The sequence below is a fragment of the Acomys minous genome (assembly GCF_964271855.1).
Source record: "Acomys minous genome assembly, chromosome: 9".
In the NCBI taxonomy this organism is placed as follows: domain Eukaryota; kingdom Metazoa; phylum Chordata; class Mammalia; order Rodentia; family Muridae; genus Acomys; species Acomys minous.
Genome location: NC_140490.1, coordinates 65,460,998 through 65,533,086, shown reverse-complemented (window position 1 = coordinate 65,533,086; position 72,089 = coordinate 65,460,998). Strand labels below are relative to the sequence as shown.

General features: G+C 36.6%; 2 protein-coding genes across 2 annotated transcripts; both read left to right on the top strand.

The window, feature by feature from the left end:
• Window positions 1-22,527: 22,527 nt before the first annotated feature.
• LOC311605857 (prolactin-6A1-like) lies at window positions 22,528-26,322 on the top strand (the record flags this gene model as incomplete). Its single annotated transcript, XM_084796714.1, has 4 exons — window positions 22,528-22,692; window positions 23,523-23,636; window positions 25,307-25,486; window positions 26,131-26,322. 4 exons carry the CDS (start codon window positions 22,528-22,530, stop codon window positions 26,320-26,322), a joined length of 651 nt encoding a protein of 216 aa, XP_084652840.1.
• Window positions 26,323-46,682: 20,360 nt separating this feature from the next.
• On the top strand, window positions 46,683-52,986 carry LOC311605856 (prolactin-8A9-like; the record flags this gene model as incomplete). Its single annotated transcript, XM_084796713.1, has 5 exons — window positions 46,683-46,713; window positions 48,604-48,782; window positions 50,332-50,439; window positions 52,011-52,190; window positions 52,891-52,986. The coding sequence occupies 5 exons, from the start codon at window positions 46,683-46,685 to the stop codon at window positions 52,984-52,986; spliced, it is 594 nt and encodes a 197-aa protein (XP_084652839.1).
• Window positions 52,987-72,089: the final 19,103 nt, after the last annotated feature.

Sequence of the window (72,089 nt, the reverse complement as noted above, 5' to 3'; positions counted from 1 at the left end):
CAGATCTAGCCAATGGTCAGAACACTCTCCACAGTTTAGTGGAGAGTGGGATATGACTTTCTCACATACTCTGGTACCTCACCTTTGACCATGTCCCCTGGAGGGGGAGACCTGGTGGCACTCAGAGGAAGGACAGCAGGTTACCAAGAAGAGACTTGATATCCTATTTTATTTATACTTATTAAAGAAATGGGATCTGCTGTGAGATCCAGGATCATACATCCCAGGGCAGTTGACTATATTTCTAGTACACACATTATTTCCTTCCTATTGACTGGGCCTAATCCATTTAGACAGCAAAGATAGACATGACACTCTTGCACCTTTAGGAATATATTTTCAAGCTGATAATTCTTGTACTTTGTAGGTATTGCATCTTAGAAAGAGGAAACAGTGATTGTTTTTTCCCTTTGCAGCTTGAGGAACAACTACTGATATTATGAAAGGTAGTTCACAGGTATGAGACTTCCAGAAAATCTTCACTTTGATTCCACTGAGTACGTTGTCAAAGGTGTGTAGTGTCTCAGGAGATAGGAACCTAATTTCAACATCTGTGAGGTGGACAAAATAAGAGCAGTATTGTTATTGCATGAGGCTTCTGGACACTTCAGACCAATAAACTAGGGGAAAGGAGAAAAATGATGGAAGCTTTAATTGGGAAGAGATGGAGTAGGAATAAATAACACCAAGGATACTTTAAAAAGCAATAATGAATCCTAATATTTTTATATTTATCTAAAATTATATATAATACATAATGTTATTCATACATTTTAATGAGTTATAGCAGTTCGAATGATTATTCTCTTACCCAAAGCTATAAACTAACAAAAATCACTACCTTGATATTTTTAAACAGTACAAAATATGTTAGGGTACAAACATGGTGTGTCTCAGATTTACTGACATGTTCCTCTGAAATATTTTCTCATTATCATCCAAGGCACTACCATGTGTTCTTTTCACTTGTTGTCCAACAGGACTTACTTTTTATAGATTCAACTTAATTTCCTTTAATTTACTTAATACATTCCACTTGTATTCCTGTTTCTCACATTATACCCCAAGAAGACAGAGATGATCAGTCCTGAAAACATTTCTGGATATGCACTCTTTTGATGTTGTCAGAAGGAAATGTAAAAAAAAAAAAAAAATCCTGAGTTGCTGATCCAAGATGTCCATGACAATTGTGCAGAGTATTGACCAGCAGAATATCAGTAATTGCAGAAAGACCAAGAGGGTGTAGCATCTGTGTTTCCCTGGTGAGGAAAGCCAACAGTGGAGGAAATTCCAGGTTCAACCTCAGGTTACTGAGTTAATCCTGTGAAAAGTCCCTGGGTTCCGGCAGAGCATTGTCTCAACCTCTGGCCACTAGCATACTTCCACCATCCCAGGGAGTGATACTGTCCAGTTACCCACATATGCTCCAACCTTGGGCCCCTTGACACCTAGCATACATTGAAACAACCCCAGCTACTTCTCCAAAATTCATCCCATCTCTGCAAGGAGAGCAACAAGATCTCTGATCTCACAGGTTCTCTACTTCCCTGAAAACAGCCTACCAGTCAGAGCCCATCCTTCAATCAGAGAAGGCTCCTGCAGGAACATCCAGCTTCCTGCACAGGGCTCTTCCAGCAGCCATGTAGACCTCCAACAAGCACCAGGAAGTACCAGCCAAAGTCAAAGATAACCAGATAGCTAAAAGATAGCATAAAAACACAATCAATAAAAACCAGAGAAATATGGAATCCCAGAAGCCATTTTTCCACCAGTCATCAGGCATGTTTACCATAAAACAACTGAAACACAAGAAAATGACATTAATGATATTCTAATGAAGATGATAAGGGCCTTTAAAGAGGAAACCTTTGGAAAAAATACAAGAAGATACAGTCAAACAGATTGAGGCTTTAAAGAAGTAAATGAATAAATCACTCAAAGCAATACAAGAAATATAAATGAATAGGTAAAGGAAATCAATAAACTGGTTCAGGATCTGAAGATGGAAATGCAAACAATAAAGAAAGCATGAACGGAGGAAAGCCTGGAGAGAGGGAATTTAGGGATGAAAACATGAGCTACAGAGGTATGCGTGTAGAAGATATAATTGAAGAAATTGATGTAGCCATAAAAGAAAATGTTAAATCTTAAAAAATCGCTGACACAAAACAACCAAGAAATAAAAGACAACATGAAAAGACAAAATGTAAGGATAAAAGAAGTAGAAGAAAGAGAAGATTCCCTGCTCCAAGGTGCAGAAAATATTTCAACAAAATCATGGAAGAAAAATTGCCCAATCTAAAGAAAGAGATGCTTATAAGGCCTACAGAACATGAAATAGATTGGACCAGAAAAGAAAATCCTCCTGCCACATAATAATCGAAACAGTAAATGTATAAAACAAAGAAAAAATATTGAAAGCTGCAAGGGAAAAAGGCCAAATAACATATAATGGCAAACTTGTCAAAATCACACCTTACTTCCCCACAGAGGCCATAAAAACCAGAACTGCCTGAGCAGACATGCTACAATCCCTAAGAGAGCACAGATGTCAACCCAGACTACTATACTCAGCAAAACTTTTAATCACCTTAGATGGAGAAAACAAGATATTCCAAGACAAAACCAAGTTGAAACAATATGTATGCACAAAACTAGCACTACAGAAAATACTAGAAAGAAAATGCCCACACAAGGAGGTTAACTACACCCATAAAGAATAGAATATAAATAACTTCACTGTAACAAAACCAAAGGAGACAAGCACTAAAACACACTGCTACCACCAACATCAAAATAATAAAAACTAACAATCATAGGTCAATATCTCTCAACATCAATGGACATAACTATCTAATAAAAAGGCACAGACTAATAGAATGGATGCATAAACAGGACCCATCATTCTGCTGCATACAGGAAACAAATCTTAGCCACAAAAATAGACATTACCTGAGAGTAAAATGCTGGGGAAAGGTTTTCCAAGCCAATGGACCTGAGAAGAAAGCTGAAGTAGCCAATCTAATATCTAATAAAATAGATATTCAGCCAAAATTAATAAAAAGAGATAAGGAAGGGCACTTTATACTCATCAAAGGAAAAATCCACCCACATTTCTCAATTCTGCACATATATGTCCCAAATGCAAGGACACCCACATTTGAAAAATAAACACTGATGAAGCTTAAACAGCACATTAAAAGTGGAAGACTTCAATACCCCACTTGCACCAAAGGACAATGTCAAAAAAACAGAAACCAAGCAGAGAAATATTGACACTAACAGTTGTCATGAATCAAATAGATCTAGTAAATATCTAGAGAACCTTTCACCCAAACAAAGAAGAATATACCTTATTCTCAGCATCATACCAGAACTTTCTCCAAATTGACCATATATATATATATATATATATATATATATATATATATATATATTTGACACAAAGCAAGCCTCAACAGATATAAGAAGACTAAAATATTATAGATTCTTTGACAATAAAACAGGTTAACTCCTGGCCACATGCAACCTACCTCAAAGAAGATAATGAGCATCAAAGAACCTCCTGGGCAAAATGTCCTTGTTTCCATACCCAACAGAATTCTGCCTAAAAATTGGCAAGCTTTGATGCAGGCAGAATTGATGGTCAAACTCTGCCAAGACAGGGTAAACAAGTCCTCAATAGTTCCTGCCACAGAAATATTTCAGTCAGATACACTAGGCCATATAGCTGAAGATGATAGTCAAATTTTGTAGAGAGTTTTGGCTAAAACTCAGGTCTAAGTGGATCAATAACTTTAGCAGGAAACCAGAAACATGAAGTCTATTCGAAAAGAAAGTAGTGAAAATCCTTGAATTCCTTGGAACAGGAGACAACTTCCTGAACATGACACCACTAGCTTAGGTTCCAAGATAAACAATAAATAGTAGCTCATGAAACTGAAAATCTTCTGTAATATGAAGGAACATTTCATTAAAACAAAATGACAGCCTACAGACTGGGAAAAGATCTTCACCCATTCTATATCCTACAGAGGACTAATACCCACTATATATAAAGAACTCAATTTATTAAACACCAACAAACCAAATAATTCAATTTTAAAAACATGATACAGAGCTATACAGAGAATTCTCAACAGAGGAATTTCAAATGACCAAGAAACACTTTAAGAAATGTCCAACATCCTTAGCTATCAGGAAAATGCAAATCAAATGTATTCTGAGAATTCTCCTTATGCCTATCAGAATGGCTAAGATCAAAAACTCAAGAGCACATGCTGGCAAGGATGTGCAGAAAGTAGAATACTCCTCCATTGATGCTGGGGATGCAATCTTGTATAACCACTTTGGAAAACAATCTCACACTTTCTCAGAAAATTGGTAAGAGTTCTACCTCAAGAGGTAGCTATAACCACTCCTGGGAATATATCCAAAAGATGCTCCACCATACAACGACATTTGCTCAACTATGCTCATAGTGGCACTCTTTATAATAGCCAAAATCTGGAAACAAACTAGGTGTCCCTCAACTGAAGAATGAATGAAAAAACACAACGCAATATTATTCAGCTATCAAAAACAAGGAAATGATGAAGTTTGTAGGCAAATGGATTGAACTGGAAAAGATCATCCTGATTGAAAAAAACCCAGACCCAGGGCATATGGGATATATACTCATTTATAAGGGGATATTAGCCATGTAATACAGGATAGCCATATTATAATCTGCAGACATAAATAATTCAAGTCACAAAGAGGACTCTAGGAAGAATGCCTAATTCTCTCTTTTTTTTCAGTCTATTTTATTTTTTGTGTGTGTATTGTATCGCATTTTTATTTTTTTTCCTTTATTAATTTATTCTTGTTACATCTCAATGGTTATCCCATCCCCTGTATCCTCCCATTCTTCCCTCCCTCCTCTTTTCCTCTTATTCCCCTCCCCTATGACTGTTCGTGAGGGGGATTACCTCCCCCTGGATATGCTCATAGGGTATCAAGTCTCTTCTTGGTAACCTGCTGTCCTTCCTCTGAGTGCCACCAGGTCTCCCCCTCCAGGGGACATGGTCAAAGGTGAGGCACCAGAGTATGTGAGAAAGTAATATCCCACTCTCCACTCTACTGTGGAAAATGTTCTGTCCATTGTCTAGATCTGGGTAGGGGTTTAAGGTTTACCGCCTATATTGTCCTTGGCTGGTGCCTTAGTGTGAGCGGGACCCCTGGGCCCAAATCTGCTTATCATAATGTTCTACTTGTAGGCTTCTAGGACCCTCTGGATCCTTCTACTTTGCTATTCTCTCATGCTTCTCTCATCTAGAGTCCCAATAGAATGTCCTCCCCTCTGTCTCATTTTCCTGGTAAGTGAAGGCTTTCGTGGGACATGCCCCTTGGGCATGCAGATATAAGTGAGTATATACCATTTGAGTCTTTCTGCTTCTGGGTTAACTCACTCATTATGATCATTTCTAGCTCAATCCATTTATCCACAAATTTTGGGAATTCCTTGTTTTTAATAGTTGAGTAGTATTCCATAGTGTATATGTACCACAGTTTCTTTATCCATTCTTCTACTGAGGGCCACTAGGGCTGTTTCCATGTTCTGGCTATTATGAATAAGGCTGCTACAAACATGGTTGAGCAAATTTTCTTGTTGTGTGCTGCAGCATCTTCTGGGTATATTTCAAGGAGTGGAATAGCTGGGTCTTGAGGAAGCCCTATTCCCATTTTTCTGAGATAGCACCAGATAGATTTCCAAAGTGGCTGTACTAGTTTGCATTCCCACCAGCAATGAAGGAGTGTTCCTCTCTCCCCACATCCTTGCCAGCATGTGGTGTTGCTTGAATTTTTGATCTTAGCCATTCTAATGGGTGTAAGATGGAATCTCAGAGTTGTTTTGATTTGCATTTCCCTGATGATTAAGGAGGTTGAGCATTTTTTTAAGTGTTTCTCATCCATTTGATATTCCTCTGTTGAGAATTCTCTGTTTAGTTCCAAGCCCCATTTCTCAATTGGGTTATTTGGTTTGGTGGTGTTTAATTTCTTGAGTTCTTTATATATTTTGGATATTAGACCTTTGTCAGATGTAGGGTTGGTGAAGATCTTTTCCCAGTCTGTAGGCTAATTCTCAATCAGAATGGCAAATAGAACAGACATCTAAAGGTGTTGAAGAGCTGGGACAGGTTGCGAGCCTACCATAGAGGTCCTCTGAAAGACTTCAGGCAGCAGTGGGTTGAATAAAAAACTGAGTCTCACAAACAATCTTTGAGCAGAGGGAAAGGAGTGTTATGGAAGAGTGGAGTATAGAAGGACCCAGAGGAGACAGGAGCTCCACAAGAAGAACAACAGAGCTAAGTAATTTGGGCAGCAGTGGAGACTGATGCACCAAAAAGGACCATGCCTTACCAGGTCATAGAGGAAGAGGATGTAGGCAGTCCTCATGATACTTGGTAGGTTGGGGTCAGTTAATAGGGGAGAAAGGTTCTCCCTCTCTGAGGACTAGGGGAGGGGTGTGAGGGGGAAAGGGAAGGAGTGTGGGACCAGGAGGAGAGAAGGGATAGGCCTAAGATTGGCATCTAAATTGAATAAATTTTTAAAAATAAAATAAAATTTAAAAATGTAGATTCACTAATTTTCTTTATGATACCAAACCCATACTATTGACAAGGTCTCAATTTTAATTTCCTGTAGCTTATAATGGTCTCCCATATGGAGCACACTACTGTTTCCTCAAGAAACTAACAAACAGGAGTACGTTAATGCATAGTGTCTTTGCCAGGAGATATGCCTAGCTCAAATCTCTTATTGACTCTACTACCCTACAGTGTATTTCATCTTTTACAGGTTTTATTGTTGCTCTCCTCTTCCGGAAACAAAAACCAACTCTACTGGAGAAAAATGACTCACAAAGTGTCTTCCACTAAATTACATGAGAGTAGCATGTTTCAGGACACGTCAACAGGAAGTCAACACTATTCAGTTTCTGCATAACCTTTCCTCGCATCTCTACCATTTCTGGTCACTTTCTGTTGTTGTAGAGTTATAGCAGATCAGAAAGTAAAATAAGACATGCATTGTAATAATACTGGAAAAATAAACATAAAATGAAATCAGTCCATGTCTCTACGGATGCAGCCACAAGTAGAAATTAAAACGTTCACTTTCATGTTTTTTTCCTCTTTCCCTAAGCATTCCTCATTGCCTTAGCTATTCTTTGGAAGTAGGGTAGCCACAAATATATTATGCTTTAACAGCTTGGCCCTCGACCTGTGAGTTCACAGAAATCTTACAAGAAACAACATTGTAGAAGAAGACAATGCTACTAGGTGTGCATTAATTCTTGGGACAATGAGATATCAGTTTTCCTTTCCTCCCTTCCTCCGTTCCTCCCTCTTTCCCTTCCTCCCTTCCTCTCTTCCTCCCTTTCTTTCTCCTTTCCTTTCTCCCTCCCTCCCTTCTTCTCTTCCTCTTTTCTTATTTCCTTTCCTCTCTTTCTATATTCTTCTCTCCCTATCCTTGTCTCTTCTGTTTTTCTCCTACATATAGTGCCAGCATAGTTTACTATGTTGCCATTTGAGCAACGCAGTCTGTTGATTATCGTCAGAAAAAAAACTGTGAAATAAATATTTTCTCTTTTTAATATCATTTTCTCTAAAATTTTCTCACAGCAATGGATAGTTAACTAATCACCTATTGTTTACAACCAAATCTACATGTTATTGTCAATTTCTCTCTCACACTCAATAGATAATCAAGAATGAAGTGACCTCTTTTGAAAGTTATTTCTACAATGTTGTTCTTGTTTTAAGATTGGTGACAGAAAAACTTTTAAGTATCTGACAAGAGATGTCCTCCTAACATATCCTCTCCCTAACATCTTTCCACAACGCCCAGTAAACAGCCATATACACTCCTTCTGTATCAAAGTCTTTCAGCACAGTTATGACCAGTACAAATAGAAAGATCAGTCAGAAACTCCAACAAGCGAAGACCTTGGATGCACTTCATCCACACATGGAAATGCTACTTAGTTTAACACAGACCACCACATGCCTAAACACCATGAAAAAAGATTGGTAAGCTGAACAAAGTGGCCCTCAGAAAAGACAGCTGTGTGGGAATTGCTTGTAGAAACTTATCCAGGTCCAGGTTAAATTGATTTCCTGAATTTACTATTCAGAGGCACTCATCTCTTTTAATTGCACCAAGACAAATAGAAGCTGCAATGTTTGACTTAAAAGACATCTTTTGTACCATTTTATGAACGTTTAGCTTGGATAGCACAATAGATATAACAACTGTTTTCAAATGTAGCTTGGAGTCATGCTGAGAAAGGAAAAAGAAAATACCTTAATTATGTTATATTATATTAATACTATTTTATCTGCAATAACTAATATCGATAGAATCCCCAAATTTAATAGATTGGTCTAAGGAGTTGTCATTGACCCAGTAACTACCATGTATTTTCTTATCCATTTTCTCAGGCACTTATACAGTCTTTGTGTCCAAACTGATTAGCAAAATAGCAAACACATCTGAATCATTAAACATATATTCTAACTGGAAAAGTCACAGACACAAACAAATCACATAACCACTGTGAAGCAGATGTACAGGTGACCTCTGCTCTAGAAAAAAAAATAGCAGATACCCTAGAGGTTCAGGGAAAGCAGGTGGTGGGAAAAGGATGCCTGTAAGGTTCAAGATAGAACTCAAGGAAAAAGTAATCTCCGTTTCCTGTGTTAATTCAGATTATAATCTGCTCTGTTGGATTACAAATCCAGGTTTTGCCCTGTATTTACATCCCTCCTAAGAGATTTCAAACAATGTGTCTTAGCAGAATCTAACCTTTAGATGTGCACTTTACTTCATGTTAACCTGAAGAAGACTTTTTCAATTACTCAAACTGTTTTCACATGAATGGTATGTATTATGAATAATTGTACAGAACACTCCTGAAAATTCACCATATCTTGAATGCAATGATCTAAACATGTTTCTAGATTACAGAAAAATGAATGTAGCTTTATATATACAGCCCTACCAATACTCAGGTTATGTAACATACACTGTGACACACTATTTCTGTATTATGTCTTTTATCATTTTTATTATTTTTCTTTTCTTACATATACATTTCTATTATTACACATATATACAATAAACTACCTACAACAAGTTGAACTATGAAATAATCAGGAATTATATAAATGTTACATTCACAATGTTTTGACTATTTGTATTTGGCAACCTTGAAAAAAACATCTTTCCTATCTTGGTGAGTATAAAATTCTGAATTTTAATATCAGATCAATATCTATTATATCTCATCTCTATCAACTTAAAACATCTCTCTAGACCTAAAATCATCTTAAGATTTAAACAACTAAGCCTAATTGTAAACTAAACTATCTAGTCTTCAACTCCATCAGAGACTTGAGAAGGAATAAAATTAATCACCATAGTAGACAGGAAGTGCAGGTTGGCAGCTTCCAAAATGAGAAAAATGACAGAGACAGTCATTTAGAACCCAGTTGTCTGAACTTATACAGTGTTAGTCACTGGAACTCCTAGAATCCTGTCTTATGATCTTAGAGATAATTAAGTAAATGGCTCTCTAAGTGATGTTCAGTCAGGCATCCATTCTTCATCAGTATGGTACAGACAGACAGAAATGACACATGAATATTTACATGATACATACATTACTTTCTCATTTAAAAATAAAGAAACTTCACCTAGAATTACCTTAACAGAAACCATTATATAACATAGATATATTGTTTACTGTGCTTTCAAGCATCACAGAACAAATATTAAAATGTATTTAGATACAAATGTAAGCAGGTAAGTTCCCTAACCCTCTGAGTACATGAATTCCACAATTTGTAAGTAGGCAGGATCCCAACTGCTCTTCCAACCCTGGACAGTTGAGAAAAATGACCTCACCCCATCATCTAATATGCAGTGTCATCCAATATGAATGGCCATTGATTTTCATACTCCTGTTGACAAAGAATGAATCTAAAGTTATGAACTCCAACATGGACTATACACAGCAACCAAGCAGGTGAGGTCTCATTTCATCCAAGAATATCTAAACTTCCATATTACATAACCAGTCATCTGTTCAACAGTAGCTTCAAATGCATATGTGTTAATGTCTGTGCTGTGAACAAGTCAGAATGTTGGAAGAAAGGACTGGCAAAGGATAGTATGCTGCCTCTCAGAACTCCAAAATATTTAAAGATAAAAAGAGAGAACAAACAACTTTAGGGGTCAAAGATGAGCCAGGGATTTTCACTACACTCTCTAGTATGCATGAAGAAGTTTTCAGGAGTGGTAACTAAGGCAAAGCCAGAGTAAGGTGCAAATTTCCCCTGCACACAGGGCATTGCAAGAAACCTGTAGATCTTATGTTTTAAAAAAGGAATCCAAAGAAAAGATAAGCTGAGAATATTCCAGTTTTTTTTTTTTTGCAAGACCTTAAAACAAAAACCTTCTGAACTATAGACCACAGTAGATGGATAAGTACAGGTAAGTGAAGATGAAAATGGTTAAATGTGTTCTAAGTGTGGACAAAGATCCTTTTCCCAAAGAGCACACTGCATACGATTCTAACTTGAACACAAAATGCTGCAGTAAAAATGTTGAGCAGGGAAACTGCTGCACACAATATTTGTAGAGTTTTGCTTGACAGAGGAGAACTGTTAAGTGACATTTGATTGTCCTGAAATAAATTTGTGAGGATGTGATTATTCACCCAACCCAAGCCCTTTCAGAAAACTTGTATTGCAGGTGAATGACTCATGAAGATATAGTCAGAAATCAGGTGTCTATGATTGCAAGAGAGGATCACTGAATGAGAGTGGATACTTTGGGCCAAAGCTAGCCCACCTACAACTTGACCTAACATTACCGAGTCATGTAAATGACTCTGGAGCATAGAATCAAGAAGGTCAAATTCAATGGCTCCTGAAGACAAATAGTAGAATAAATATTGCTATACTAATTAGGGTCTGATATCCACATTAGTAAACTCAACTGTGCTCTTCAGGAGAAACAATTGCTAAGAGAATGCAACCTGTTCATACTTTAGAAGAGCCTTATAAAAATCTGGTTTAGAATCCAGCTGGATGAAAAATTCAGTTGCTGTTTTACATTACTAGGAATTCAGCGAGATAACTGACTGTCTGCAAAGCAGTCTTGTAAAGTTGACCTCTGCCTGTCATAATCATTTAGCAAATTTATCAGAAGAAAATTCATAGATTAGAAGCTGAAGACAGATATTAAGGAGTCAGAGTGATGTTATACACATGCATGGGGAAAGGTACTGTTGACAGCTTTAAGGTTTTTTTCATAGAAAAGTGAGAACACCTGAGATATGCTATCTGATTTATTTATTGTATATCAGAGTCTCAAAGAATACTTTTAGCATTCAGGATGTTGAAACTACAACTGGGTAAGTATCTGTAGGAATTGATTTAACAAAACTGTTGAAAATGCTTCATTCTCTGGTTCCACGACATGGAAAACTCAGGCTGTTGTTAAACTGAAAACTTTCTCCATGCATACTGGTTTCCACAGTTCCAAAGATGATAAAGAATTTCTGTCTCAGAATTCACAGCAATTAGAGAACCCAGCTAAATGTTAACTCCAGGTACAAAGCACAGGAAGGTAGACCTACAAAAACAAAGTGTGCCACAATAATTCTGGTGGCAATCAACAACTTTCTCATTTTACTTAAGACCCCCTACTACAAGAGGAAAGAGGAAACCCATGTTATTTTGCATGTGTGCGTGTGCCTCTGTGTGTGTGTATTTGTATGTGTGTATTTGTGTGTGTGTGTATGTGCATTTTTAAAGGCAAAAATATCTCTCAAATGTGGTTGCAGACTACACTAAGAAAGTATTCTTTCCTTAAATGGATGAAATATGCCTCACAAATTGCCTTCTAGAAGTTTCTGGTTAGGCCTACTTTGTGCAGAAACAATCTCTACAGTAGTCATATGTTACAGGCCAAGTATAATACCCAGCTAAACTATTAAGATGAAGCAACTTTTGCTTTTACATAGGGACTCAATATTCAGTAAAATTCATGTATATATAATCTTCTGAGGGAGAAAACATTTAAAAATGTTACAGAAAGAATGCAAGAGTCTGAGGAAAGGGGGTGTGTGGTAAAGAACAACAGTATAAACCTGGCTTGACAAGATCATCATTACTGGTCATGGAGTGGAGAAGGCTTCAGCCGTGTAGATTTTTCAGTCCATACTCGATAATCATAGCCTGCAAAAGGCAGAAGCATACAGATACAGCAGGTATGGGATAATAGTGGTGACACTGTCACTATTCCCTGAAGCAGGACAGTAATTATACTCAGAAATTTACATCTTATTTCCTTCCTGTCCTATCTGTGAGGAGCCTTGGGGAAATATTCCAGAATATATAGAAAGTAGACGTTAGCTGAGACCAGGACTCCTGTGCTTCTACCACTGTGGAAGTTTTCCAAGATGCAGTTGTTTTCCCTTGAACCTTGCTTGTGTAAGTAATCTCCGACCAACGTCCTCATAAGTAAATGGTCAATTAATTTGTTCTCTGTGGTTCTTATGAGTTTTCCCCTTAGAGTTCTATGTTGTATACTTGGCATTAAAGGACATATATAATTGAAAAATAACACAACAAAAGGCTTAGAAAAAAATTGTAACCTAGCAGGAACCCGCACAGGAGCAAGTGGACCATTTTAGAGCAGTTTCTAAAAATGGGGATTCTCTTTCTCCTTAATACAAGTGGTAATTCAGCAACTTATCTGAACTAAAGAAAGCAAGAGGGTGATGAAAGGCCTGAGAAGTGGATGAGGCTTATAATTTCAGTTCTGGAGGTTGACAACCAGAACACCCTAGTCAACTATGTATTGTGCAAGTTTTTCAGGATTCGGATTCCTGAAAATTACAGTTTATTTCAGGAATGATTTAGGTGTAATGGCAAGAAATACAAAAGTTGATTTCAGCTTGTTTTTATATCTTACTTCTTTTACGTTTGGAGTGAGACTGTTAATATGTTAGATATTTGCCTGTCTGTCTGTCATCTCTCTGTCTTCCTGTCTGTCTGTCAATTCACCAAATTAAGGAAGAATCCAATATTGAATATTGTCAAAAGCCTGAAGATGATTGTTTAACAGAGCTAGAAATAAATGTAGATAAAATGAAGATTAGGGCTTCTGTGCTCATGTGATCAAAGGTAAAGTTGGTGCTTTAGAAACAGCAACATCTGCAGTACTGAATCTCAGCAGCATGGACTGGGTTCTGCTACACAGATATTCAAGAGAGCCCAGGTGTGTAAGCCTCATCCCTGTGGAGTAGAGAGTCCATAGTGTATGCATCTGTTCATAGGACTTAACAAAAATCACCTAACTCGGTAAGACTCCTCTTTCATTGGTACAGTTTGATAATATTACATAGACCCATTATACTTACAAGTCTTTGTAAGGTTCGACTTCATAGAAAACTCAATTTGAGGCTATGGTAAAACAACAGTCCATGGCTTCATTGTGAGTTAGTAATGGCAGCATACAGTATTCTTCCCTGACTAGATTCTCCTCACTCTTAGTATTAGGCAAGATGCAATCAACCATGTGCTTGCTTTTGTAAGGCATAGGACTATAACAAACAAATAAAGTGTACTGTCTTAGTCAAAATGCATCCACTTGCATGCTGAGTTAGAGACAACGTCTTGGAGAATCAGACCGCTGGAGATCAGTGTAAACTCCCAATATAAAACTGTCAGTGGACAGTGATTTTTTAAAGCCTCAATCAGAAGGCCACCCTCGCTACTGGCCCTGCAGCTTCCTGTTCTCTACATAGACTTAGCTGTTTGTGGGCAGAGGCTGCAGTTCTCTAGTCACAGGTCCAGAGTTTCAGCTGCATGGACCAGTCCATCTCTGAAGATTCCTCCATGTTAGAGGGGGATTGAGACAATGTGCCACGGAACGAAGAACACAGGGAAGATGATGTATTAGAGAGGGATGATGCAGTGGACGGCGAAAAAACTGACTGAGGAAACCAAAGGGGAAAAAATCAGCCCAGAGGATCTTAGTCTGGAAGAGAAAATGAACTGGCCTCTTATTAGATGATGAACGGGAGGATGGTGAGGAAGAATCTGAAGGTAGTAGCAATGAAGAATATGAAAAGCAAGAAGGAAGCCTTGGGTCAGATAATGCAAGGAAAAAGAAGGATGATGGTGTTCCAGTTTCCTTTATGAGATGGGACTGATATAAAAAAACTGGACCTAGTTTACAACTTAAGGCAGCAGAGGCGACTGAAGAGTCAAGTTCAAGCTGGAGTCCAAGATGTACAATCTGCAGAGAGCAAAAGGGTGAAAAATCACCAAAGTGTTTGTCTAGGCTGGTGAAGTGGTGACAATGACAAAGGAAGTGGATGTTGCATCTCAATACACAAGCAATATGGGGGAGAAGAACCAGAGGCTAATGTCACTTCAGCTGCCATCACTCCCTGCTGGGTTTGGACACAAAGGCCAAGTGGAGTGAACAGCCAGTTGGGGGAGGAATTGGATCCCCAAACAAAACAAAACATTAAGTTGAACACCCTTGAGAAGTCCAAATTGGATTGGCAGAGCTTCAAGCAGGGAGAATTGGTAAAGAACTGGCATCCATAACCTAAGGCAAGAGGGTACATTGAAGAGGTTCCTGGATCCCATGGACCACAGGCAGTTTGAAATTAGGGGAGATCTCAGGCTGAGCAAAATTGAACCTTGGCATTCTGGGTAGCAGCTTCACCTTCCTGACCATGTGCGTTCTTCTGTGCATCTGTGAAATAGCTCTACTGTCCTTTATCTTGCAGCCCAGTGAAGCCTTTTTTTTTTTTTTTACATTGCAGTTTAGATTACGTATCTTTATCTCATATGGCATTTGTTTTGCTTTTTAAATTTTGTCTCTAAGTAATTAATCAAATAGAAAAATCTTTAAGAAAGTAAATAAGGGGGATTCCAAGATGGCGCCGACCAGTAGGCACCATAGCTGATCTTCTCTGAGGAGACCAGGGACTTGAATGGAACCACAGACTGCTGGATTTTGAGAACTGTAGGTGAGTGGGGCCCCAAACTCCGCAGACCACCAGGGGGTCCAACCCCGGGACAAGCGACAGCCCTGAGGGCTAAACGCACTCCCCAAACTCTGAAAAGGAATCCACAATCAAGCTGTAGCCAGCACAAAAAACCCAAATTCGCCATTTGGGGAGGAGATTTTCCGGAGCCCCAAGCCTGAGGAGTCTCAGCGAATAGGGTGAAACTACCATTGATCCTGTACATCCACACCGCGCCGAACTGCGGACGGCACCTGCCTAACCCGGGTGGAAACACAGGTGGCGAGTCTCACCAAAACCAACTAGATCTGGGGACCGCGTCCGCGTCCTGCGCTCAAGCTGAAGCCAGACACAAAGGTTTGACCCTGCAAACTGGGGCAGTTAGCAACCGGCGTGGTCTGCTCCCACAGCCCAGTGGGTCCGCCCACGTTATAGGGAGCCGAGGGTCACGCTTGCAGGGACTAACTACTGCCCTAAAGGGAACTGGCAGTACTCCGGCAGCAGATTCACGCCAGCGGTCTGAACCGCCTTTGGCGCCAGCTGCGTGGCCCGACTGCCGGCAATCCCCAAACAACTGAACTAACTGGGCCCATCTTTGTGGGCCCGCGACAGATCCACCCAGGTTATCGGGAGCTGTGGGTCTTACTGGCAGGGAATAACTGCTGCCCTAAGGCGACGCACTCTGCCTTTCTCTAGCAGAAAGGGAAAATACAGGAGATTTGTCGCCAGCCGAGGGGACGAGCTGCTGGCTCTGACTGGGCTCTACCTGAACAATAGACCTAGCAGGGGTCATTCTTGCGCGCCCTCGTTAGGACCGCCCACTTTATCCGGAGCTGTGGGCCTTGCTGGCAGGGAATAACTGCTGCCTTAAAGCGTCTGGGAGCGGTCTAACCTGCTTTTGTCCCCAGCCACGGGGACGAACTGCTGGCTCTGACTGGGCTCTCCCTAGCTGTATCCCACAATATAGGGAGCTGAGGCTCATATGTGCAGGGTATAACCGCTAATTTATAGCAAGCTGGGAGTGGCCTGGCATACAGGGGCGTGGAAACTGCTACCTCCTCAGATACTGCCAGTGGCCTGAAACCGTATGGTTACAGGCACAGATCCTGTAATCTCCAACAGGCAGATCCTAGCTGTGTCAGCTCCTGCAGACCCAGCAAGAACTCCCAAATTCATGGGAAAGGCTGAACGCTCCTAAGACAGCTACAACCCAGAAGATCTGATCCACCTGGGGTCTTGGCTACAAAGCAACAGGAAAGACAGACAGCTGGGATCAACCTACACAACCAGAGAGCTTGTGTGCTGACCTTACTCTAGATCCCAATACTGCTGACTTGAGATACAGCAGTAAGGGGAAAAGGCCCAAACAGAAACCTACTTCGCGGGACTCAGCCTGGAGCCTAAGGTGTTGAGAAAAATCTACAGGAGTAGAATCTGAATCACCAGCCTGGTCCAGGGAAGTACTCCCTGTTCCCCACAGGTAAGGGCACCCTACCTATAAGCAGACATCAACTATCCACTCCCAAACAGGGAAGGTCACTACAAACCACCTCCCAACATTAGATTCACCAAAATGACAAGGGGACAACGAAAGAATGCTAACAAAAACCAAAACAGGATGGCATCTCCAGATCCCAGCAATCCTAATGAAAACAACCTGGAGAACCCAACAACAATGGATATACATGAAAACCACCTCAAATCCTTAGTAAGTAAGATGATATTGTAAGAATCAAATAAATTTTGTAAACAAATGCAGGAGGAAGCAAACAAGAGGGCTGATGACTTAAAAGAGTCATATAAAGAGGCATTTGAAGAATTTCAGAAAAACACAAATAACCAGATGAAGGAAATTATTAAAGCAGTTCAAGACCTGAAGATAAAAATGGAAGAAATCATAAAAGAACGCACGGAAGAAAAACGCGATCGAGAAGCATCAGAAAAGAAAGCAAACATCTCAGAGGTGGCCTTATCTAACAGATTGCAAGAAATGGAAGAACGAATATCAGGACTTGAAGATACAATCGCACAATTGGAAACAATCATCCAGGATAATGCTAAATCTGAAAAGTTCCTGACACAAAGCGTTCATGAAATAAAAGACAACATGAAAAGACGAAACTTGAGAATAATAAAGATAGAGGAAAGAGAAGGTAACCGACTCCACAGCCCAGAAAATATCTTTAACCGAATAATAGAAGAAAATTTCCCCAATTTGAAGAAGGAGATGCATACGAACATACAAGAGGCCTACAGAACACCAAATAGAATAGACCCAAAAAGAAAATCCTCCCGCCACATAATAATAACAACACAAAATATACAGAACAAGGAAAAAATATTAAAAGCGGCAAGAGAAAAAGGACGAGTAACATATGAAGGCAAACCTATCAGAATCACTCCTGACTTCTCAGCAGAGACCATGAAAGCCAGAAGGGCCTGGACAGAGGTTCTGCAAACGCTAAGAGAACACAGATACCAGGCAAGACTACTATATCCAGCAAAATTATCAATAACCATTGGAGGTGAAGACAAGATATTACATGACAAAAACAAATTCACACAATACCTAGCAACAAATCCGGCTTTACAGAAGTTACTAGAAGGAAAACTCCACCCCAACCGGTCAAACTACAACCAAAAATACATAAGAAATAAATAACTACACCATTGCAAAATCACAACTTCACAAAAACTCGATTGTTATAAATACCAAAAATGAAGGGACTTACCAATCACTGGTCATTAATATCTCTCAACATTAATGGTCTCAACTCTCCAATAAAAAGACACAGACTAACAGAGTGGATGCATAAACACGACCCAACATTCTTCTGCATTCAAGAAACACATCTCAACCACAAGGACAGACATTGCCTCAGAGTGAAAGGTTGGGGAAAAATATTCCAAGCAAATGGTCACAAGAAACAAGCTGGGGTAGCTATTCTAATATCTAATAAAATAGACTTTCAACCAAAATTAGTCAAAAGAGACAAGGATGGTCACTTCATACTTGTCAAAGGTAAAGTCAACCAGGAAAACATCACGATTTTGAACATCTATGCTCCGAATACAAGGGCTCCGACATTTGTAAAAGAGTTATTAACAAAGCTTGCCCCATTCATCGATACCCACACATTAATAGTGGGAGACTTCAACACCCCACTTTCACTCAAGGATAGGACTTTGATTTCAAAACTAAGCCGGGAAATAACTTCATTAACCAATGTCATGAATCAAATGGATCTAACAGATATCTACAGAACTTTCCACCCAAACGCAAAGGAGTATACCTTTTTCTCAGCACCCCATGGAACGTTCTCTAAAATTGATCACATAGTTGGTCACGAAGCAAACCTCAACAGATACAAGAAGATTGAAATAATACCTTGTATCTTATCAGATCACCATGGTCTAAGGCTGGACTTCAACAACAATAGAAATAACAAAAAGCATACCAACACGTGGAAACTAAACAACTTTCTACTTAATGACACATGGGTCACGGAAGAAATAAGGGAAGAAATAAAAGACTTCCTGAAATTCAATGAAAATGATGGAACAACATACCCAAATTTGTGGGACACATTGAAAGCAGTGCTAAGAGGAAAATTCATAGCACTAAGTGCCTTTAAAAAGAAAATGGAGTCATCCCACATAAACAACCTAACAACACATCTGGAAGCCCTAGAAAAAAAAGAAGCAGAAACACCCAAGAGGAGTAGACGCCTGGAAATAATCAAACTCAGGGCTGAAATCAATAAATTAGAAACAAAGACAACAATCCAAAGAATCAACAAAACCAAGAGCTGGTTCTTTGAGAAAATTAACAAGATAGACAAACCGTTAGCCAATCTAACTAAAAGACAAAGAAAAGCTATCCAAATTAACAAAATCAGAAATGAAAAGGGAGACATAACAACAGACACCGAAGAAATACAAAGAATCGTAAGGACCTACTTCAAAGACATTTATGCCACAAAATTTGAAAATTTAAGGGAAATGGACAAATTTCTCGACCGATTCCATTTACCAAAATTGAACCAAGACCAGATAAAAAAATTAAATAGCCCTATTTCGCCTATAGAAATAGAAGCAACCATTGATAGTCTTCCAACCAAAAAAAGCCCAGGGCCAGATGGTTTCAGCGCAGAATTCTACCAGTCCTTCAAACAGGAGCTAATACCGATACTATTCAAGCTATTCCGAAAGATAAAAATGGATGGAATATTACCAAACTCCTTTTATGAGGCCACAGTCACATTGATACCTAAACCCCACAAAGACCCAACAAAAAAAGAGAATTTCAGACCAATTTCTCTTATGAACATTGATGCAAAAATACTCAACAAAATACTCGCAAAGCGAATACAACAGCATATCAAAGACATCATTCACCATGACCAGGTAGGCTTCATTCCAGGAATGCAGGGATGGTTTAACATACGGAAATCCATCAATGTAATCCACCATATAAACAAACTGAAAGAGAAAAACCATATGATCATCTCTTTAGATGCAGAAAAAGCATTTGACAAAATCCAACACCCATTTATGTTTAAAGTTCTGGAGAGATCGGGAATACAAGGCACTTTTCTAAACACAATAAAGGCTATATATAGCAAACCAATAGCCAACATTAAATTAAATAGAGAGATACTCAAGGAAATCCCTCTAAAATCAGGGACCAGACAAGGCTGCCCACTTTCCCCATACCTCTTTAATATAGTTCTTGAAGTTCTAGCCAGAGCAATAAGACATCAAAAGGAGATCAAGGGGATCCAAATGGGAAAGGAAGAAGTAAAATTATCCCTATTTGCAGATGATATGATAGTGTATATAAGTGACCCCCAAAATTCCACCAGAGAACTCCTACAGCTGATAAACACCTTCAGCAAATTGGCAGGATACAAAATAAACTCAAAAAAGTCAGTAGCTTTCCTATATACAAATGACAAACAGGCAGAGGAAGAAATTAGAAAAATTACTCCCTTCACGATAGCCACAAGCAATATAAAATATCTAGGAATAACCCTAACCAAGCAAGTGAAGGATTTATTTGAAAAAAACTTTAAACCTCTGAAGAAAGAGATTGAAAATGACATCAGAAGATGGCGGGATCTACCATGTTTGTGGATTGGAAGAATCAACATAGTAAAAATGGCCATCTTACCAAAAGCAATTTACAGATTCAATGCAATCCCTATCAGAATACCTACTAAATATTTTGAAGATATTGAAAGAACAATTCTCAACTTCATATGGAGAAACAAAAAGCCCAGAATAGCAAAAACAATCCTTTACAATAAAAGATCCGCTGGAGGAATCTCCATACCTGATCTCAAGTTGTACTATAGAGCAACAGTAATTAAAACAGCATGGTACTGGCACAGCAATAGGCTAGTGGATCAATGGAATCGAACTGAAGACCCAGAGATGAATCCACACACATTTGCTCACCTGATTTTCGACAAAGAAGCCAAATCCATTCAATGGAAAAACGACAGCATCTTCAACAAATGGTGCTGGTATAACTGGATGTCTACATGTAGAAAAATGCAATTAGACCCCTATTTGTCACCATGCACAAAACTCAAGTCCAAGTGGATTAAAGACCTCAACTTAAAACCACAGACATTAACCCAGTTAGAGGAAAAAGTGGGGAAGAGTCTGGAACTCATAGGCACAGGAGACAACTTCCTGAACAGAACACCAACAGCCCAGGCCTTAACATCAACAATTAATAAATGGGACCTCATGAGGCTGAGAAGCTTCTGTAAGGCTGGTGACACTGTCAAGAGAACAAAGCGACAGCCTACAGACTGGGAAAAGATCATCACCGACTCTTCATCTGACAAAGGTCTAATATCCAAAATATATAAAGAACTTAAGAAATTAAACACCACCAAACCAAATAACCCAATAGAGAAATGGGGCGCAGAGCTAAACAGAGAATTCTCAACAGAGGAATATCAAATGGCTGAGAAACACTTAAAGAAATGCTCGACCTCCTTAGTCATCAGAGAAATGCAAATCAAAACGACACTGAGATTCCATCTTACACCCATCAGAATGGCTAAGATCAATAACTCAACTGACACCTCATGCTGGCGAGGGTGTGGAGAAAGAGGAACACTCCTGCATTGCTGGTGGGAATGCAAACTAGTACAACCACTTTGGAAAGCTATCTGGTGCTTTCTCAGAAAAATGGGAATAGGGCTTCCTCAAGACCCAGCTATTCCACTCCTTGGAATATACCCAGAGGATGTACTACCACACAACAGGGACATATGCTCAACCATGTTCATAGCTGCCTTATTCATAATAGCCAGAACTTGGAAACAACCTACGTGTCCCTCAACAGAAGAATGGATAAAGAAACTCTGGTACATTTACACTATGGAATACTACTCAGCTATTAAAAACAAGGAATTTCCAAAATTTGTGGACAAATGGATTGAACTAGAAATTGTCATAATGAGTGAGTTCACACAGAAGCAAAAAGAGCTAAATGGTATATACTCACTTATATCGAGACACTAGCCCAAGGTGTACGTCCCCATGAAAAACTGTACCTACCAGAATAATGGGTAAGAGGGGAGGACATCCTATTGAAACTTTAGGTGTGAGAAGCCTGGGAGAATGAGGAAATGGAAGGATCCAGTGGGTCCTGGAAAACTACAGGAGAGTCTGGGCCCTGGGGTCCTCCGCAAACTGTGGCAACAGCCAAGGAAAAAATAGGCAGTAGAAACCTTGAACCCCTACCCGGACTAGCCGATGGACATTCTCCACTGTTGAGTGGAGAAGAAGATCTAACTCTCACACAAACTCTGGTGCCCCATATTTGATCATGTCCCTTGGATGGAGATGCCTGGTGGCACTCAGAGGAAAGATAATAGGTCACCAAGGAGAGACTTGATACCGTATGAGCATATTCAGGGGGAGGAGATCCCCCTCAGACACAGACATAGGGGAGGGGAGTAGGGGGGGGAAGTGGGAGGAAGGGAGGGATGGGAGGATACATGGGATGGGCTAACAACTGAGATGTAATATGTATAAATTAATAAAAATGTATTAAAAAAAAAAGAAAAAAAATAAAAAAAACAATAATTTACAAAATAAAAAAAATAAATCTTTTCACTGAAGTAATGATAAGGAAAAAAAAAAAGAAAGTAAATAAAAATCTTGCTAAGAATTGCGTTCAAATAGTTAAAAAATTCAGTTATTTTGAGAACAATCCAAAATTTTGACTAATAAATATTTTTATATAGCTATGTAAATTAATTATATAATTGATTCTTTCATTCATAGATTTTTATTTACTACAACAGCTATTCAATGACACTGGGTAGAGATTTTAGTAGTGTTGATAACCTCAAATAAATGAACCTCATCTTAGTTCCTGTTTCTGTACAGCATGGACTGTCAAGATGCTGTTGGTATCAAACCTCCTTATGTGGGAGATTGTGGCCTCTGTGCCCATGCATGCCAGTTGGGCTGGACATGGTCAGATGTCTCTAAATGATGAACTTGATGATGCCATCACACTGTCGTATAACATCACTGACCTCACTGCAGAAATGCACAGGATATTTGTAAGTGTCTCGCTTATTTTTGGCTTCTTTACAAAATGGACCACCAAGTCAGAAGTGGGAGAGTGCTATGTTTTTTTTTTTTAGGATGCCTGCGTCAGGAGATTTAGGTAATATATGCCATGCATAAAATAAAGCATGCTTAAGTAATAAGGAGAACAGTCATCAAAGATATTCTTGAAATCTCAAGGAAAATACTAAGTGACAGAACTGTTTGGGAGGTCAGATAGATGTGAGGCGAGAAATGATTATTGAATTATCAAAAATAGGTGAAAATCAGATTCTTAATTCTCCCATTTAATATTTAAGTAGTGCTTATTTTGTAAAGGATACAGCTAGTGAGTGCTAGGGAGATAACGAAGAGATGCTACACAGGTTTGAGGACCTCACGATCCCTATAGTCCACAGAAAGCCAGGAATGATTGCACAAGTCTGTAAGTCAGTTGTACTATGGTGATATGGGGGCTATAACAGGTTAATCCCTGTAAAGGCCAATCCAGGTAGGTTGATGTCTGCTGTGGTGTACAAAAAGAGATGGTGTCTCAAAAAAGATAGAAAGCAAAAACCAAAATTTGAACACAACATCTGATCTCCATACTTGTAATATGTCTTTCTTACACTCTTGTTAATTCACAAAAACCTGAATGTGCATGCGAGTACACACGTGTGTGTGAGAAAGAACACACACACACATACACACACACACATGTACACACACAAATAAAAATATATAATTAACAAATGTATCAATGTTCATGTTATGGATTAATTTACTCATATCCAAACTAAAATGTGTTTTGTTTTGTTTTTTTGCTTTTTTTTTTTTTTACCAGATGGAGGATGTACGATATAGACCAGGCAGATGGTTCCCTGAAAGAGAGCTTATTGGCTGCCAAACATCTGCCCTTGCTATTTTGATGCCTAAAGAGGGAACCCAACAGATGCCGGTAAGTCTGCAGTTTGAGCTTTAAGCTGGTGAATCAAGCAGAGCGCTGGCTTTGCCTTGATGAAGAATAGTTTTGTCTACCACACATGCAGAAGAATGTGGGAGGTATTAATCAAAGAACAATCACATTATGCAGTTAATAAATTGTAAGTAAAATCAAACATTAAATAATGTCATAGAACCATAAGATGTGTGTGCAGATGAACTATTACAAATGCATATACATACGTAGGATTATATGCATAATTTTGTAGGACACTTTGAACTGAATTGCACACATGCTTAAATATATCCACTTTTAGGTATAGGAAATGCAAATACAGTTTAATTAGTTATACATATGAAATGGTCCCATATTTTCTGCTTTGCATATTACTTAACACAAAGAAATCACCTCTTGACTTTCACAATCTTTCTGGTTCTACTGTTCTTTCTAACCTGCAAGTCTATTCCTCAATAAATTATCTGTCTTCTTCCAGGCCTTACTGAAAGTCGGCAGAACAAGGGCTTCCCAGGAAAACACTACAGTTCTCAGGATACAAATATAGCCTCAGTTGTAATGACAACGTTCATGTATCAAACCATCTTCAGTTTATAATTGTTATATTTTCTCCTTTCTGATTCCCTTCTTTAATCAAACACATACGTACTTGAGTTATATCACAATGTCAAAATGTTGGACAATGTGGATCAATGGAATCCAATGTAGTTTTTGTTTTCATTTCAAAAAGCCAAACTACCATACCGCAGCCCGGCAGCATATTATTCAGAGTTTAGCTTCATATATGACCTTGGCAGTGTGCACACACTTGCAGATCAAAGTCTCTTGTGCTTTTTGTCATTCAGTTATTAAAAAGCAATGCTGTTATATTGCTTTTTCACCTGCACATACTCCCACGTAGGCTGCTCAGCAAGAGGCAAGTTGCTCGTTTCATGTAACTTTGAGAAAGCACATATATAAAGGCTTATCTTCAATGAATCTTCCAGTGTCTGAAGGTAAATTAAAAATGAGGCCAGGCATGGTGGCGCATGCCTTTAATCCCAGCACTCGAGAGGCAGAGGCAGGCAGATCGTTGTGAGTTCGAGGCCAGCCTGGTCTACAAAGTGAGTCCAGGACAGTCAAAGCTACACAGAGAAACCCTGTCTAGAAAAACCAAAATAAATAAATAAATAAATAAATAAAAATGAAAAAAATGAGTGCATCAATGAATAATGTTATATTTTACTATAGAAGCATTCCTATGTGAAAACCATTTGGGCCACTTGCCCCAGATGTGTAACACTGTCATCAGTTTTATCGGAGTCAGGTCCTGTAACCATCTTTCTTGGAAAGCCTTGGCTTTTAGTGAAGAAACAAATAAACAACTCAAAGACCATTAATTTCACCAAGAGGACAAAGAGTAGAGTTTCAGAGAGAAACAACAATATTATCAAACATACTATCATTAGAAAAAGTAGTTCGTCGAATAAAACCTACTTAGTGTGCCTAAATCAAACTATAGACAAATGACTATACTTTGAGATTTCAAAAACAACTGATAAATACAAAATTTTTTCACATAAAAATAATAACTGGATATTTTAATTTATTTTCTTTATACATATACCACATGGGCTAACTTTTTTTTATTTCATTAATCTTGATACAATTGTTTAATTATTGGTGTTTAGGGTGTTTTCCTTCTGAAAGAGTTGATGAGTATTCTGGGAACTTGGAAACACCCTCTGTATTACATAGTAACTGAACTGAGTCGTTTGGAGGATGTCCCTCATGACATCATATCGAGAGCCAAAGATATTGAAGCAAAAACCCAAGCACTTCTAGAGGCCCTGAAGAGGATACTCAGCAAGGTATATACTCTTATATTCCTTTGATTTTCTCATACATCATAGAAATGGCCACTGTAGTAAGGAATGAATGCAAAAGTACACTTTTACATAGAAAAAAATAGTCATTCCAGAATCTCAATACAAACTAGATGCTCCATACAGTCTTTTGAGCAACTACTTTTCCTTGACAGGGGGAAAGATTCCTTAACACCATCATCAGTTCACCTGGTCACAGCAATGTCTGGACTACTTGCACCTGAAAGTGTCAGGTGCAGTCCTCACTAAGCCATTAGATGAAGTATGGGACAATAGGTTTAGCTGAAGAATAGAGAAAGGCAGGATGAGGAACGTACGGTCCTACATTGTCACTTGCTAAATTCCATGTCAAGGCAAGCAGGATCTTCTTGCCTGTTTATTTGTCTTATATTTGAGAATATCCATAGTCTGCCACCTACTGAATACAAAAATAATGTATCCAAGAGCTTCTCTTGTAGAATTTTCATGGCCTACCCATCCACCCCACTCTGGCATACATACATAAAAATTCATGCCTTTCTCTGAGACTTTATAATTCTAACTTCATCTCAAGAGTTCACTCAGTGTTTAAAATGAATAACACCAAGTAAATAATAGCAAACAATCAATGAATGTGTATTTCTGGTTAGATTCAGCCTGGATTCCCAGAAAGTGAGGCATACCCTGTCTGGAGAGGACTGGCATCCTTACAGTCACCAGATGAAGAGATTCGCCATCTTGCTTTGTTTAATTTATTCCAGTGCCTGACCAAGGATTCACATAAGGTTTATTTCAATCTCAGGCTCCTGAAGTGCCAACTTGTCTATAACACAGATTGTTAATCTCACAGCCATCCAATTTAATTTTGGGGGGATTATTTTTAATCTGTCTTGTGTTAATCAATTTTTAATTTGTAGCTTTGAATACATTTTTTGGCGTATGAAGAATCCTTCATTAGAAATAAAAATGGACTCTTAAGTCATGTTATTGTCTACGAGACGTTTGTTGACATTTCCTTTTTCCTTGTAATACAAAGTTACCACTAGCATAGAGATGTCACTATCAAAATTTGTTACCATTAAAAGAAGTTTGATTGAAAAGAAAGCAATTCACAGTTTACTTAGAATCACAGCAAATCATTATATGTCACCTCACTAAAGCAGGTAAGAGTGGGATTAATCAATGACTCTACAAAGACTAAGGAAAACCCCAGACACTTTAGAAAAGGCACATTCTCTATAGGGAATATTATTCACTATGAAATGATAAACAGTATTAGTAGTGTGAAATTGTACTATAACCAACTGCTATTCAATTTTTAAACAGTGCAAAAATTGTTAGTTTGCAAAAGTGCAACTGTCTCCTATCATGTTTCCCTGAATTGTCTCCTCAAATTCATGTTGGGCAGCTCCTATGTGTTCTCTTTACTTGTATCTGACAAGGCTTATTTGATCTAGTTTCAAATTCATTGCATTCAAATTATTTAATACATTCATCTTGTCTTCTTCTGGCTCAAGTCGCACATCAAAGAAGAGAGAGGTGATATGTCCCTACAACATTTCTTTTCACCTTCCTGCAACTGAATATATGTTCATTTAATGTCCTTAAAATAGGATAGTAGATTAGGAGAAATGGAAAAATGTCCTATTACTAATTTGTGTGGTCAACTTCAGCATATATTACTGACAAGCTCTCAACTTGAATTGGGACTATTTAAGGCATAAAAATCAAGCACACTCATTCACTACTGAACTCTTCCAGTAATCTCAATCACTTTTCTTCCCTTCCTGTCCATAGAGCATCATAATGGATCTGAAAGTAAAATATGGTATGTGCTATAACTCACTGTATCTATGATTGGGGGAATTAACAAGTATTAGTCTACAACTACATCAGCAACAAGTTGAATTTTAGCTAAGTTCTCTTTAAAAGTTTCTCTACTTTTCCTAAGCATTCCCCTTGTTCTTGCTTAGAACTGGGGAAGTTATGTTTTGAAGGCCTTTGGCACTGTGATCAATTGGTAAAGACTGAACAAGGAAGAACACGGTGAAAGATTCATTGGAGTGTGTGTAAAATGACTCTGGATGTGCTTAAAATCCTTGAGGCATAAGAATTCTAGTTCATTTTATTCCTTTCCATACATCTCTTCCACATGGTCCCAGCATAATGACTTATATTTTGATGGGACAATACATAACCTTCAGAGTACAATGATCTAAAGCCACATTAAACTGTAAATTGATTATACAATTTCACCTTTGAATGTAAAGTTCCATTATCTCAGCAATGGAAAGCTGACTAGTAATATTTTGTTTGTTTTCTTCTTCAAATTTGTGTTTTTTTATCCAAGTCTTATTATCAAGAGATGGTCATCTAACCAGTAATGAAAATAGCTATGTTCTACAACTATTTTTCAAGTATTGTTCCTTTAATTGATAAGCAAAATCACTTTAATATCTTGTAAAATCTTTATTAGTAGCATAATGTTTCTATCCTATCACCTTCCCCACATTCCTAGCAGGCATCCAGATATGGCCCTTCTATATAAAAAGTGTTATGCCACAATCAAGACCAATATGCGTGGAAGGATAAGACAAGGTCTCCAACTATAAAATTCATGAGAACCACTTCACCACTGATACATATAAATTCTTTTACTATATACTACTGTGTATATGGAACTATTTACTACTGTATCTACTACTGTGTAGGCACATAACCTGAAGGAATATGGGTGAGTCCAACAATGGTGACTTCAGCTATAATGTCCATGTGAGAATTCTGTTGAGAAGTATATCTAGTTCAGTTTTTAAAATGCTCCTCTGAATTCCATACTCAAAACCACTCATTTAGCTTAATTTCACAAAGAAAACAGAAAGTGTAAAGGTCAAATTAAGCAAAACAGAACCTTTTAGGAATCTTTTTATGAGTTTTTATTCTGGCCAGCACAAATGAGTTGCAATTATTTTTTAATGTCCTTCATGGTCATGCTGAGAGACTAAAAATAGCTTAACATTGTCATATTAAGTGAATAATGCTTCATCAACAATATGTAAAAATTATAGGCCGTCCAAACTTAGAGATCACCTCGGTAGCAGTTGTTGGCCACTTAACTAATTTGTATTTCCTTGCCTAATTACTCAACTGTGTAGGCAAGTGTTGTACCCACACTGATAAGCAGCCAAGAGAAGCAAACATGACCTCATCAAATGTAATTTCTCACTGAGAAAGACACAATGCAAATGGGATACAAACCCATTGTGAAGTAGATGAGCAGAGTGTGGGGGAGTGTGACCATCAGTGCAAATTTCACTTATGTCAGGCTACTGTGTGTTGTCTCGGATCACAGATCAAGGTTCTGCTCTGTCCTCCAGGATTTAAGTTCCTATTTCATGACGTTAAAACGTCTCTTTCTAGCACATGCTAAACTTAAGGATATACTTCAAGTTGATCTGAACAAGAAAAGTTCCATTTATATAAACTTTTCAATTGAATGAAAGATTTATAAATATTTGCTCAGCAAATTCCTGAAAATTCAGTACATATTGAACACAGTGATTTAATTTTTTTCCCAGGGTATAGAAAGTAAATCTCTCTTTATTGACCAAGTATTACCAGTACTAGGCATTAAGTAATGTATATTATAACATACATATTTCTATTATTGCATTATACCTTATAATTTATACAAAGTTTGAATGAAGAACATAGATATATTGATAACAGAAATGGCTATTCTGAAGCATCTTCCAATCAAGGTAAAAACCACTTAATTTTAATATGTTATATATACATAAGGAAACATGAACTTCGTATAGTCATCAAACAGAATAATATTTTATGTGTATTTAAATCTAAGTCCTTATAATTTTAGAAACAGCCTAGAGTAAAATTATGTCTTTATATACATGGATGAGACTTAGATCAGGGACTAATCAACATTAGGCCTTTTAATATCTGATTGCTGTTTTGTCAAATTACAAATTTTATAATTAAAATTTCACATTAGAATCCTTTCTGGAAGAGTGCAAATTTGGAGATATTCTGAAAGCAAACTAATGATATAAACTATTAAATAAACTCACAATGGTTATCATTATACATCTCCATTTGTACAGATGATTAAGGAAGAAATGATAAGTACTCAAAACGGAAGCAATAAAAATCACAATCAGGCGGGGATAAATATTAATGTGTTATAGTGTAGTTTTTCAGCATTCCAAGACTTTTCAGAGAAAGAATGTTTCTCAAGTGTCCACTTCTATCTGATTAGGGTTTTTCCTTTGATTATACGTATTACCTAGTCTTATTTTTACACACAAAATTTTAGTCTTGTTCGGTGTCATTCTTCCCAGGAAGATGCAAAGGAGAACTAAGATGTTTGGTTAATCATGTGAAAAAAAATAGCTTTTATGATATCCAAGGACCAGAATAACACCTAAATTATACCTGGGAGTAAGTCTAGCCAAGTTAAAAGTCTTTACTTTCAAATTTTAAAGCCCTGAAGCCAAAAGTAGAGAAGATGCTATATTGTAATTGGCAGATTCAGTTTTGTGAAAATAACTACAGTGGCAAAAACAAAAACAAAAACAAAAACAAAAAAACAGTTTGAAGTTTCAATGGTCTTCCTCTCAGAATTTCAGTTTTGTTCTTCCAGGAACAACAACAACAACAACAACAACAACAACAACAACAACAAAAAGCCTGAGAGATGAGACAGGAGTGTATAGTGGATGAGAAAATAAGTTCTATGTGTAATAATAAATATTTACTGAAGTATTGCAATCAAATACATTATTAAATGAAATCATTTAAAAATCAATAAAACAATAAATAAATTTGCAGGTAGGAAATCAATGGGAAAAAGAATGATTCCATTACTAATTAAAGAAAAATGTCCCTCACAGGCTCATGTGCCTGAAGTTATCATACTGCTTTTCAGTTACGCCTCTGTGGTAGGTGGTAGTGCCTTAAAGTCTTTAGTAAGATTTTTTAAAACTATATGTCTCTCTCAGATTAAGACTTTAAACAACCAACTGATTAATGGAAGTAACAGCACAAAGGGAAACAAAAGTAAAAGAAAGAAAAAAAGAAAAGGGGAAACTAAAGAAAGAAAGAGATGGAGAGATTTTTAAAAGTCAATGAAGTGGAAAAAATGGGAAGGAGAACAGGAAAATTAAAAATGAGTGGAGAGTAGGTGAGAGAGGAAAGGAGGGGAGAAGATAGGGAAGGGAAGAAGGGCAAGGGAGAAGCAAAATAGATGAACAGACTACGTGTTTAACTATAATTTTGAATCCAAAAATTGTTTTATGAAATGCCTGAAAGTCTGATACCACTAAGGATTCTAGGAGGAAGCTGACTTCTCCATTGCCATAGCATGAAGCTCATCCTCCTGTGTAAAGAGGAATCATTGCTGGCAATTCAGTAACGTGTGCTGCTTAAGAAAGATTCCTTACCAAGATTTCATCCAAGGATAGCGTGTGTACTTGTAAATTTGAGGATGCCCTTTAAGTGTGATTCTAGGTAGCAAAGGCTGATTTGTAGTTGAAGATGAGTTGTAATAATCACACCCAACAATGGATGGTATGTTCTTCTGGTGTGTCTCTAGGAGACCGCTATAAGTTTCTAGGAAGACAGCCTCACACCACCATTAAGGATCATGTTCCCTTCATTCATGAGAGTTGAGCACTGAGAGCCCTGGATTATACTCTGCACCCCCAGTAGACCACAAGGTAGATGAATCCCTAAGAAATTTGTTGCTTCAAGAATTGAATAGTAAATTTCCAGAAAGTGAATATTATGTACAGACGAATTCACAAAAATGACACATAAAAATATAGAAGGATACAAACAACACTCTTAGATTAAATAAATGACTCTTCATTAAAAGATCTCTTACCAAAGCCATCAGGATAACAAGGATATAATATTTTTATGGTCACAAGTACCACAGTATAGACATTCACATCTTTTTTCAAATTAAAATGTAAACAAGCAAGTTCCTTAACCTTCTGAACATTTTTCCACAAAGCAAGAATTCTCCTGAAAAGCACAGATCAGTATTGAGTTTTCTTTTTCACAACAGCAATTTTCAATAATGTCCTATAAGCAGCAAAATAGCCTTTTCTGCATGAAAATCGACTGTCACAACCACAATTCATTTGCTTAATAGAGTCAAATAAAGGAAAGAAACACTGGGAACCATCTTTAGGCTATTATTGGTGCTCCAAAACTTGCATGATACACTGACCTCGAAATGTACCTACATTTTAAAACAAAATATTTTCAGTTATATTTACTTTCTATCTTTTTATTTTTATTCCTTAAATTTATTGGCTTATCCACTTTAATATTTATTGCAGGCCCTCCCTCCTTTCCTCCCTGTCCTACCCTCTTCCTCCTTTCCCAACACCCCTTCTCAGCAAAGGGGAGCAACCCCTCACTGACAATCCCCAATATATCGAGTCTCATCAGGATTAAGGGCATCCTCATCCACTGAAGCCTGACAAGGCAGTCTGGTGATTCAAAAGCAGACAATAGAGTGCATGTCACGGACAGCTCAGCTGCACTTGCTAGGGGCCCACAAGAAGATCAATCTGTCCACTAACTACATATGTGTAGGGGACCTAGATCCAGTATATAGACTCCCTTTGGTTGGTGCTTAGGTCTGTAGGAACTCACATAGTCCTTTGTCAGTTGACTATGTTGGTCTTGTTGTGGAGTTCTTGTTTCCCCCAAGTTCCTCTGTCCTTCCTCCAACTATTCCACAAGACTCGCCAAGCTCCACCTAGAGTTTGATTGTGGATCTCAACATCTGTCTCTATCCACTGATCAGTGTAGCCTCTCAGGGGACACTTATGCTAGTCACCTGTTTGCAAGTATAGCTGAGTATCATTAATAGTGTCAGGGGTTGGCTCTCCTGCATAGGGTAGGTCTCACATGGGGCTAGTCATTGTTTGGCTCTTCCCTAGGTCTCTACTCCACCTTTATCCTTGCAAGGTAAATTTGGGATCAAAGAATTTGTGAGTAGATTCGTTGATGTCCCTATCCCTCCATTGGAAGTCCTACCTGGCTGTAACAGGTGGCCAGTTCAGCCTCCCACTAGGAGTCTCAGCTAGATTTATGCTATATCCTTCCAGGAGCCTACCTGTCTAGGGTTTCCATCTTGTCTCAGTTATGCCACCTCATCTATCGGTTTCTTGCTCTTGAGTGGGGTACATGCCTTTAATATCTTTAATTTCACCACTTTGGAGGCAAAGTCAAATGGATCTCTATGATCTACAGAGCAAGTTCCAGGACTGCCACAGCTACACAGAGTAATCCTGTCTGGAAAAAAGAACAAAAACAAAGAAACAAAAATTACTACAACAACAACAACAACAAATCAAAAAACAAAACCTAACCACCATGGTAATCTGTCTGGCTTAATGGTCTCCTGACCTTCTGCGCCATTCCATACACCCATTATTCCATCAGGCAGCAAGTCCAAGCATCTGACCTAATCTCCTACTGAACACAGTCTCTGAGAGGACATCTATGTTGAGCTAATATCCACTTATGAGAGAGTATATACCATGCATGTCTTGCTGGGTCTGTGTTACATCACTCAGGATGATTATATCTAGTTCCATTCATTGGTCTGCAGATTTGAAGATTGACTTGTTTTGATACCCGAGTAGTATTTCGTTGTGTATATGTACCACAGTTTCTTTCTCCATTCTTCAGTTGAAGGACATCTAGGTTGTATCCAGATTCTGGCTATTACAAATAAAGCTGCTGTGAACATCGTTGAACAAATATTATTGCTATATGATGGAGCGTTTTTTGGATATATGCCTAGAAGTGTTATGGTGAGCACTGGTGGCAGCACGATTCCAAATTTTCTGAGAAAGTGACAGATTGATTTCCAAAGAGGTTGTAGAAGTTTGCACTCCCACCAGCAATAGAGGAGTGTTCCCTTTTCTTCACATGCTTGTCTCCATGTGCTGTCACTTGAGATTTTGATCTTAACCATTCGAGTAGGTGTAAGATGGAATCTCAGAGTCATGCTGATTTGCATTTTCCTGATGACTAAGGGTGTTGAGCATTTATTTAGATGTTTCTTGGTCATTTGGTATTCCTCAGTTGAAAATTCTTTGTTTAGCTCTATACCCCATTTTTCCTTTTCTTTATTAATTTATTTAGATTATATCTCAATTGTTATCCCTTGCTTGTCTCCTCCCATTCCTCCCTCCTTCCGTCTTTTACCCTATTCCCCTCCCCTATGTCTGTGACAGAATGGGATCTCCTCTCTCACCATATGGTCATAGCCTATCAAGTCTCATCTTGGTAGCCTTCCTATTTTTTTCTCAGAGTGCTACCATGCCTCTCCACCAAGGGGAAGTGATCAAATATGGGGCACCAGACTTCATGTCAGAATCAGTCCCTACTCTCCACACAACTGTGGATAATGTCCTGTCCCTTGGCTAGAGCTGAGTAGGGGTTCAATATTTACTGCATGTATTGTCCTTGGTTGGTGCAGCAGTTTGAGCAGACACCCCTGGGTCCAGATCCACCTATCATGATTTATCCCATTTTTTAATTGGATTATTTGGTTTAGTGGTGTTCAATTTTCTGAGTTCTTTATATATTTTGAATATCAGCCCTTTATTCAGATATTGGGTTAGTGAAGATTTTCTCCCAGTCTGTAGGCTATTGTTTTGTTCTGATGACAGTGTTCTTTGCCTTCGAGAACATTTTCAGTTTCATGAGGTCCCATTTTTTAATTGTGGATCTTACAGCCTGAGCTACTGGTGTTCTCTTCAAGAAGTGATCTCCTCTACCAATGAGTTCAAGGCTCTTCCCATTTTTTATTCTAACATATTTAATCTGCCTGGTTTTATGGTGAGGACTTTAATACACTTGGACTTTAATTCTGTGCAGGGTGATGAATATGGATCTAGTTGCATTTTTCTATAAGTGGACATCCAGTTAAACCAGCACCATCTTTGAAAATTCTATTTTTTATCCACTGTATGGATTTCCCTTCTTTGTCAAAAACCAAGAGTCCATATGTGTGTGGGTTTATTTCTGGGTATCATTTCAATTTCATTGATCAACCATCCTATTTCTATGTCACTACCATGCTGTTTTTATTACAATTGCTCTATAGTAAAGCTTGAGATCAGGTGATTCCTCCTGAAATTCTTTTAATGTACAGGGTTGTGTTAGCTATTCTGGTTTTTGGTTTTGTTTTGTTTTGTTCATATGAAGTTGAGAATTGATCTTTCAAGGTCTGTAAAGAATTATGTAGATATTTTGATAGAATTGCATTGAATCTGTAGATTGTTTTTGGTAAGATGGCCATTTTTACTATGTTTATCCTCCCAGTCCACAAGCATGGGAAATCATATCATCTTCTGATATCTTCTTCAAATTCTTTCTTCAGAGATTTGAAATTTTTTTCATACAAGTCTTTCACTTGCTTGGTTAGAGATACAACAAGATTTTTATATTATATTGTATTTTATATTGTAAAGGGTGTAGTTTCTCTAATTTCTTTCTCAGCCATTTGTAGTTTATGTACAGGGGGGCTATTGATTGTTATGAATTAATCTTGTATCTGGCCACTTTGCTGAAGGTATTTATCAGCTGTAATAGTTCTCTGGTGGAATTTTTGGTGTCACTTATAAACACTAGCTTATCATCTGCAAATAGCAATACTTTAACTTCCTCCTTTCCTATGTGAATACCATTGATCTACTTTTGTTGTCTTATTGCTCTAGCTAGAACTTTAAGTACTATATTGAATAGATGTACAGAGAGTAGGCAGCCTTGTCTAGCTCCTGATTTTAATGGAATTTCATTGAGTTACTCTCCATTTAATTTGATTTTTGCTATTGGCTTGCTGAATATAACCTTTATTATGTTAGGTATATACCTCATAGTACTGATCTCTTCAAGTTATTAAACATGCATGTATGTTGGATTTTTGTCAAATGCCTTTTGAGCATCTAAGGATATGAGAGATGATCATCTGTCTTTTTTCTTTCAGTTTGTTTATATGATGGATTGCTTTGATGGATTTTTGTACAATGAGTCATCCCTGCATGCCTGGGATGAAGCCTACTTGGTCATGGTGAATAATATCATTAATGTGATTTTGGTTTAAGTTTGCAAATATTTTATTAAATATTTTTGCACCAATGTTCCTAAGAGAAATTGGTCTGATTCTCTTTCTTTATTGTATCTTTGTGTGGTTTAGGTATCAAGATGACTGTAGCCTCATAGAATCAGTTCAGTTATATTCCTTTTGTTTCTATGTTGTGGAATGATTTGAAGAGCATTGGTATTAGCTCTTCTTTGAAGGTCTGGTAAATTTTTGTGCTCAAATCATCTGTCCCTGGGCTGCTTTGTTGTTGATGTTGGCAGGCTTTTGATGACTTCTTATATATCATTAGAAGATATATGAAAATGTAATTTGTTTACCTGATTTTGCTTCAACTTTGGTAAGAGATTATCCACAAAATTGTCCATTTCATTTAGATTTTCAAATTTTGTGGCATACAGGCTTTCGAAATAAGACCTAATGAGTCTTTGGATTTTCTCAGTGTCTGTTGTTATGTTTCCTTTTTAATTTCTGATTTTGTTGATTTGGGTAGTGTCTCTGCCTTTTTGTTATTTTGGCTAAGGGTTTGTCTATCTTGTTGATTTTCTCAAAGAACCAGCCCTTGGCGTCATTGATTCCTTGAAGTGGTCTTTTTGTTTCTAATTTATTGATTTAAGCCATGAGTTTGAGCATTTCTAGCCATCTACTCCTCTTTGGTGTGTCTCCTTCTTTTTTCCCCTAGGGATTCCAAATATGCCATTAACTTCCTTGTATGAGATGTTTCCAACCTGTTTATGAAGGCACTTAATGCTATGAACATTCCTCTTAGCACTTTCTAGGTATTGCATACATTTGGGTATGTTGTACCTTCCTTTTCATTGAATTTTAGGAAGTCCCTAACTTTTTCTTCAATTCTTCTCTGACTCAATTATCATTGAGTAGAGAGTTGCTCAGTTCCCAAGTGTGTGTAATCTTTTTGTTATTTTTATTTTTATTGATGTCCAGCTTTACTTCATGGTGGTCAGATTTTATACAAGGTATTATTTTAATCTTCTCTTATCTGTTGAGGCTTGCATTGTGATCTCTCATGTATTCAATTTTGGAGGAGATTCCATGAGGTTCTGAGAAGAACCTGTGTTTTCCTGTGTAGCTTCCTTGAGTTGGAGTTTTCGTTCTAGTATCTTCTGTAGGGCTGGATTTATGGATAAGTATTGTTTAAATTTGGTTTTGTTATAAGAGATCTTGTTTTCTCCATCCATGGCTATTGAAAATTTTGCTAGGTATAGTAGTCTGAACTGGCATCTGTTGTCTTTCAGGGTTTGCAAGACATCTGCCCAGGCCCTTCTGGCTATTATGGTCTCTGATGAAGAGTCAGGTGTGATTCTGATAGGTTTATCTTGTATGTTATTTTCCCTATTTCCCTTGTTGCTTTTGAACATTTTTTCTTTGTTTTGTACCCTTAGTGTTTTGATTATTATGTGACAAAACTATTTTATTTTCTGGTCTCCTCTATTTGGTGTTTTGTAGAATTCTTATGAGTTTATAAGCTTCTCTTTCTTTAAATTGAAGAAATTTTCTTTTATGGTTTTGTTGAAAATATTTTCTGGGCCCTGGAGCCAAGCATCTTCTCTTTCTTTAATTCCTATTATCCTTTCATCTTTTCATGGAATCCTTGATTTCTTGGATGATTTGTGTCAGGAAGATTTTAGATTTAACATTTTCTTTCATGGTTGCATCAAAATCTTCCATTGTATCTTCTATACTGAGATTCTTTCCTCCATCTCTTGGATTTTGATTGAGATGCTTACCCCTGTGGTTCCTGTTTTCTGCCCTAAGTTCTCTCCTTCCAGGCTTTGCCCGTTTTGTGCTTTGATTACTGTTTTCATTTTCATCTTCAGATCTTCAATCATTTTACTGATTTCCTTCACCTGATTGTTTGTATTTTCTTGAATTTCCTTCTATTGACTTCTTCATTTCCTCTCTATACGACTCTCTCATATCCTTTCTAAGAGCCTCAATCTGGGTGCCTGTATTTTCTTGTATTTGTTTATGAATTTTATTCATTTCTTTCATTATCATCTTCATTAGGAAATATTTAGGTCATTCTAATGTGTTTCAGATGTGTTAGAGTTTCCAGGGGTGATTGCTTTGGGGTCACTGGGTTCTGGAGATGCCATAATATTTTGCCTTTTATTTGTTGTGTTTTAACTCTAGCTTTAGCCATCTCACCTTTTCTGGCATTGGGTGGTAGTTTCTGTTGTCCTATATTGGCCATTGAGAGCAGCTTGTAGGTGAGTGGCTATAGGTTGAGACCCCTCATCTGTGGGGATCAAGGAATTCTTTTGGTGGATAAGGCAGCTGACCTGAGATCACACATGGGAGCTTTTTGTGAACCATCTGGGTGGCCTAAGGTCAGATCTACCTACTTTCTCTACGATGGTGTCTCTCTCAACAGGGAGACTCACAGACACTGGTGTTTTGTAGCCCATAGTTCCTTCTGAGACACCGAACACTGGTGTTGGGTGCCCTACCTGGTATGAAGCTAGTCTCTGGAGCCCATGCCCATGCCTGTATTTACCCTGGAACTTTCTGTGTATTGGCTGGGTGGCTCAAGGCCAGACTTGATCTTGCTCCACACAGTGTATCCCCCTCTCATGTGGGGATCACCAACACTGTAGTTCTTAGTTTGGTCCTAAGGTCCCTGTGGAGTCACTGCTGTCCCACTAATCAGACTTGTGTTTCTTAGGTGCCGCCATCTTAAGCACACTAATGCATTAAAAAAATGAAATAAAAAATCATTATAAGAGAATTGAGGTACCAATTTGCCCAAGTACAGAAAAAAAGGAAGTTGTTATATTTTTATTTCCTGAATTTCAGATATTATAATGTATTTTGAAAATCCCTGAGGAATCTTTCTGTTCTGATCCCTAATTATACAATGGGAGCATATTTGTGTTATATCTTTTGTCAGCATTGTGTAAGCCAAAAATATTGCAAATAGACTTTTCTAAAAATTTTGCTTTGTAGGTATATTAACAAGAAAAAATAATAATGGTGATGCAGTTAATTTAGCAAAAAGAAACATAAATAAAAGCTTGCATTTACATAAATCCAAGCTCATTACACTTTATACATTGGTGAAGAATCTGAAAGGATCCTAAAGACATCTGTTAAAGAATCTGTGAGAATGTATATACCTCTAGAGAAAGGGATTCCTGAGAAACATATGCTTATTGAATTGAATCCAGGAGATCATCATGATCCTGAGATCAGAGTTATATTCCCAAAAGATATTGGACAGTCATGCTTCTGAAGTCCCTCTTGCATCTGTATCTTCTTTTGAATGCACACCAGAAATAACTGGTTGGCCTAACCACCTTAGGCAAAACTTACTCTCTTTCAACAACAAGAGGAAATTTGAATGGCATTGAAATGGAAGAATGCTCTATGTTGACTGGCTGCCAGAATCTGGAAGCCACTGTGGAGGTGAATTTTGGAGAATTCTTACCTGTTAAAGTTATTTTCATAAAATGTTTGTTGTTGTTATTGTTGTTGCTTTGCCTTGCTCACTGGATCTTGACCTGTTGCTCACTTTGGGATGTCATTTGGTCCACAAGTGTTTGCTACTCTGGCCTGCAAGAGTCATACCTGCAAGAAACTCTTCTCAAAGGGATTTCGCTTCCTCTGTAGACTAGGAAAGTCTGGCTTTGTAAGGCTTGCTTATGTTAAAGAGCCACTGTTTTTCTTTTACCTAAATAAGCTGCTTCTCTGGGGTGTTGTGTGTGGGTCAACTTTCATTTTCTGCAACTGGTTGGAGGTCTTGCTGCTCTGGAGGGCTGTCTCCTAATCAGGAATATGTGTCCTCCTGCTTTAGAAACTGCTGTTGCTCTATTTCTAAGCAACAGAACTAAGAAATTGTTCTATACTTTTACTCTTTATGTAAGTTCTTGCTAGATTACAATATATTCTGCTCAATTTGGTATGTCATTTGTTATAGTTATTTTTCTAAAACTATGTTTGTTTCTCAATTTATCTCTTAACCTAGGTAACACACAAATAATTGGGACTACTTTATATTTGTTTAATAATAAGATTCACAGAGCAAGAAGTGAGTGGTTATTACTCTAATATTAATTCCTTAAGCTAGTTTGTCTCAGTACCAACACACATCTGAGTGATGCATGCACTCTGTAGCTTTCTTGGGCTCCATCTCTATCCATTTCTTGGACCTCTGCCTGTGGCCAAATCCTCTGGCTCTATCACCTACTTCCTTGTTTAACTCCTTCTCCCCTGCTTGATAGGAATTAAAACCATATTCTCTGGCTTGCTCAGGGATGGGCTATAAACTGTTTTATTGGCACACAAGGGGGGGGGTAATTGGAGAACAGAGTTTATACAACACTGAGACAAGAGATTCTCAGATTAAGGCTTGCCACTAGATATGGGAGAGATAGCAGTTGATTTATACAATAACCTTATGCCAACAGACACAGTGGTACTGTAGTTAAAAGTGCTAATCCTAACAGTGAGTGTATAAATATATACCCACCAGGGAAATGATGGCACAATTGTTTTTGATGCAATAAACTTGTGCTGTAATTAAGACCAATTCCAAGGAAAGAGTCCATACTTAATATTTTAAATGTGCAGTCATTGATTTGAGAGGATACAAGATCTAGACCTAAAGGAGTTTTTTCTTAAGTATATCTGCTGTCTTTCAAACTGACTTCTAAGTATCTAAATTAAGCAGGGTGATTATTATAACTGTCAGCTTAGTTTATAGAGAATCACTTTTCACAATAGTCAGTTACTATTGGCAAACATTCATGCTAACACTATGGATAATTTACTAATGTTGTGGCATGGTGGTCAAATATTCAATAAAGAATACCTCTCTGTCCATAAACATAATGAAAGAGATGATAGGAAAAAATAAGAGTCTAAGGAAAAGGAAGTAATTATGAACAACAATTATCTCCTGGTCTGTCAGGACCATCTGTCATTAGGAAGCTAAGATGGCTTCAGAAGTATAAAAAAAAAATTTGGACAAGAATCAACACATAGGAATGAGAAAAAAAATCATCTGGAAACAGAAGGTATGTGGTAATACAACAGTTAACATTCCCTGAACTTAGACAACAATTTTCTCTTATGTACGTGACTCTTTGCTATAGCATGGCTATGCATGCTCTTGGGGCTGTCTGCTATAATAAATAGGAGGAGAAAGCTAGCTGAATGTATGACTTCAGTGAAGCAGATACCCAGAATCAGCACTCATCCTGCCTGGGAACTCCTCAGCAATGAAGCTGCCGTTGAGTCAACTTCACTTCTGTAAGTTTTTCTCCCCTATGCCTCTCTGAGTAAAAGAATTCAGTTCAGTGATTCATTGGGTTTGGTTTAATGGAATTCTTAGTAATCTTTGATATTCAATCTGGCATGAATAGATATTTATTCATTGTTTATCAGGAAAAGAACACAGCATAGACTTTTGAATATCTTTTAAAAATATTTTCTTGAAATCAACTATACAAGGGGCCACAAGAAAATTGTATTAGTAGTTTCAACATCCTTTAGCTTGAGACTTGTTGTAATCTTCAATGATAATCTGAGTTGTCATCTATGGTGATGTGAGAGAAGGAGGGGGGAAGTGTTACTGGTATAAGTAGAAATGATGGGGATCATTGAACAGCTCCCAATACATAGGATACCTTCCAGAACAAATACAACAGACCCAAAGGACAATGTTTTGTAGTTTGTGACACTGGAAATTATTGAGTATAAAGTCAGCAGGTCCAACTCATCTTATCTCAAGGCAGAAGAAACAAACTTTTGATTGTCAGTATTATATATAAGGTTTTTTTGGGGGGGATAAATCTCAAAAAATATTAAGGTCTGCAACATGAGGTAGATCAAGATGGCAGATTGTGTCTTATTTTGTTTTCCAGTTTAGCACAAGCCAATTGATATCATAAAGAGAAGAGCAAGTGTTTGCTGACAAAGTGGCAAATTTTATAGTCCAGTTTCCTATAAAAATGAGATCATGACAGAAGATATTTTTAAAACTAAAATAGGAGGGCATTTTTATGTTTTTAATATTTCTTGAGATTTTCTGTCTGAGTATTGCGTCTTATCATTCACCCAATATTTCAAAAATCCTATCCCATGGTTCCTCTCAAATTGAAGGCCCTTCTCTTTTCCTCAGTAATTACCATTGTATAGCTTCCCCTTACTGTAAGATGTTCCCTCAGCTTTCCATGTAAAGATAATGTTCTGACTCCTATTGAGCAGCAGTTTTTGAGGTTGAAACTAACCCTCATCATTGCCAAAACTTTTTAAAAAGTTTTTTTTATTTTTATATTAAATATTTTTAAAATATACATTTATATTATGACATACAAATAAATAAATAACAAATAGCAAGAAGAACCACAAAACAATCAGGAATTATATAAATGTTATATTAATAGTCTTCAGTCCTTTGTATTTATTCCCAAAACTTTTAAAAGTGAGTGTTTTAGAGAAAAGAAAAAAGTATATCAAATCAAGATTCAAAATATCATAAAATGCTGCTATAATATCATAGTGACACAATTATTCTTTCTACATAATGATATTCGCCTCTGGAACATTTACACTACGGAATACTACTCGGCTATTAAAAACAAGGGAATCCTGAAATTTGCATGTAAATGAATAGAAATGATCATCCTGAGTGAGTTAACACAGACTCAGAAAGATTCACATAGTATATACTCATTTATAAAAGGACACTAGTCCAAAAAGAATGTCTCCTGAAAGTGTTCACTTACCAGGAGATAGGGGTAGATGCGGGGACTTCCTGTTGTGACTCTAGGTGAGAGAAGCATGGGAGAACGGGGAAATAGAAGGATGGAGAGAGTCCTACAAACTTGCAAGAAAAATATTGTGATTGGCAGATTTGGGCCCAGTTGGGTCTGCTCAAACTACTATACCAACCAAGCACAATACATGCTATCTAAATCGCAAAGATCTGCTTGTTTTGGCCTCCTATGTGCTGGATTTAAGGTGATTGTCAGTGTGCCAAGCTAACCAATATAATATCTAACTGAATTTTAAGTATATCTCCTTAACCAAGAGATAAGTATATCTCTCAATGATTATCAAAGAAGCTCTTTCTTTTTACCAAAGGAGATCATCACAGAAAACCACAACAGAGCACACTGCAGAGAACAGTTTACTGTAATGTGTCCATGCCCAATTAATATATATATATCTTCACATGCAAGATTCAAGGTAAATTTCAGAATAGGGGCAGAATGATTGTAATAGCTAGGAACAAAGATGCTTTCTGTGGAGACTGGGTCTTTGTGAACATAAATTCTCAACATTATGGTACTCTAAACAACACCCAGATAAGAACAATAGCTGACAGGCCAGTGTAAATGAGGGAAATCTAACAAGACTCTGCTGTTAAGTGAAGAGGTACAAGCAATAGTTCCTGTGAGACAGAAAATCGGTCTTCTCTCAGGATGAGCTCATAGTTGCTTACTATTAAAAGTGATTTCAATAATCTTGCCTAGTAATAGATGAACATTGATCTTTCTATTCTTTTTTATTATAGTTTTGGTGAAATATCTGCTTCATGATGTGCTGACAAATATGAACCAAAAAAATCTGCATTCCTTACTTAGGCTCCTTTTGTCAGGTTTTTTATCATAGCAGTGAGGAATGTGTGTATCATAAGAAATATTCAAGCACATTAAATAAATATTTAGCATAAAAGTACAGGTATATAAATTACAATGGTGAATTAGAAATTCCTTAGGAAACTCAGGCATTTTCAAAAGTCAATTTGTACTGTGAAATGAGAGAAAGAACGAATAAAAACAATCAACATGCAACTTCACTCCAAGTTACCTATGAGGTTAGTTTTAATAGAATATGTTATTTTACAATCATGAGATGTTATTGCATCACTTCAGTAGTCACCTTCAACTGGCTTCTCTGGAGTTGCACCTCCTCAGCATCTTCTTAGACATCATTGATGTGTTCTTTACCCAGAGACTAATAAGACCTCTTATGTTGAATTACAGCATCCTCTCAAATTTCAATTATATAAGACATTAACATTGTCCCCTGCAACTCAAGTCTCAGATTATTAAGTTCAGAAACACTAATTTCCTACAATTTTCCATTACCTCCTACTAGTGTAAATAAATTCCTTTGATCTGTAGAATGTGGTAGAAAATTAGGAGAAATGAAAAATTCTCTGTTACTGAGAGTAGAGCTAACAGTGGAAGAATGAGAAGATATATCAGGGAACATAAAACTGGTACAGCTTGCTCCATGGGTAGGCAATTAGGTCTACCTCAGAGAGTACTCTGTGTACAACTCTTTCATGTAGATAGGAATGCTGGGAGTGAATTCCAACCGGGACACAAGCTGCACATCTGGTTCGGAATGTGTTGCTTGAGGCTGTGAGGTTTATGTTGAACTTGTGTAGCTGAGAAAAGGGGAGTCTGTAGGGAGATTTCTCACTCAGACTAGGGTCCTTCTATTTTTATTTTTTAAAAATACACATGTATTGCACATATATAAACTAAACTACATACAGCAAGAAGAACGATGAAACAATCAGGAATAGTAATGTTAAATTCATAGTGTTTTGGCTATTTGTATTTAGCAATGTTGAAGAAAACATTTTCCTATCTTGGTACATCTAAAACTCTGAATGTAAACCAATACCTAGCATGTATCGTCATTATCAATTTAAAACATCTATCTAGATCTAAATACATCTTAAGCCCTAAACTAATAAGTTAATTGTGAAACTAAACTAGCTGGTCTTCAAGCCCATCAGAGATTTGGCTTAGACTTGATTTAGAAGGACTAAAATTAATTAACTAAGAAAACAGGAGGTGCAAGTTAGCAGTCCGCATATTGAAAAAAAATGACAGAGACAGTTTGTTGCTTGAACATTCACGCAAAACTCTCTATGACTTTGGAGCATCATCTTCAGCCTTCTGGCCCAATATATCTGACATACATATTTGGGAGGAAGGAACCATTGAAGAATTCCTCAACATTTAGAGACTGAACAAAAAATGCAATTCCTAGATTATTTAGCCATTTTTCCAATTTTATTTCTGCTCCTACAAAGGTATTATTTGTCACAAATCAGCTGGAAGAAACCCTAAGAGATGACACCTCATTTCCCTTAATGGGATTGGGTAGGTTTTAGGTTATTGTCTTGGGCCGTAGATGTTTATTTTGGAGTTGGTTATACATTACTATTGGTCTTATCCAGTGAGAAACAAGGTTGGAGTCAGGGATGTCTCTCTTTTCCTTTATCCTCTTTTATTAGGTTTAGAGATAGGGGCTAAAAAGAAAGAAGGGGGAATATAGAAATATATAGGGATAAAGGACAAAAACTAGATTATTGAGTCAACTCCTTAACTTACGGTTTTAATTGTGTTCACAAGACTATTTTTAATTTATTGGTACAGAGTTCTTTTCTAAAATACTGATGGCAGTTAAACAATTTCAGAGATTAGAATCAAGCAAGAGACTGCACATAGGTGGAACACTTCTGGAGGTGCAGTAAGCCTGCAGGTGTGAGTGTGCTATGCTCCTTCTTGACTCTCAGCCAGATGCCAACCCTCCCTGATCTTATGTTAGAGTTCTAGGTGCATCAACCAAACAGTGCATAGAGCTGTCTTTAGATTATAGGCTTAGAAGAGAAGTAATGATCCCGTACATGGCTACATAACCCTGTGCATTGGAAGAAACAACTGTCATATGTTTAAGGCCTACATAACACCAATTCTAAAATATGATTGATGTCCATGTAGATGCAGAATCAGGAAATGAATTTATGGTTTCTTAAAGTAAGTAACACTAGGTCTATGAAAGTGCTGAAGCTCTGAAATTTTCATTACATAAATCCACTCAAAACTTTATTTATTTGGTGAAGAATCTGAAAGGATACTAAAGACGTCTGCTAAAGAATCTCTGAGAGTATAGATACATGTAGGGAAAAGAACTCCTAAGAACTTTATCTTTGCTTAGTTAAATTCCTGAGATCAAGTTACCTTCCCAAGAGAGAGTAGACAGTCAGTTTTCCAAAACTGCTCACACTATTCTTGCCACTGAATCTCATTTTGAATGCACACAAAACCTAACTGGTTGTCCTAGATTATTTAAGCAATATGTACTCCCTTTAAACAATATGAGGACCTTTATTTGGCAATTAGGTTGAAGAACCCTTTTCATTGAAGTCTGGAAACTAGTACCAAGTTGATTTTTGGAGAACTGTCACCAGCGGCGCTACTGTCCAAGTGCAAATATTAGAAAGGTATAAAATTCTATTCACTAGGGCAAGAGTGGCACCAGTGTTCTTGGTGCATTGAACATCTTATACAATTAAGACCAATTCCAAGGTAAAAATTGATAATTGGTGTTTTAAGACAATGCACAATGATTGACTTGAGAGGTCATAGTGTCTATAGAGGAGTTAAAGGAGATTTTCTGTTATATGTATTTGATATCTTTCAAACTGAATTCTAATTATCTAAGTTAAGCATATAGATTATTATACCTGTCAGCTTTGTAGAGTAAACCTCTTCAGATAGTCAGTGCTAACTGGCAATGATTCATGATAACACTATGGATAAATTACTAATCCTGTGTCATGGTAGTCAAATATTCAATAAAGAAACCCCCCTAAGTCCATAAGCATTATGAAAGAGATAATAGAATGAATGTAAGACTCTACGGAAGGGAAGTAATTGTGAACAACAATTCTCTCCAGGTCTGCCATGGCTATCTTTCATTAGGCAGCTGAGATGGTTTACAGAGACATCAAAAAATGTGGAAGACTATCAGCACATAGAAACAAGCAAAGAAATCTTCCAGACACAGATGAGTATTTGTTAATAAAACTGTTCACATTCCTAGAAGATAAACAGACATGGCTCATGAATGAGGAATTCTGCATGTGACTTTTCTGTACCATGGTTGTGCATGCCCTTGGGGCTATCTGCTAGAATATATAGGAGGGGAAACTAGCCAAATGCATGACTCCAGGGAAGCAGCTCTCCAGAGTCAGCACTCATCCTGTTTGGGAACTCCTCAGCGATGCAGCTGCCACTGAGGCAACTTCACTTCTGTAAGTCAATTCTCCCTTTGAGTAAAAGGATTCAGCTGGGTGGTTCATTGCACTTTTATTTTAATGGAATTGTTTCTTGGATGCCATTGATGTTCAAACTGGCATGAAGAGATGTTTAGTTTACCAGGAGAAAAGCTCAGTGTAGACTTTCTAATATCTTTTTATTTTATTTTCTTGAAAGCCACTGTGAAGGGCACAAGAGACAATCACATTAGTGGTTTCACCATCCTTTGCCTTGAGACATGTTGCAATGTTCAAAGGTTTTCTGAGCTGTCTTTTCTATGAAGTGACAAAAGGAGTGGGAACTTGTTACTGGTATCCAGTGAGTAGAAATGATGTGGACCAATAAACAGCTCCCAGTGCACAGGACACTTTCCAGATCAAATCATACAGCTCAAAAAGGCAACGTTTTGGAGTTTGTAAAATTGGAAATTATTGAACATGTAACATAAGTGGGTCCAACTCATCTTATTTCATCACAGAAGAAACACAATTTTGATCATCAGTATTATGTATGTGCTTTCTTATTGGAATAAGTTTGAAGAACCTTTAAGTTCTGAAACCTGAAGTGGACAAAGATGGCTGATTGGGTCATGCTATTTTCCAATTTGGTTCAAGCCAAATGATACCCGAATAAGAACAGGTCGGGGCTGACAACCTGCCATATTGTGTAGGAGATATTTCCTAGACAAAAAGATAACACAAATATTTTTGGAATTATATAGGAAGATACTTTAGGTTTCTAATATTTTTTTGAGATTTTCATTGATGAGTATCACATTGTATCACTCACTCAGCTCTTCAAAATCCCATTCCATGATCTTTCCCATATTCGGGGCCTTTTTTCACTAATCATTATTGTTACATTTATAGATACATATAAACAATCTGCTTAAACCATTTGTTGTTGCTCATATGTCTATGATTTTAGGTATTGGATAATCAAATAAACATCCGTACCTCTAGTTCTTATATTCTTTCCCTTACTCTGTGGTGTTCCCTCAGCCTTACATGTAAGGATTATGTTGTGGTGCATAATGAATAGAAATTCTGAGGTGGAAGACAACCCTGATCATTGTCAAAGCTTTTAAAAGTGAGTGTTTTAGAGGGAATAGAAAATAGATCAACTCAATATTCTGAAGGTTCTGCTATTGTATCATAATGATAAATTTATTCTTTTCAAGTAATTACAATGACCTCAGATAACACTGAGTTTCAGAACTGTGGCTTTTATTTTCTGTCAGAAAGATGTGTAGTGTTCTCTCTATGACAAGGTGACAGACAAAGTACTGATGGTTGGTGTTCTCATTTCTACATCAGCCAATAGTAAGCCATTAGGAAAATCATTTGATTCATGAAGCCTTCTCTTTCATGACTATATTCAGAGCCCAATTACAATAATCTAACCTAATTGCACAAAATTTTTATGAAGATCAACTTTAAAGAAAATAATTTGAAGTATTTGATGAAATGATACTGTTAAAATTTTATCATAAGTTAGCAATTCCAAATGCACATAATTTATGACAGCACTGTTTTAATCTTTTATAATCATCATATGTGTATTTATTGTCAAAACATGCAGAGGAAGAAAAGAGATAAACTGTGCTATCCTCTTCCAATCAGTGTTCAAAATGCTAACACCAGAAACAAAGTTTAAAAATTACAAAATTTTCAAGACTTTGGTAACTAAAGATTAGCTTAATCTCCAAAGGCACTAAACCATCTTTTTGTAAACTTGCTCATCAAAGTAGACTCAATAATTTTTCTTCCATGCTAAAATCAATACCAAGTCATAAAATTTGGCCAGATAAGACTTTCCTGAATCAGTTGATTCTTGTAAACCTCAGGTAAGTGCATCATACATACGTGACTCTTGTTTCCATGTAGCAAGGACACTCCTGCTGCTGGTGATGTCCAGCCTGCTTCTGTGCGAGAAAGTGGCATCAATTCCTGCATGTCGTACAGAAGACGGAGGCTGTAAGGAGTCCATTTTGGAAACGATTAACAATGCCATCACCCAAGCTGGAACCATGAGTCATCTTGCTCATAAAATGTATGATGACATGGTAAGTACTTCAACCTCCATGCTAGTGTTTGAATTGAAGTTGAACATGAGACATTAACCATAAAGACACAAATATCAGAAAATTACCTTAGTATACAAAGAACACGCCAACTCCTGAAACACGAGGAAGGAAATTGGATAGTTTCAAAGAAACTAATGATTTTTCTATAATTTATCTATTTCTCTCTTTTTTTTTAATCTTATGGTAGAAACCTTTAAAATGTGGCTCAGGAAGAAGTCTCATTTCCTTTTACTGCATACAGGGTCACGAGTTTTCAATGGGCATGGTCATTTAACACACTGCACATAATCACTGTAGAATATGTGTATTGCAGTGAACTATATATTTGGAGCACAAATAAACTAAAGCATGAGAAGAGGCAAGAAAGAAAGAGAGAGAAGGAGGAGGATGAAGAAAGAAAGAAAGAAATAGAAAGAAAGAAAGAAAGAAAGAGTCTAGTCTTTCAAGAATATCCTAAATACTGGGAATCGTGGTTCAAAGATTTTCAGTACAAGAGTTGCTCCGACATCTGTTGCTTTCTTGCTGATTATTCTACTTCATTTCCCAAGGTCAGAACACACAAAGGAAGATAAAATAGGCAAACATTCCATATGATGGTTATCAGGAAAATGTCCCTCTGTTTGAAATAAACATGTCTTCATGTTGGTTTTTTTATTGACTAGATGTTATTTTTTTTCTCTCTTAACAAGACTCACTTCCAAAACGAATTCTCTTCCAATCAATTTGCTTCTAATGTAAGTACCTCACTGCTTTTCAGCTACTCCCCAATGGAAGCATCATGTCAATTTTTATTTTCTGTTCTTAACTGACAGTGTTTCAACTTCCTAATGTTTACAACAATCTATTAACATTTCATGAATTACCTGATTAATAGAAATAATTAAGACACCCTAAATATGTGTTTAAGCAAATTTAATATTTCATTAATCATACAATGACTATAGAGTATATAACATTAATTAATAATGTTTTATACTTTTGTTGACTGGAGTTTGCAAAATAGTCTGTTTTGTGAGTAATAATGTCATAATGCAAAAGTTTCATTCTAAAAGAATTAGAATAGTTGTCTTACACAGGTATAGATATTCAGTGTTAAATTAGTAAATTTATAATTTTGATGTCTTGGTAAGTAAATATAAGTATTTATAGATAGAATATAGGAAGATTGAAAAATAAGTGCTTTGGCTTAATGCTGAAATACTAGAGAAATGTGATAATTAATACATTTAGTTCTTGACAAATTTACCCCACATTGTTGGCTTTCCAAAAAGGAACTTTTAGAAAAAGGGAGACAACAGGAGACTAACAGAAGAAGGAGTTCATAAGTTAGTGAAATGCCAAATTACGTTGCAGATACACGAAACTCAGAATTTGGTGATGAGAAGTTTCTTAAATACTTCAATATCAGTTTTTATGATGTACTTATGGTTAAAATTTAGATATCCATCAAGAATGCTTTAATATTCTGGTCATGAAGTCAATTAAACAATTTCTGAAATTTAACTGAATTTTTGGTGCTTATTTGCAGGATGATCCATTGATGAGGAGGGATCAAGCTGTTTTCGCAGCCAAAAGTTCCTGCCACTCTAATATCACGAACCCTCCAGATTCTGGAGCTGAACACACAAATCTCAAAGTGAGTTTTCTTTGTGCCGTTTTTCACAGAACACCAGGAGCAATACACTCGGTTTGTGGTACTGTTGGTTGTTTCAGGCATTATGATGGATGCAGTAATCATGCATGCAGAAAATATAGGTAAAGTATAAAAATTATGTTGGTAAATTATTTTGGAAAACAAAATATGAAATAACAGTGTAGCAAATTCTTAAAGAGTTCATTTAGAGGATGTTATTTTAGGGATGACTGCCTTGGTTTTATATCTATTTTTAACCTATATCTTCCTCTCTCTATGATTGTGTATGCCTCATCTGAAAGACAGGTGAGCCAAATAGTCCTGCAAAATACTAATAGTATGTTCTTAGGATGCAACACTGCCCTAATTCACAGTGAGAAGGTCTACATGTTATAGAAGTTCTATTTTATGATGGCTATAGTCTTCACATTCTGAATCCCTCAAATAGCATATCTGAATACTATTCAAATTGGAAATTATATGACAATAGTAAGGGAAAATAAGGGCAACGATATAAAGGGAATGTGTCTTCAGAGGTACAATGTTGGTAGGGATGTCAAAAAATACTCTCTTGTCCTTGCTATATTTGAACCTCACAAAAAATTCAAAAGGAAGTGCTAATATTTGAGTAGCTAATAAAAAGGAATGGAGGTTCTGAAATGTTGTACAGGATATTTACACTTGAAAGGAATTTAACAACGCAAGTGTGCACTTCACCCAACAGCAGACCTCAATCTTAATCACATGGCAGCATGCTCCCAGGTATTGCCATGACCAATAACCTGCTTCTTTCCTTAATGTCCTTTACATCTTTCCATTGTAATCAATGGGCTCTAATTCACTTTAATTTTCATGAACACCATGGAAACTAAGCACACTGAGAGAGTGAATAGTTTAAATAAGATATGTGCATTAATTTTTGGAGGGGCAAAATTCTGTTGTGATTTCCACTGATTCCATTAATAAAGCCAATGCTGTGTCCAAGTTGTTCACCCATAGATGCCAACAAATATCCTACTCTGTCAGAGGCAACAAGAAGGAACATTAAGGAGTACCATGATCTCATCATTGTTTTAATTTCTTCAATTCGCATAAAAATCATAAACATGTATGTTAACAATTGCCATGATTTATTGTGTGTATGACAACCTGAGTGAAAATGATTTGAGCCCTTAGCCCTGCCTGGAGGCCTCTATGCTTCCTTAGTCAAATCTTTTTGTTTCAATTGAGTCATATAAGGTCCTGTTTTACAAAGTGATAGACAAATGTCCAAAAAAAATCAAGATATCACTAGAGATTAAGCTGCTAGAATTTCATAGAGAGAACAAAACATAATGACATAATCTCAGAAAAAAAATCCTAATTTAAGCACCATAATTCTTTTTATTTTGTAGACAGTAGACTAATTTTTTAAAGTTTACATTTCAACATCATGTAATGTCTATAAACGTGTTATATGTACATATAGACACATGAAAACATATTTCAGTTCAGCTTATTCACATGAAAATTACATGCAGGAAACTTTTCTTACTGAAAAATTTTAATGCAATGCTTCTATTATGTTTGCTCAGACCAAAAAATATTTTAAAATGTTGATCAATTTTGTGGGTGCGTGGAGCAGCCCTCTGTCCAATCTAATGATTGAACTGAATGCCATGCAAGAAGTCCCAGAAAGTATTGTTTCAGAAGCCAAAGAGATGGAAAAGAAAAACAGAGAAATCCTGGATGATCTTAGGTGGATTCTCACCAAGGTAAGCAATTAGTTATTCTCATTCATAAAAGAATTGCATTGTGTAATTAAAAAAAAAACGTATTCTGAAAAATCTCATCTTTCCAGAATGAAACATAGACATCTGGTCAGGCGGTCAATTTTCTTGAACAGTTTATTTTGATCAAACTGTGGGTCATGACATCTTTGGAGGTCAAATATGCCTATCCCAGGGGTTGCATATCAGAGATCTTGCATATTATATATTTACAGTGTGGTTAATTACAGTCACAAAATAACAGTTATGAAGTAGCACCAAAAGTAATTTATGGTTGGGGGTCACCACAGCATGAAGAACTGTACTAAAGGCTCACAGCATTAGAAAGGCTGAAAAACACTGCCTTAAGAGATTGCTGGCGGTTCCTACCTTCTCAGAGATGCTTCTTATTGCCTCCTGCCCAGGGGATCAGAGAAACACAGTTGTTACTCTTGGGCACTTAGAGGACACAAGTCCTGGGCAGAGTGAAAAGAGCTCAGATCCTTCTATCACATCCATCCCTGGGCTGTGCATATTAAATCATGGTCTTATCATTATATGAGAGATTGTCATACATAAACTACATAGAACATGGATTTAGCTGAAATCTAATAGAATAATGGTGCCTATCATTTTCTGTGAAAAACAAAGGACATGTATGAGTTTCCTAAGTAAGAACCTGACACTCGTTCTTCTATTGTCCCAGGGTCAAATAGAAATTTCCTACATTTCCTCTGCCTCTGGGAGGCCGTACTTCCTCTGTGATCCATTGCATGTTAGAGCAAATGCATACGGGTCTTGATAATAGTTACTAAAAGACTACCTGTCACAAGCCTCCTGCCCTAGAAATATGAGAGCCCATACCTATGATGAAAGTGATACATTTCTGAATGTGTTTCTCTGACTGAACGCAGAAGAAAGAAGGAGAGGGCAAAGCTAACAATATACTCAACAACTAACTGACTATTGTTTTAATTTACAGGCCTATCCTACTGCAACGATGATTGAAAGATTCCCCAGCTGGCACTATCTTCCAGCCTTAAAATCAAATGACATACACTCTAAATGTTTGGCAATGTATAACCTTTGCAATTGCCTAAATACTGATACAGCCTACACTATATATCATCTCAGAAAATTAAAATGCCGATTAACTGGTGAAGATTGCTAAGTAAACAACTAGCCTGTTACTTTGGAGATGGTTAATGACAGTCCATTGCTTAAAATATTGTTTTAATTTTATACCTTTGAATGTATGCGTGGGTACAATTGGTCTCTTTAAAAAAATAAAAAAATCTTTCTTTAGAAATATCTAAATCTAAAATGCCTATTTTTGTTTTGTTCATTGAGTAGAATATCAAAAAAATAAGTTACACCCATGTAATTTATCACAAACTATAGATATTACATATGCAAATAAATGCAGTTTACTTCAATAAACTCAAAATATATTTCATAGAAAAATAGGAATTCATGTTTTTTACTCAAAGTGTAAAACTTAAAATAACCAATTCATGTGTCATAACAAGAAATATAAATGTCACAATGCTCCATGAGGTCCAGACTGTCCTGAGGAACCAGTGTTCACAGTGAAAGAACAGGCAATCCAATCTAATTGCTATTTGACACCACAACTTCCAGATGGCTTGGAGTAGATATCATAAAGACACACTGAATTAATGTATGAAAATTCCAATGAATTAATTTTTATAAATTAAAAATTGTTTTAGAATACAAATATCAGTTATTCAAGTTCTCTCCATGATGTCTCATAAGCCCCACTATAAATGTGCTTCTCCATACCATGATAATAGGTATGGTCTGCTTGTTTTCCTTCCTCTGTGTCTAATGAGTCCTTTTTGCTCTTTGATCATTTTAAATAGATATACTTTTCATACGGCATCTGTATGGAAATCATAGGAACATTAATGTGGAGCATCTCTTTGTCTGTGTGCCACGACATTCAGATGAAGTAGCCAGGTGTCTTTCATCCCGGTCAGGAGGAAAGAAGTCTTCCTTCTTTCTATTATCAAAAACTGTTCGTTATTCTTCATTTATACCTTAAGTGTGATATTCAGTACTTTGATTTTTTTGTTTGTTTGTTTGTTTTTAGGAACTTTAAAAAAATTTCCCCTCTATTTTTCTCCAGTGATTTTCTGGATCATTCAACTTCCATGTATTTGTGAAGATTGTGCAGTATTCTTGATATCATTTTTTTGTTTTATGTTATTATGGTCTGATAAGTTATTGGATGACCAATACAGAAAATGCCAATCAATCAAAATGCAGACCTTGTGGAGCCAACTGACACATAATGCATCATCAGTACAACCTCAGCACAGAAGGTTGAGGGATCTTTGTGGAAGAGAGGGTGGAAATGCTGTAAGAGGCAGAAGATGAGGGAGTTTGCATTGAGATCGGGTCCTCTGGAAATGACACACGTTAGCGCCACACAGTCTCATCACCACCACAGCCCAAACATGAGCCAAACACAAAGGCAACAGCAATAGATGTGCTGAAGCCCAGGAGCCTAAACCCACCCAAAGACCTGCAGCAGCTAAGGGACACTCAGGTTTAAAGAAAATATATGAAATGGCAATAGATTCATGACAGATTGAAAACCAGAGAAAACTGTTGACAATTAAACCTGCTTCACAAAGTATGGTGCATCTGAATCTGAAAGACTTCCATATAGGACCACGGAAAAGCAGCACATTTTACTGCAAGGAAGTAATATGGTCAAATTGTTAATTAAACAGTTGGGGTTGGGTGTGGGAGTAAGAACTATCTGAGGAAATGAATAGGCCATGACTCTATGGAGGAAATGAGGACACAGGAGCACAAAAAGACACAGGAACTGGGACTAGACACATGAGTGATTGAATGAGTGAGTGAGTAAGTGGATGGACATATGCATGGAGGGAAAGACAATGTAAGAAAGGATGATGTGCATTCTACTGTCATAGGAATTGAAATAACAGTGAGACAGATCTGTTTCTAAATATTTTTTTAAAAACAACAGCAACAAGATGCCCCTTTATAAAGAAAAGAAAGGCACACTGCTTGATTGTGGCAGTCTTAAAAAGAATGCTTCATATCAATGGTCTTTAAACTACTCAAAACATAAAGGAAAGGCACAGTTACCAAATACGTTTTATAGAGCCAGCATAGGCACGATACCAAAAAACACAGACAGCCAAAAAGAGTGAGACCATTGAACATGAAAAAGAGAAGGGTGGGGCGGGGTGAGTGCTACACAAACTGCTGGACCAAGCAAGGACAATGCATGCAGTAAACCTAGACCCACTGTTGAGATCTAGCCAATGGACAGCTCACTCTCCCTGGTTGGAGGGCGAGACTGCACTGCCTCTGACAGGAACTGTGGTGCCCCCTATTTGACAACTTCCCCTTCGTTGGGAGACCTGGTGGCACTCAAGGAAGGGGAAGCAGGCTATCCCGATGAAACTTGAAAGGCTGTGATCATATGGATGGGGAGAGGTCCTCTTCTGTCACAGATCTAGGAAGAGGAATAGGGTAAAGGGGCAGGGGGGACTGGAAGATGCAAGTGAGAGGATAAAAGTTGGGATGTGAGCTGAACAAATTAAGAAAAAATAGCAATGTGAGATACCAGTAAAAGGGCAATGATAGGAAGGAAAGTGGAGAAATGATGTAGTTATATTATAATATTAGAAAAATAAAGAAATAATAATACTTCAATTGCACTAGAAGCTGAGACATTAAGCATCATAACCCAAACAGCAGAAAATAAACTTTCATTGGTAAAGGATGCACCAACTATTGAAACATGGAGAGGGTCAACTGGATACTTTCATGAAATTTCAAAGGAATCTATATTTTCTTTATTTTTCTAAAGACAAACAAACAAGTAAACAAAACTATGGTAGAAACTTTTAAAATGTGCCCCAGGAAAGAACTGTCGTTTCCAGTTGCATTCACGATCATGAACGACCATTGGCCGTGGTCATTTAGCATACTGAAGATAATCACTGTAGATAACGTGTATTGAAGTGAACTATATATTTGGAGGACAGATAAACTAAAGCGTGGGAAGAGGAGAGAGAGAGAGCGAGAGAGAGAGAGAGAGAGAGAGAGAGAGAGAGAGAGAGAGAGAGAGAGAGAGAGAGAAAGCAAGGAAGGAAGGAAGGAAGGAAGGAAGAGGAAGATATATTATATAGCCATTCAAGAAGGCCCTAAATACTGTGAATTGTGGTTTAAAGATTTTCAGATCTAGAGTTTGTCCAATATCTGTTTCATTCTTCCTGATTAGTATACCTCATTTCTCAAGGTCAGAAAATACAAAGGAAAATAGGCAAATCTTTAGTTTGATAGACATCAGGGGAGCATGACTCTCTTTGCAATAAGTTTGTCTTCATATAGTTCCTTTTAATGACTGGACATTATTTTCTTCCTCTTAGCATGACTCAGTTGCATAATGAATTCTCTCCCAGACATTTTGGGACTGTTGTGAGTACCTCACTGCTTCTGAGCTGCTTCTCAAAGAGAGCACTATGTCAATGTTTGCAGCTTAGATGAGAACACTTTATAAATTACTTTTATTTTCTGCTCTTAGCTGACAGTATTTCAGCTTCTTAACCTTTACAATAATCTACTAACATTTCCTGAATTAGCAGATTATTAGAAATAAGTAAGATAGGGTAGGGAGGATGGGAGAAAAAGAAGGTACGGTAGAGCCAGGAGATTACAGAGGAGACAAAGATTGGGATGTAGAGTAAATAAATTAATTACTTAATCGAAAAAGAAAAATTTTAAATTATTCTACACCACATTATATATATTTCTACTCTAACATGAAGTAGTCTATGCATACAATTCAACTTAATACAAAATTTATCTCCAATACTTTGAAAGTACTGTTGCAGGCTGCTTAGGACAATTAAGCAATACAAGTTGTGTTAGTTGATAAAATCATGGTCATGTCAATTACTAGTATATATTTTTAAATTTTTATTATGTTTCTTTTTAACATATACATTTATATTATTAAACAAGAGTAAAATAAACTACACACAGCAGGAAGAACCACCAGACAATCAGGAATTAGATAAAGGTTACATTCATAGTGATTTGGCTATTTGTATTTGATACACATCTTTCCTATCTTTTTGGGTCTAAATTTCTGAATGGAGATTAATATACATCATATCTCATGTCTATTAACTTAAAATATCTATCTTGATCTAAAAATATATCTTTTCCTTTATCTTTCTTTTGTAGGTAAGGAGATAGGAGCTAAAAAGAAGGAAAGGGGGATATAGAAATATAGATGGAGGATAGAATAAAAGGTAGATTATTGAATCTACTCCTCATCACAAGACCCTAATTGTTATTCACAAATAAGATTATTTTTTTAATTCAATGGTATTGAATTTTACATATTGATGCAAATCATGCTCATGTCAAAACTAGTCTAAGTTTAGCACAAGAATATATACTCTAGATCTAATAGATAGGATTCTATTGATATATAAGGTAAAACAGTTAAATAGGGTCTCAAAAACCTCAGATACCTACAGAATATGGCATTTAAAGATGTTTTTACTATTCTAAAGATTATCTGAACACAAGAAAAGTTAATTCCTGGCAACACCCAGCCTGCCTCAAAGAAAAAGATGAGCATCAAAGAACTGCCTTACGGAGTTGGCATCAAATGTGGCAAACGAGCCAGTAGGCAAACTGTCCCTATTTCTGCCTAGATAGAATATACCTAAAAATGGGCAAGTTTAGATGCAGGCAGTGTGGACAGCCAAACTCTGCCAAGACAGAGTAAACAAGTCCTCAATGGCTTCTGCCTCAAAAATATGTCTGTCAGATATATTAGGACAGAAGGCTAAAGATGATGCTCCAACTTTGTAGGGACTCTTGGGTGGCCTGTTCAGGAAGCAAATTCTCTCTGTCATTTTCTAATTTTGGAAGTTGCTAACCTGCATTTCCTATCTACTAGATAATTAATTTTATTCCTTCTCAAGTCTCTGATGGGGTTGAAGATGAGATAGTTTAGCTTTACAATTAAGCTTAGTTGTTTAGAGGTTAATATGTTTTTAGGTCTAAATAGATGTTTTATGCTGACAAAGATGAGATATGCTAGATATTGATTTACATTAAGGAATTTTAGACTCACCAATATAGGAAAGATGTGTTCTTCAATGTTGCCAAATACAAAAAGCCAAAACACTAGGAATGTAACATTTATAAAATTCCTGATTGTTTCATGCTTCTTCTTGCTCTAGGCAGCTTATTGGATATATGTGTAATAATATAAATATATGTAAAAAAGAAAAATTATCTTAGCCATTCTGATAGGTGTAAGATGGAATCTCAGCGTTGTTTTGACTTGCATTTCCCTGATGATTAAGGAGGTTGAGCATTTCTTTAAGTGTTTCTCAGCCATTTGATATTCCTCTGTTGAGAATTCTCTGTTTAGTTCCATGCCCCATTTCTCGATTGGGTTATTTGGTTTGGTGGTATTTAATTTCTTGAGTTCTTTATATATTTTGGATATTAGACCTTTGTCAGATGTGGGGTTAGTGAAGATCTTTTCCCAGTCTGTAGACTGTCGCTTTGTACTCTTTACGGTGTCATCTGCCTTACAGAAGCTTTTCAGCCTCATGAGGTCCCATTTATTAATTGTTGACATTAATGCCTGGGCTGTTGGTGTCCTGTTCAGGAAGTTGTCTCCTGTGCCAATATGTTCCAGGCTCTTCCCCACTTTTTCTTCTAAGTGATTTAGTGTCTCTGGTTTTATGTTGAGGTCTTTAATCCACTTGGATTTGAGTTTTGTACAAGGTGACAAATATGGGTCCAGTTGCATTTTTTTACACATAGACATCCAGTTAGACCAGCACCATTTGTTGAAGATGCTATCCCTTTTCCATCGAATGGATTTGGCTTCTTTGTCAAAAATCAAATGACCATATGTGTGTGGATTCATATCTTGGTCTTCGATTCGATTCCACTGATCAACCAGCCTGTTGCTGTGCCAGTACCATGCTGTTTTAATTACTATTGCTTTATAGTACAGTTTGAGATCAGGTATGGAGATTCCTCCAGAGCACCTTTTATTGTACAAGATTGTTTTAGCTATTCTGGGTTTTTTGTTTTTCCATATGAAGTTCAGAATTGAACTTTCAATGTCTTTAAAAAATTGTGTAGGTATTTTGATAGGGATTGCATTGAATCTGTAGATTGCTTTTGGTAGGATGGCCATTTTTATTATGTTAATTCTCCCTATCCATGAGCAAGGTAGATCCTTCCATCTTCTCATGTCATCTTCAATCTCTTTCTTTAGGGTTTTGAAATTTTTTTCAAACAGGTCCTTCACTTGTTTAGTAAGAGTAACTCCTAAGTACTTTATATTACTTGTGGCTAATGAGAAGGGTGTAGTTTTCCTAATTTCTTCCTCTGCAAGCTTGTCATTTGTGTATAGGAAGGCTACAGACTTTTTTGAGTTAATTTTGTATCCAGCCAATTTGCTGAAGGTGTTTATCAGCTGTAGGAGTTCTCTGGTGGAATTTTGAGGGTCACTTATGTAGACTATCATATCATCTGCAAATAGGGATAATTTGACTTCCTCCTTTCCCATTTGAATACCCTTGATCTCCTTATGTTGTCTTCCACTCCTTGGAATATACCCAGAAGATGCTCCAGCACACAACAAGAAAATTTGCTCAACCATGTTCATAGCAGCCTTATTCATAATAGCCAGAACATGGAAACAGCCTAAGTGTCCCTCAATAGAAGAATGGATAAAGAAACTGTGGTACATATACACTATGGAATACTATTCAGCTATTAAAAACAAGGAATTCCCAAAATTTGTGGATAAATGGATTGAGCTAGAAATGATCATAATGAGTGAGTTAACTCAGAAGCAGAAAGACTCAAATGGTATATACTCACTTATATCTGCATATTAGCCCAACGAGCATGTCCCACGAAAGCCTTCACTTACCAGGAAACAGAGACAGAAGAGAGGACATACTAGTGGGACTCTAGATGTGAGATTCATGGGAGAAAGGCAAAGTAGAAGGACCCAGAGGGTCCTAGAAGCCTACAAATAGAACATTATGATAGGCAGATTTGGGCACAGGGGTCCCACTCAAACTAGGCACCAGACAAGGACAATACAGGCGGTAAACCTTAAACCCCTACCCAGATCTAGACAATGGACAGAACACTCTCCACAGTAGAGTGGAGAGTGGGATATTACTTTCTCACACACTCTGGTGCCTCACCTCTGACCATATCCCCTGGACGGGGAGACCTGATGGCACTCAGAGGAAGGACAGCAGGTTACCAAGAAGAGACTTGATACCCTATGATCATATAGAGGGGGAGGTAATCCCCCTCAGGAACTATCATAGGGGAGGGGAATAAGGGGAAAATGGGAGGGAGGGAAGAATGGGAGGATACAAGGGATGGGATAACCAATGAGATGTAACAAGAATAAATTAATTTAAAAAATTATTAAATAAAAAATAAGTAAAATAAAAATATAATTAAGATATTCTAAATCATATATTTAAGTGAATTTAATATTTCATTAATCATACAATGATTAATATAATACATAACATTAAATAATAATGTTTTACACTTTTGGATTTAGAGTTTACTTTAAAATAGTAATTTTATAGATCTATTTGCATTCTTCTGCATAAAAATAGACTAAAACATAACAACCTTAAAAAATATAGTACCAGATGTAGAAAATTATAAAGTTCTTCTAAATTCGGGAAGAAAACAAGGATGTCCACTGTCTCAACTTTTATTCAATATACCTCTTTTGGCCTAAGCCAAAAGAATACAACAAAATAATTTAATTAAAGGGACATAAAAGGAAGTGGACATGTTATCACTACTGCAGATAACTTGGTTCTGTAATTAAAAGACCCAAGAACTCCAACTTTACACCTTTACATCTGACACTTTCAGAAACTATCAGAATATTATGTCAGTATGAAATACCATCACTAGTTTTGTATGTATCAATAACGATGTTACATGTCAAAAGATCTGAAAAAAAATCTCACTTACACTGGCTTCAAATTACAAAGCAAATTCCTTACAAATAAATCTAACATAGGAGGTTAAAGAATTTAATTTTGAAACAATGAAAATATATATTGAAGAGAGTGTTACAAGAAGAAAGAGACTCTCCAGCTTGGGGCATGTTGACTAAATAATGTGAAAATGGCCATTTTACAAAAACTGATCTTAAAATTGAATTAATATTCACCAAAATACCAATGATTTTTCCATAAGACTAGAAAATATAATCCTAAAAGTAAGATCCACTGAAGCTAAAGACAGCTGAATAACTATAACAATGCAAGTGAACTTACACTTCTTGCTTTCACATTAAATTATAATCTCAATAGTAAAATGATACTAAGACATAACTAGTCACAGGTATAAATGGAATGGAAGATCTGGAAAAGAACTTGATGACTACATCTCCTAGTTTACTACTTTTACTGCCATGGATGTTGCCTCCATCCTTGCCTCACCAGCAAGATGGAAACTTAAATTTCTGAAAATCTAAGCTCAAATAAATTCTTCCCTCTATAAGTTGCCTTCACCATGGAAATTATCATAGCAACAGAAAAATAACCAATGCAAACTTCAGAACCACATGGTGCCCAAAATGACTAATGTGACTATATGAGATTAAAGCATATTTGCACATCAATGGTCTTTCAATAGTGAACTAGATAGCTAAACCTACCAAAGTCTATTCCTGTGTGAGAATTTATTTCACACATCGATAAACAACTCTAAATATTAAACAAAAGCATATGAATCATCCTGTCAATACAGATAAACAAAACATTAAAGGAAAATTCAAATAACCAATAATCCTTTCCTTAATGTGCAATTTTTAGACAGTAGTGAATACAATTTACAACAGCCTTGGTATTTCTTCTCATCCTCAGAAAAAAAGGCTACCTTCTAGAACAGAGAAAATGATAAGCATGTGAGGGAAAAATACTTAAACATGGATTCTAAAATTGTAAACTCATTATGGACTCTACAGAAATCATTACTGAACATCCTAAAAGTGTAAACTATTAATTCTATAGCATCCGGCTCTACCAGTATGCACACACACACACACACACACATTTATCACTGAGGTATTGATGATGCACAAGATATAGAAATGGTCTAGATGGAAAATGACAATATAGTATGCACACAAAATGAAATTTTATCAGCTATAAGGAAGAATGAAATTCTGTGACACATGCACAAACAAGGTTTGAGCAATAGATCAACATGCTTAGCTACAAAGTTAGGTTCAAAGTGGTAACCAATTGTTTCCTTTTATATGTGGATACCTATTTAAATAAAAAAAACAAAGCACAAATATAGGACTTGAAAATAGAGCCGAAACAGTGTGGTGAGAGGTAGAGGCTATATCAAGATGGGAGAAAAAAAAAAAAAAGGATAGGAATGACTAAGTGTTCAATGCTTTTCCACAAAGGCAAGATTTAGATTATTCCCCCTCCCTTTCCCTTCCCTTTCGGAGGAGTGTACATTTATGGGTCACCGAGAAACCAGAGGCTAGATTACTGGGGAAAAGGTCCCTGCAAGGTTAGTGAAGGAGTTCTTTGCTGTTCGGGATGATTGACACTTTACCCTTTATTTGTACCCTTGTCTTTCTCCTTGCTCTTTATTGTTCTAGCTAAGGCTTCACCCAATGCATTGACTAAGATAGACATCATGGGCAGTTTACTTTGTTTCTGATTTTAGGGAAGCTGTATTATTTTTCTTCCTGTCTATTACAGTGTTGACCTTATGGCTGTCATTTGTAATATTTTTAATGATGGCTCTATCTTCTGTCCCAATATTGTTAGAGTTTCCACCACAAATGGATGTCATCATTTGTCAAAGGTCCTTTTTTTTTTTTTTTTTTTTTTTTGCCTCTGTTGAGATGGTTCATGATTTGTGTCCTTGTTTATTGTATACTTAAATGATACACATATGGTGACAAATCTTTGGATATCTAGAATGAAAATACTTTAACAGCTGTCAATGATATTTTACTCTGTTCTGAAATTATTTTAATAACTATGTTATTAAATATTTTGTCTTTATAGAGAAATTACTTTAGTGTTCTGTTCTTGTTGTTTGTTAGTTTTTTGCTTTGAGTCATATTATATCCATAAAATATATTCATTTGTCCTTCTTTCAAAGTTTGTTAGAAATCAGCAAGAAACTTAGTCTTTGTTGGGAGATATTTTTAATTTTTATTTCATTTTATTTTTGAGATTATAATTCCAACATTTCTCCCTTCTCTTTCATACCTCAAAATCCATCATATTTCCTTTCCCACTCTCCTTCAAATGTATTGTTTCTTTTTATCTCTAATCATTGTTGCATGCATATATGTATATTCATATATATATATGTTGTATGTATGTTTTCAGGGTTGACCTTTGTCATTGGAAAAACAATTAATGTGTTCTTCCCTGGGGAAAACCACCTCTGCACCTACCAGCATTTCTTAGTTGCCTAGAATTCTTTTTGTGTGATTTGTTGTCTCTTGTATCTTTGATGCATCTGTAAGAGAAAATATAATTACAGCTAATATATTATTTTGTTCTCTATGTTATGGTTTTCTCCATTACTCACTGAATCATCTAGTCCTAAGCCGTATATCCCTGTGAGTCTAATGTCACCTCATCCTCTTCAAATATGCCTTAGCTTCTGATGTTCTAAGTGTCCCACATCTTATGTTCCTATTAAAGACCCCTTGATTTAATTTTATAATGGTATAATGGAAGATTAAAGTGTTTCTGAATCTTGTCCTGTTCTATCATGCTACAACCCTAGAACCTATTCTGGGTGGCTATTTTTTTTTTCAGTAATTTTCACCAGATAATTTAGTGTATTAAGGATTTATGCTGATATTCAGTGGTCACTATAGGCAGTCTTAACTCAATAGGCAATATTTGCATTTTTGACAAGAACAACACTCTATTTGATACTTATATCTTTATGCCTAGGAATTAACACATGACTACTTGTTGCTTCAATCTGAGAATGAAAAGAATCCTAGATTCAAACAGATTCTCGGATGGATTTGTAAATCATAACAATAATTCCATGTATTTCTATTTTCCAAAAGTTTCAGATATTATTTCTACAAAGGTGAGGTATGAAATAACCTCAGGAGTAGCCTGAACCTCTGTAATGTCATGAAGTTATATTGATGACATAGAAAGCTTAAATGATTAAATGATTTTTTTTCTATACACTATTCTTGGCTAGTAGTATGTGAGGAATGTCAATACAACAGACTTTGCACCCCACATTGTCAGATAATATATACTTAGGACCTTGTATCAAGGTGACAGGGGCAACATTTTTTATTTTAAGACTTGTCATCTGCAAAGGGTCCTGAATGTTAAACTTATCTTTGATTGTTTCATCACAGAAGCCCGAGTAGTCTTTATTTTCTTTATGTCTCTTCTTTGTAAATGAAACTCTTTAAAATTATATCTTTCACTATGATCAATGTTGGTTTCATCATAAACTTATATCTCATAGATGATTAAAATTGATCATAACAATAATTTACATCCATAAAGTATGATCCAGAATGTATAGTATTAAAAGTACATTCACTTTTAGGAACACTAGTCTGAAAAAAATTCTATTCCACAGATACTGTAATCAATGCAATTGAAAATGTACAACAGAAAATTGGGGCAATATTTATTCATAGAATATACCTAAACTCAAATACTCATGAAAACTAAAAACATAAAAATATCTAAGTATTTATTATATAATTCTCAACTATTAAAGTGCAAAATGAAAATAATCATTGTCAGATCATTCTTATTGTACATATGAATTTTCAAAAACCAGAATACCTTTCCAGTTTTTGCCATATGGCAGATATTTACATTGAAAGTATATATGAACCCCATTCATTTATTATAAGAAGGATTTTCACAAGTTAAGAGTGAAAGGAAACTAATTATTTGGGTGTATACCTTCATAAAATCAAATTTATGTTTTCAACTTGATTGTATTACTTAGAAATGCCAAGGAAATATAGGAAAATATTGGCATTGTGGTTTTTTTTTTTGAAATGGTATCTTGATTGACCAAAATTGTCAAAGTTGTACAAATCCATGAGCTATTGGCATAGTCAGACTATAACTCAAAAACAGGAAAGTATGAATAAGTGCATTTAAATCAATCAACACATAGTGGAAACTAGGAAACCAGGTAGTGTTATCTTTTGTTCCTTTTGCAGTTCTTTAAAAAATTAGCTGATAGACTGGTGTGGTCTCATCCAGTCAAATGGGCAACTTCTTCAATTTTGACTCTTTTTAAAAAAAAAAGCACAGATTGATACATGTTGCTAAAATCTCATTCAATCTAAACTCTCTATTTCTACCCCAGATCAATTAAGACAGTATAAAAAGAGTTCTCTGTATTGCTACATTTTAAGGACTGCAAGATACTTGTCCTAAATTCCTTTCTGTGGCTGTAATAAACAGCATGACCAATAAGCTACTTGAGGACACCAAGGATTATTACATCTTGCAACTCCTATCACTGAGGAAAGCTTATGAGGAAACTCAAAATAAAAATCTGGAAGCAGAAACTTAGACACTGGGGGAAAGTCAGTGGGGGAGTGCTCTTTACTGGCTTACTACTAGGCTCTCTTTTTTGCTACCTTTCTTATACGACACGGCACCCACCTAAGAATGGCACTATACATAGTGGTTTGAGTCTTCTTCAGCAATTATAAATCAGGAATACACCCCATAAACATGCCCAAAGGGCTGATGGGAGCAACTCCTCAACTGGGTTCTCTACCACCAGTATCTTAAGATTATGTCAAGTCAACAAAAGCTAACCAGCTCATTCACCATTTGAGAAAGAATGCTATATGAGTGTATTGTGTGCATTTGTTTTCAAAACCACTAAAAAGGATGATGTTGGTAGTGGATTGGCATATATAGTCATTATTTTGTGGAAGCATGTTCTCTCCAGTCCTATTCCCCCTGGGACTTTTGTCATGAACGCATGGTCAAGTTCATCAAATGTTTCTCAGCATCTATTGTGATGCACATTAGGTTTTTTTTCTTTAAGCTCATTTTTAGGATGTATTTTATTTATTGGCTTAAGTAGGTTGAACATTTGCTGAATCTCGGAGACAAAGCCAATGTGATCATAGTCTTTTGGATATATGTCTATATTTTTCTTGCAAGTATTTAATTAAGGATTTTTACATATATGCTCATTAAGGATATTGGCTTCTAGTTTTGTGTTGTGTCTTTGAATGATTAGATATTAGAATAATCCTGGCTTCATGGAAGAAGTCTGGGGATTTTACTTCTGTTCCATTTTTTTTAAAGTTCTTTAAAATATATTGGTTGTAGATCTCTAAAAACCTGGTAGAAATCTGCTGTGAATATATCTGGACATAAAAGTTTTTAGTTTTATTCACTAAATATATGTGTGTAAGCCAGGCGTGGTGAAGCATGCCTTTAATTCCAGCACTCAGAAGGTAGACCTTACTGAGTTCAAGGCCAGCCTGGTCTACAAAGTGATTCCAGGTCAGCCAAGGCTACACAGATAAATCTTATCTCAAAAAACCCAAAATAAAAAAAGTATGTGTATGAATGTGTGTATTTGTGTGTGTGTGCATGGGTGTGTAAAACAATAATATTTAAAGAAAATAGGCCATTGATTTGGGACTGGGAAAATTGGAGGTCATTAATTTGAGAGGGACATGGAAAGAACTGAAGGGAGAAGAAGGAGGTGTCAATGAGAGTTTAATTTAAAATGAAATAAAAAATTAAACACATACTAATTAGAGTTGCTCACCTCTCTCAGACCTCACTTATCCATCTAAGACAAATTTTCATTTTCTTCAGATATGGCAGCAATTTCAACCAAAAAGGAAATGATACAAACCAGTAATGGAATATAATGGGTTATTTAAGGTTACTTAGATGAACATAGGGTACAATCAGCCTATAAAATCATGGTTGAGTAGAAGACAGCAGCATCTCTGAAGAATACCCCACATGTTGGCAACTGCTTTATGAACATTGCTTTACCCAAGTCCTGTCTTTAGGTAACTTTTTACCTTGATGTTGTCCAGACCTCACACCATCCCCAAGGCCACATCCTGTTTGGGAGTGTTGGGGGAAAGAACAGGAAGTAATGCCAGGAATTAAGGTAAAGAATTCATGAGTGTTACCCTGGGGTAATGTAACAGCCTCTTATCAGGACACTTAACCTACTGTGCTGCAGATACTGATGAGTTCATGTAATTCTGTGAATCACCACCACCTCTGTTCCATGAAGACTGGTGTTACTTCCTTGCCTTAGGAAATTAACTGTGACCAGACTTCCTGATTTCCTCCAGATCCTTTAGTCATTCCCTCATCTTTTCTTAAATGTTCTCTGAGACTTAGATACAGCTCACATAATTATTTCACTCTTTTTGAGTATTCAAACAAATGACCATAGCAACAATCGAATATTCTGAACAATTTGACATTGGATAATAATTTGCCTCTAAATATTAGGTACAGAAGAGCAGTAACTTATGGTGCAAATACAAATGTAGGAAAAACTATATTTTTTTTGGTAGGCAAAATAAATTTCCTTGACCAATCATTTTCTTGTTTCACCAAATTTGGTAATATGGCCAAATACTACCCTTTTGGCATCTAGAGTAGCCCCATCATAAATTTTCATGCAGGTTTATACTAACAAACATAGGTTCTGACCATGGCCATGGGATTAAATCTGACCAAAATATGTATGAGTACAACTGATACAATTGTGTCCCTATGAGTTGATACTTTGTATTTGGCTTGAAAACTGCCTTAACACAGGATGAGTGGCTCCTTGGTAAAACAGCACAACAGAAGCCAGAAATCTGGACTACGTAAGTAAAGCATCATTAAAGCATATTCTACCTCAGTCCCAGTCAGATTTCTCTTTTTCATTCAATCAAAATATATGGCTTGTCATTTTATCATTCATTATGATTTGCCTCTAATATACTGGTAATAATCTATATCAATGTATGGCCATTAAAGCCTCTCTATTGAACAGCCATTGGAATCCTGTGGGAAGCTATTGAGGAATAAGGAATCAGACAAATCATTGGTGGGCAGAAGGCATGGAAAAGAAGCTCCAGGTAAAATAATGCACATTTTAATTTAAATATTTAAGATGGCCGACATCCAAGGGTCTTCTCTCTCTCTCTAAGACAGTCATTTGGTAGGCTTTTTTTAAACCTGTGAGAGAGAACTGTTCAGTTGCCTTCTGTATTGGGAACAAAGCAGCTCACTGATTTTTATCTGGATTGCCATCTCCTGTGATACCCCAAAACAATCAAGTCTGAGGAAGAAAGAAATCATCCGAGTTCAAACATACAATCTTGCCTGTGTCACCAGGCTCAATACCACTTCTGGTACTTTCCTCATCAAGGAGTATCTGTTTTGTGTGCCTGCTCTGTAACACCTTGCTCTCCATGCAGTTTTATTCTCTTGGTGGAAAACATAAACATTTTCTTGCAAACCAAGATGACTTCACCCTAATGGCATTAGTTTGAGGTCCCACCCTTCCAGATTTTCATGGTCAGGACTTAGTTAGCCTATCCCTAACAGACATCAAAGACAAAACTGCCTTTTAATTGTTTATTTTAAAATGGGACCTCTCATCTAAGAATGGCATTACTGAGCACTTATACTAGTATGGTTTTTTTTTTTTATTTTGTCTCTTCAATAGTCTAGAAAGAAAATGCCAGGTAGATAACTTCTCTTTTAACTTTAATATCTGTGTATCTGAGAGCCAAACAATTATTTCAGGCAGTTTAATTTTTTTTTCTGAAATACCCTATTGGTACCCAGTACTAGAGGCTAATATTCTTGGAACCAATCACTGACAACTTCCTCCAGGGAGACTTTGTTAATTTTACCCCAGACAATATTGAGTTTTATATTTTTATCTTTGTAATAATGCTCTCTTCTAAGTGAGTTCCTATCACTTTATATTCTTCCATTTTCATTTCATCTTACCTGTTTGAATTCAAATACAAGGAATCATTTACAAGGTTGTTAGAATACACAATAGTTTTTCAAGCAGGTTAAACTGAACCAGAGTAGTGGATGACTTGATGAAATATAAATAACGATAAGTCAGGGAAGAACATTATTAACCTTGTTGATACATATGAAAAGGTGTATTAATATATTCTGGTTGACTCTCTTGGATGTTCATCTTTGATGTGGGCCTATTCAAGATAAGATGGACAATTGTTTTCATTAGACTATTGGCAGAGTTGCTATAATCATTATATGTATTTGTTGTAGACGGTACATCAGATATTTTAATTGGTCAAATGAGGCATACCAGCATTAAACAGTGTACTTCATCTTAAATCCCAGACTTGGACACTAAGTTCCACTGCAGCCTCTTAATTAACTTCCCTAAGGAACCCTGATTGCTGTTGCCAACCATCCTTGTTTCTGTCTTCAGAAAACAGATAAATTGGTAGTCACTCCAAACTGCCAACAGTATTTAAGGTAACCTCTGAGAGGAGGAAAAGTGGACCTAGGAGTCAGACATACCCTTGATAGGCATACATATGGAAAACAGGTCCTAGGAAGATGAATATGTTTTTATTAAACATTATGTTGGACAAATTTCAAGTTCTTATGACTCTCCAAGCAAAGACTTGTTCCTAATCTTCCACTGTTGTCACAGGGAACACTGATTGGGACTTTTAAATCTCACACTGTATGGCTTATGTAATGAAAACCAAGCTACTTTCCTATCTTTGTCTAGATTAAATGAGATAAACTCAATAAAGAAGAGGAATTCATCCCACTTCAGAGCTCTGTGAGTCCTATTGATGGGCATTATCATCCCAAGCACGTGGGAAGGACTGAGCAGCAGTGTCTGGATGTGGAAAAGCTACAATGGAAGTGAAAATACTGTGGTACTTTGCACTTTATGCCACACACTTTCATCAGTGAAATGAAATATGCTAGGGACTTAGTTCTGCTTGGGATAATGATGTAAACAACAATTTGAAACTATTGCTGAGGGTATGAAATGTCAGTTAATCTAATTAATTAGGAGGAAGGGAGAAGGTTAGGGTGAAACTCTTAGTACAGCCCTGAACCCTTTTAACAGAGAGGTCTAAGTAATGATGATTCAGTGAACGCTGGGAACTACAGAGGCAAAAGGGACAATGAGCATGATAAACAAGATGCCCAGGGTGAAGGATGAGAAAGGGGCTCTTCATCACTGGCCTTGACTGGACCCACCTATCGATGTAAGCTCCTCCCAAGCTGTTCATTCCTTCACCCACTAGTTTCACTCCCAGAAAATGAAGCCAAATGCCTCACTGAAATGAGAATGTTTTTCCTACATTTTATTTTTACTTTTTGCAACACAAGGTTCTACCATGTAGTTTTGGCTGAACTGGAACTTGTTAATAGACCTGATTGGCTCTGAACTCATGGAGAATCACCTACCTCTGTGTTCTGGGAACTGAGATTAAAGTCATGGGCGCTGCCAGGTGGTGGTGGTGAATGCCTTTAATCCTAGCACTTGGGAAGCAGAGGCAGGTAGATCTCTGTGAGTTCAAGGCCAACCAGGTATACAAAGAGTTCCAGAGCAACCGTCACTATACAGAGAAAAACAAAGAAACAAACAAACAAACAATAACAAAAAAGGCATGGGCCACCACAAATGGATGAAAATGCCAGTATCTTGTTGAGATACAAAGTTGTAGTGTCGTCCATTTACTCTGCTCTCCTGGACATTGATATTTGGAAGAAACAAATTCAGTGAGATATGGAAATATTAATGTTTTAATTAGATTGTATTAACCTTTACAATATTTTAGATGAAGGAAGTCAATATCAATTCACACTTGTTTGTAGTTGTTGTTGTAGGCTCTTAATGATCTGGTCTATCTTCAACAAACATCCTTTCTGTCATAATATCATCTACTATTTCACAGACTCAGACAAACAATGAGCCAGCAACATTGCATTTTTTTCATGTGTAATTTTCTTTTAATTTTTATGATGATAAAATATTGATCTAATGGGTAAACTTTTCTACTCAGTATTTCTCCCCCAGGTTTTTTTAACTGAAAGCAGAATCCTTAATTATAAAGCTAAGAGCCTTTACCTTTAGGAAAATCACAAAATCTTATTCATTGTGTAATTTGGTTGTTTTACCACTTGATTGGATTACTATTTGTTTTTCCATATTTTTCCATGTTAAGATGGGAGATTGACTTGTTTATTAGATTTTGCATGACTGAATACTTCTTTGTTTTTTAAATTTAATTTCTATTTTACTCAGATGATTTTTCTCCTGCACTTATGAAGACAGATATTTACATGGGCTTTGGTAGAGTTAGAACCATGGTACATTTCATGCAGTAATGCAGGTTGATATGGAGCTTGGAAAGCATATAAACTTCGAAGACATAAGCTTTGGAAGTGTCTCTGACAATACTGAGTTCTACAAAGTTCCAAATGAAGACCTTAATGGCTCTTCCACCTGGCCATGAGCTCGGCATAGATGTTGCAATAAATTTGCAACACTTGACTGGGGGCCTTTTTGGTTGAGAACATTGATGTTTCCTCCTCCTCCTCTTCCACCTTCTTTTTGTTATCTTGAAGCATGCAATGGAAAGACTCGTTATTTTGTATTTCCTCCTTGTTTATCTATTCTTTTCATGGAATCTATCCTTTCTTATGTTCTCTAAGTAGAAATTATGTATTATTTCTCTTTGGTTTTTTATTTTTTAAATTATATTTCTTTTATATATATACATTTATATTATACACA